This window comes from Euphorbia lathyris, chromosome 10 (assembly GCF_963576675.1).
Source record: "Euphorbia lathyris chromosome 10, ddEupLath1.1, whole genome shotgun sequence".
Classification (NCBI taxonomy): domain Eukaryota; kingdom Viridiplantae; phylum Streptophyta; class Magnoliopsida; order Malpighiales; family Euphorbiaceae; genus Euphorbia; species Euphorbia lathyris.
This window is the reverse complement of record NC_088919.1, coordinates 16,557,479-16,629,567: the sequence shown is the minus strand read 5'-3', so window position 1 is coordinate 16,629,567 and position 72,089 is coordinate 16,557,479. Positions and strand designations below refer to the sequence as shown.

Sequence of the window (72,089 nt, the reverse complement as noted above, 5' to 3'; positions counted from 1 at the left end):
TATCATTCAGTTCAGTTCAGTTCAGTAGCATTCAGTTCAGTTCAGTTCAGTTCAGTTCAGTTCAGTTCAGTTTTTTTCAGTAATAAAGAACAGAGCCTAAGACAGCACTCAGGGAGTTTTTGATTTATAAGTGAAAGGAGAGGGCTATCATTCGCGGTTTTTCAGAAAGAGCAGGTCATGGCTCGACTTGGTATCCTAATCATTGGGGTGCAAAGCACATGTGCCTTTTGTGTAGCGAAGAGGGTAACTAAATGCCTCTTTCCTCCTATGAAAGTCAGAACAAATCACCATTTCAACAGGGCACCAAGACAAATTCTCCCTAAAAATAGTGAGCGCTGGCCCACTCATAAAAATTAATGCATAGCAAAGATGCATTTTAAGGCTCAAGTTCTCACTATTTTTGGGGAAAAATGCAGTAAGGCAATGGTTACTAATTTTGAAAGAGGAATTAAAAATTTCAAAATTCTTGGAACTTCTTGAAATTTAGGGACACGAGGTGCAAACAAGCAAGTAACGCAACCATTACACCAAAGCATGCACAGTCTGTTCTTTGATTCCTACAGAACACCGAACAATTCCCTAGATGGAACATGAAATATGGAAACAAACAATAATTACCAAGGACATGTGCAAAAATTCTCAAGGGATATTTGTTCTACATCAAATTACTAATTTAAACAAACAAATTAAAGGCATTTATCATGTTATTTCTGCAATAAATTGTGACACACACAATCCACCCCCAAAAAATAATAAAACATTATCCTCAATGTTATCAATCACGGCAGCAGATTGTTAATAGAATAGGCAGACCATAACATGATAGAGTGAGGGTGTTAGAGGTTATCAGATGCTAGGACAGCGACTATCGGTACAGATCAGGCGTGATGGGAAAGAGAGGAGTTAACCTCTCTATCCACAGGGGCAGGAATACCCTTCTCTTTCGAGGAGGCAGCAGCATTAGCCTTAACATTAGCACTGGCAGGTGTTTCAGGCATTTGTCTTACCGGACTTTTTACAGAGAAACCAGATGGACTTTCCTTGGCATGCTCCTCAATGCAAAGGCTCTTGAGCATATCGATCTCGCCTTGTTGCAACGCGTATTTTTGCTCCATGGTGAATATCATCTCGCGGTTTGCCAAATTCTGGGCAAACAGGGCGTTGAATCGATCCATTGCATCCTCGCAGGTGTTGAGCGATTTCCGCAAGTGCACGGTTTCGCTTGTAGTAATAAAAATATCGATCCCACAGGGATACGTTTTTTAACGAAAAACTTATTTTTGAATTTATTAATTTCGAACTTGTTAGATTTATTATTAATTGTAAATGAAAAGTGAAATTTGTCTAATTGAATTTAGGAAAAATAATTGTTTAATTGAGTTTATGAACTTTGAATACTTGAAAAATGCTGGAATAAGATTTTATATTTAGAATAAATCGATTGTTAGAAAGATCTTCTGATTGAAGGATGAATTTTACAAAACATGAACATTTAGAACTTTTTAGAAAAACAATGAATGTATTCATTTGCATTAAGCAAAGAAAACAACTTAAACTTTGTATCAATTATGATGATGAAATAAATGACGGAACCTCTAATTAATTGGCTTTGAACGCGACAAAACCCTTTCGGGATAGTTGCCCTTACTCAAATTAAAACTCTTTCGAGATGATAATTTGCCTAAGTGTTCAACAAAGTTTCCTTGTAATGATTTTGAATTCAACTGCGTATTAATGAAAACATCAGCCTCACTTATATTGGATTGGTTACCATAAGTGCTGCATAACGATTTGTCGAATAGAACGAACTTTATTAGATGAAATATAAATTGATACAAGTTTACAGAGAACATGGAGCATCGAGTTCTTCGAGGGCGTGCAAGTGAACGGCTTGATCGGTTCCTTTCCTTGGGTTTTCTTAGAGGTTGTCAGGCTCAGGGGTGAACACTCTACTCAATCTTCTCGCTGTAACTTCGTAATAGGGATTCGGTCGGCCACTACCATGATGCAAACTAAAACTGGAACAATGTCTAAACGCTACTGAGTTGTAATTAAACTATAAACAATATGTGTACCTCATCTTGTTTTGTACAGAATCTAATTTCTAACTCTCGAAATGTTTTTACTTAGAACTTAGACATAAGTTCTACGCTCTGATTCTATATCTATATTATAACATTTCATTGCATTTTTCTCAACATCAACTCTTTATTTATAGATGTTGAAGGGTTGTGTTTGAAGTGATGTATCCGTTGGTTAAGAGTCATGTCCGTTGTGAAAGGACGTCTTTATCCACTTGAACGAACGCGTTTCTTGGATTTCAGCATGTGTTAAATGCTTTTGGCAAATTTTCTGCACTTACCGAGGATAGGAATCATCGGCCGTGAATGACGTAGCATTAAGTTGAACGTTGGACGAAGGGGAGAAATGGCTAAACCACGCGTGTCGCGGCCGCGGGTTGGGGATTCACTGTCGCGGGACGGTGAGTTTTCTCACTTCTTTGCTTTCGTTCGTGTCCTCGACTTGGTGCTTTCGATTTACGTCGTCTTTGACTCCTTTTGTAGGGTTTTTCTTCTGTTTTTGATCCTTTTTCGTTCCTATTTGGATTTTACCAAATATTTAGGTACCTTGCAAGAAAGAAAGATATTCGAGAGTAAAAGTAATCTAAACAGATATAAATAACATAAATTTGTAATAAAAATGATGTAAATGTTAATGATATTTTAGGTATATTTTGGGCTTAACAAATCTCCACACTTAATCTTTTGCTAGTCCCGAGCAAAATTTCACTGAATTTATTCCTTAACTAATCTCTTTATGAAAATAAAACATATATCTTTGTTTTTACCTTTTAAATTAGTTAAGCCGAAAAGACTAACTTCGCATGGCAAATTTATACGCAAAATATCAAACTAACTTAGTATAAATACGATATATCATTCGTCTTGTATTTCAATGTTTAAATTGAAGTATTCGGGACGATGTAAGCACGCATGTTATTGAGTCTTTCATCTCAAGGCATTTCAAAGCACCAAATTTCCTTTCCCAAACTTGAATTATTATATATGAGTATTAAGTTTAATTTATTTGCTTAGTTACGCCCGTGATAAGGGTGGTCTCGATCGTAACTTTATATGCATTTGTTTGTGTTCGCTTAAGAGGTACCGACCATGCCATGGGTGGACGCAATCGTTACTTTAAACTTTAAACACGCTTAATTTTTTCTAATTTTAAACGTTCCTTCCATACCTCGATTGTGATAAGGGTGGTCGCAACCGTGGCCAAAAGTACGCTTTACTTTTTTATTTCTTCCCTTTCATACCTCGACTGTGATAAGGTTGGTCTCAATCGTGGCCAAAAGTTAAGAATACGATTTATTGATTAATTAATATGAATTGGGAAAAAGAAAATTAGCACATTCATCCTATATTGACTTAAAATTCAACATGTATTATGGCTATAGTTTCCTTAAAAACTTCAATTGGTGTTAATGTAAGACAAAATCAAAAACCGAGCTAAAAAATTGTTAGTTCAATTTAATGCCTATAAACCTAATTGAAAATTTAAAATAAGATTTATTATATCATGAATTTCATGATATGAAATAGAGATTGAAAATAAAGAATTTTTTACTTAAATACATTCACTCGAGACAATTTTTTACTTAAAATCGTGTCGAAGATTTGTGAAAAATATTTTGAAAAATATTACCCGTATAGAAATATTTATTTCTATCGATAATGATAACCTAAAAATAATCATAAAAGAAATTTAACTTATGATTATTTGATAAATGTAAAAATGATATTTCATAAAAAATGTTAAGTTTTTTTTTTCATTCATTTGTTGCAATATATTTAAAAGTGTTGCAATATACGTTGCATTTTGTATTTTTGAAAACAAACAAGTGTTGCATACATTCATTCATTCATTTGCATACATTCGTTCATTCATTTGCATACATTCGTTCATTCATTCGTTTGTATAAAAATGATATATGTATATATCTCCTCCCACACTTAAATTGGACCATGTCCTCATTGGTGCAAAAATGGAGATAAAACGTTAAAGAGAAAACAAACGGAAAGAAATGAAAGATATAGCAAAGAAAACATGCATCATAAAATTAAATTAAAACTGAAATTGTACGAAAACATAAGAAATAAAAATGTACGAAACTGAAATTAAAACAAGATAAGATAAAAATAAAAGATAAAACCTAAGCATGCGGCGGGGAATCCGGAGGTGTTGGTGAAGTTTCCACATTTTGGCGACGGAAAAACGAAAGCATCCGATGCCGAGTCGATCTTTGCGCACGCCTCAAAGTACTGAGGTTGTCATTCTCACCATGTTGTTCTCCACCAAATCATCAATCCTCAAATTCATTGGTCGATTATTGGCATTGATTTGGTTCAAAATTCTTCTTAAATCCACCGGATCATTATCTTGAGATGCTTGGGCTTGTGGTGCATCTTCCGCTCCTTCCTCCGCACCTCCTTCCTCGGTACCTATATTTTGAGAACTAGAAGCACCTCCACTTATAGTGCCACGAAGATGTGCAATACGGGTAGCATAAGAAATAAAAACGGGAGGAGCCGCAGAAACCAACAAATGAGCCCGCTCAAGAGCCGCAATGTCCAAAACCGGAACATATCCATGGTAGGTGGACATATCATAAGTTGCTAATTCATCTCGTGCTCCCAAAACAATAGCGGTGATTAAATTACCGAGAGGGACTTGAGTGGTGTGAGCCCTCGAAGCACGATACAAATTGTCAAATATCATTCCAATGCTATCAACCCTTAAACCTTTGAATAAACAATCCCAAACAAACAAATCCCGGACTTGAATTTTTGAACTCTCAACACGACCAAAAAGTGAAAAACTCAAATACTTGTGAAAGAAGAACACACAATTGTCCTTAATCAACTTGCTCGAAGTGTTTTTAGAGTCAAAAGAGGTTTGGTCGGAAAGATTTTGCCAAAAAGAGTTATTGTCAAAATCCCGAGGCTTATCATAAAAATCACTAGTAGGGAAACCAAACATATTTCCCATAGCCTCATAATCTATGGTATAGGTAGTACCATTATTCCGAAAAGAAATTTCTGTCCTCTTTTTGTTCATCTTTAAAGTAACCAAAAACTCAACCACATACTCTTGAATTTGGGGAAAACGCATAGAAGCAAAAGTTTCCCACCCCAAAGTCTCAATAAAAGCATCAATTTGAGTAGTGAAGTTCAACTTTCTTACCGAATCAAAATCAAGAAACTGCATGTCCACGAACTTACGATTGGCGTGTGAAAAATGCTTGAAACGTCCAACTTCTTCCTCGGAATGAATGTCGAAATAAGCCCCGCAACTAATACGAAGGCGATTAGCCTCAGTGACAGCCGGCTTGTGTCCAACACGTTTTGCTCTAGGCATGATTATGGTGTTTAGGGTGTAGAGAAAAAGATGAAAAGAGAGAAAAGCTTGAGGTTGAAGATGAAGTAGAAGTTTTGTATGGAGACTTGAATTGAAAGGTTTAGGTGATTGAAAAGGGTAATGATAAAATTGGGAAGAGTAAAAGTAAGATATTGGGAAGAGGTTAGAGTAGGGGATTGGTTAAAATTGGAGGTGATGTAAGGTTTGTGTAAGTAATAGGTATATATAGGGTTGAATAGGAAGATTAATAGGTAGAGTAGGAATAGGAATAGGAATAGGTAGAATTGGAATAGGAACAAGGTTGTAAAATAGGCAAAAAAAATCCGGACTTAGGAGTGCATGAACGTCGCGTGTCGCGACCGAGGACGGTCATCCGCGGCCGTGAATCGCGTTGTGCAGCGAATTTTTTCCTGAATTTTAGAGGGATGTTGCTGAAGTTACCGAGGACGCGCATCCGCGGCCGCGAATCGCCTCGTGGCTACCCAAATTCTGCATATTAACTCCATTTCGTGCAATTTCTTGATAAATTCTATCCTGAACTCCTTGAAAATGTTATCTGTACATAAAAACACAAATGTAAAACATTAAATGATAAGGAAAACCAAAGGTTTATCCTTATTAATTGGAAAAATAAATGAAAATGCTTTAATTAATGAATGTTAAATTAAGAATAGGAAAGGTTTGGAACTCAAATTAATTGAAGCATTTATGTTCATTTATTAATGTAAGTTAAATGAATCTTTATTTAAGGAATTTGAACTTAGTTAGTAACATTTAATTAGTAATGAATGCTTTAAAGTTTTATTTAATAGATTCATAAGTGTAGAATAATGAGTTTCCATATAATCAAAAGAGATATAATGCAAAAGAGAAAGTTTTATTGATTTAGCAATATATACAAGATATTTACAAACAAAATAATCAAGGCTATGCTAGAAATTCGTCCCTTTCAATCGGGATTTTCTTAGCCCTATAGCGGTCTATTTTCATCTGCACGAAGGCTTGACGTTCTGGTGCAGAAAGAAAATTTGGGCCTGATCGAAAAACTTGTTTCACTAGACCTTCATATTCTAAAAATTTATAGTCTAGTGTCGGGAAAGATTCAGCATCACTCCAAGGAACAGAAATACTTCCCTTGGTCCCTAGTATTATTCCACATATGATATTACCGAACCCAACCTTCTTAGCCTTAGATCTAGACGCGGCAACAAGACCCTCCATCAAAATCTTTGAAGAATCAACCACGTTGCCTTGAAATATATCGCCAAGGACATAAAGGTCAGTTTCTTGGACGACACTACTGAACGTGCGACCGAACAGACTGTGACTCAGAAATTTATACAAATATAGCATAGAGTTGGAATAAAAAGACTTATTATAGGCAAGTTTAGGGTTGAAAGGCCAGATGCCGGTGAGCATTCGCCAAATATCAGTGGATGTCATGTCTCTTCCATGATGACGTTTGGTAGTATCCTTCAAGGGAAAACCAAACCAAGCATGCAATTCAGGATATCCAAAAGTGAAAGTTTTGCCATCCCGACGAAAACTAAGACGCACCCGACGCTTGTTAACAAAACGAACCGTACAGAAGAACTCTAATATCCAGTCTCCAATTATAGGAAACTTCATATCAACAAATCTGGTCCATCCTAAACGTTCCATGTAGCGACTCATATCATCTTTAATTCCCAACTGATCGTTAAGAAAGTCATCCATGTATAGCATTCCTACAAAGAATGTGTATCGAAGCTTCAAGAAGCACCTTCCCTCATCATGATTGAAGATAGGAAAGTTACATCTATAACGCTCGGATATATCAATACATTTATTGCGTGAAGCAACCACTTTCTTAGGATGAGTGTTTGTGGAAGTCATGGTGTTTGGAATGAGTAAGGAAGAAAGGTTCTGAACTTAATTTCTGGGTAGAGGAAATTGGAAGAAAATCAGAGAATTGTTCTGACAGAGATGAAAAAAAAAAGTGACAGAAAACTGAACCTCTAGAACCTATTTATAAAATCCTAGGATGAAAAAGAGGTGTTGTTTTGAAGTGAAAAGGCATGAAATCAGACCTCTTAAAAATGAATAAACTCAATTTTTCGTTTCTGAAGAGTTGTGTCTGCTGGAGATGAAGAACACAGGTCTGATTTCTGCAGAAATTCAGCGTGTCGCGACCGAGGATTCTGACCCGCGGTCGCGACACGCTGATTTCCTTGCGGAAATCAGGCGTCAAAAACCCCTAATCTCTGATCCTCGACCGAGAATCCCTATCCTCGGTAAGTTCAGAAATTTTTCCTGTCTAATTGAAATCTATTGAAGTCAGAATTCTCAACTGAGAATCCCAAATCCTCTGTAAGTCCAGAAATTTTCCTAGCTAACCAGATTTACCCAAATTCTCAACTGAGAATTTTAAATTCTCTATAAGTTCAGAAAATTTCTCACCTTCTTAAGAATTCTAAATATATGAATTCTCAACTGAGAATTCCAAATTCTCAACTGAGAATCACAAAATTTCTTCTAATTCACATTAAATTCCTAAAAATTAATTAAAATCATGACTTGAATATATATTTTTTATATATCTAAATTTCTAACATAAAATGATATAATCAAAAACAAAAATAAAAATAAAAATAAATAAATAACTATGTGTAGAAAAACGAAATGATTTATATGTCAGGAAATCTTGTTACGAAATTAGTTCCTATTTCGGAAATATTTTCGTAATAAATTTTACATCGATTACCATTAACTTTGAAACGATTACCGTTGGTTTCCTCAAGTTCTAAAGAACCATAGTCGAATGTTTTGACGACTAAATACGGTCCGGTCCATCTGGACTTAAGTTTTCCTGGAAATATACGAAGCCGTGAATTAAATAACAGCACCTTATCTCCAACATTAAAGTGTTTGACTTTGATCTTGGCATCGTGCCATTTTTTCACTTTTTCTTTATAAATCCTCACATTCTCATACGATAGATGTCGTAACTCATCTAACTCATTCAAATTGAGCAAACGTTTCTTTCCTGCTTGTTGTAAATCGAAATTAAGTTTTCTAATAGCCCAATAGGCTTTATGTTCTAATTCTACTGGTAAATGACATGCTTTTCCATACACTAAACGATATGGAGTCATTCCTATTGGTGACTTAAATGCAGTACGGTATGCCCATAGCGCATTATTGAGTTTTTGTGACCAATCTTTTCTTGATGACGAAACAGTTTTCTCTAGGATCCATTTGAGTTCTCTATTTGAGATCTCCGCCTGACCATTAGACTGAGGATGGTATGGCGTTGACACGCGGTGGCGTACTCCATACCTTTTCATAAGCATATCAAAATTTCGATTTATGAAATGGGTACCGCCATCACTAACAACGAATCTAGGACAACCAAATCTACAAAATATATCGTCAAGAAAATTAACAACTACTTTAGAATCATTCGTAGGGGTTGCAATTGCTTCAACCCACTTCGAAACATAATCAATGGCTACTAATATGTAAGTTTTACTATTGGAAGGCGGAAAAGGTCCCATGAAATCAATTCCCCACATGTCGAAGATTTCAACTTCCAATATGTTTTTGAGGGGCATCTCATCTTTCCTTCCTAAATTTCTCGTTCTTTGGCATTTATCACAACGAGTAATAAATGAACCAACGTCTTTAAACATTGTAGGCCAAAAGAAACCACATTCCAATATTTTAGCTACCGTTTTATTAACTCCATTATGTCCTCCATATGAGCTGGAATGACATTCCGTTATTATAGATTCATATTCATTTTCTCCAACACATCTCCTAATTATCCCGTCACCACATGATTTGAATAGAAAGGGATCTTCCCAAAAATACTGTTTAATATCGAAGAAAAATTTCCTCCTTTGTTGGGAAGATAATCCTTCCGGAACAATATCGGTTGCAAGATAATTAGCAAAATCTGCATACCATGGTGACATGATATTTTTTACTTGATAGAGATGTTCATCGGGGAAATCATCTCGTATACCGATAGTTTCACCTATAGGACCGTTTTCATCTTCTAATCTCGATAGATGATCGGCGACAAGGTTTTCTACTCCCTTTTTGTCTTTAATTTCTATATCAAATTCTTGTAACAACAAAACCCATCTAATCAGATGCGGTTTTGCATCTTTCTTAGCAAACAGATAACGTAAAGCTGCGTGATCTGTATAAATAATAACTTTAGATCCTAGCAAGTATGACCTAAACTTATCACATGCAAATACTACGGCTAACATCTCTTTTTCTGTTGTTGTGTAATTTAACTGTGCACCTGACAATGTGTGACTTGCATAATAAATAACATGTAATCTTTTATCCTTCCTTTGACCTAAAACACATCCTACAGCTAGGTCACTTGCATCACACATGATTTCAAAAGGCAAATCCCAATCGGGTTTAGCAATTATGGGTGCACTAACTAAAGCTGTTTTCAATGTCTCGAAAGCTTTAATACAATCTTCATTAAAATCGAAGGTTGAATCCTTCATAAGAAAATTAGTAAGTGGTTTGGAAATCACAGAAAAGTTTTTTATAAATCGTCTGTAAAAACCTGCATGTCCTAGAAATGATCTTACTCCCTTGACAGTTGTTGGTGGGGGTAATTTTTCTATTACTGAAGTTTTTGCTCTATCCACTTCTAATCCTTTTTCAGATATTTTATGACCTAAAACAATTCCTTCGTCAACCATGAAATGACATTTTTCCCAATTTAATACTAAATTTGTTTCTTCGCATCTAGAAAGAACTTTATCTAAGTTTTTTAAACATGCATCAAAAGAATCTCCATAAACTGAAAAATCATCCATAAATACTTCCATGATATCTTCGATGAAATCATTAAAAATTGCAGTCATACAACGTTGAAAAGTTGCTGGTGCATTACATAGACCAAAAGGCATTCTTCTATATGCAAATGTTCCATAAGGACATGTGAAGGTTGTTTTATCTTGGTCATCCGGGTAAATATATATTTGAAAGAATCCGGAATAACCATCAAGAAAACAATAAAATGCATGACCGGCTATCCTTTCGATCATTTGATCAATGAAAGGTAAAGGAAAATGATCTTTCCTAGTTGCCTTATTTAGGCTCCTATAATCTATACAAACCCTCCAACCAGTGGTGGTTCTCGTAGGTATTAATTCACCTTCATCATTCCTTACTACAGTTATGCCTCCCTTTTTGGGTACACAATGGATTGGACTAACCCATTCACTATCCGAAATAGGATAAATGATTCCATTGTCTAAAAGTTTAGTAATCTCATTTTTGACTACTTCTTTCATGTTCGGATTTAAACGTCTTTGTCTATCCACTTTAGGTGGCTTATCTTCTTCTAGGTGAATCCTATGCATTACAATACTAGGATTAATTCCTTTTAAATCTGAAATTTGCCATCCCACACTTCCTATTCTATTTCTAACAACTTCTTTCAATTTTTCTTCTTGATTTTCTGTTAATTTGTTAGAGATGATTATAGGTAGAGTATCACTTCCACCTAGGAAAGCGTATCTCAGATGGTTTGGTAATTCTTTAAGTTCTAATTTAGGTGGAACTACTACTGAAGGCGGAACTGGTCCATCTTCTCGAATCAAAGGCTCTGGGTCCTTATCTTCTAATTCTTCACCCATTATAGGTTCTATTATTTCTTCTCTTTGAACAATGTCATTAACACATTCTTCAATTAAATCAAGCTTCATACAAGCGAAATCCTCCATAGGATATTTCATCGCTTGATTCATATCGAACTCGATCTTATCGTCACCTATTCGTAAAACTACTTTTCCTTCCGACACATCAACTAGAGCACGTCCCGTGTTCATGAATGGTCTACCAAAGATTAGCGGACAATTAGCATCATAAGCAAAATCTAAGATAACAAAATCAGTAGGAAAAATAAATTTGTCAACTTTCACCAAAACGTCTTCAATTATACCATATGGTCCTTTAGTGGATTGATCCGCTAATTGCAAAACCATATTGGTACGTTTGATGTCTTCTTCTAAACCTAATTTTTCAAAAATAGACAATGGCATCAAGTTTATACTAGCTCCTAAATCACAAAGACAACTTGGGAATTCCATATTTCCCAATGTACACGGAATGGTAAAGCATCCGGGATCTTTAAGTTTAGTAGGTAATTTGCTTGATACTATCGAACTACAATCTTCAGTAAGCGAGATGGATGAAATTCCTTCCCAACTAATCTTTTTTGAAATTAAATCTTTCAAAATTTTTCCATAGTTATGAATTTGCGTAATTGCATCCATGAATGTTAAATTTATATGCAAATTTTTAAGCTTATCTAAAAATGATAAAAGTTGTTTATCATGGTCCTTATTTCGGACCTTGTGTGGAAAAGGTGGTTTTGGTACAAAAGGTTTCGTACTAGAGTCAATTGTTGTATCTTTTTGTTTTAACGTATCTTCTTTGGATTTTGGTAAATCATTTCCAGGTAAAGTTGAATTTTCGGGCATTTCCGGACCTAAATAGTTTTTCCCTGAACGAAGAGTGATAGCCTTAACATGCTCTTTCGGATTTTCTTCTGTTTGGCTGGGAAGACTTCCCTCTTTGCAGGATGGAATTGATTTAGCAAGTTGTCCAATTTGAACCTCCAAATTATGGATGCTAGATGATTGGTTTTTGATAAGCTGATCGAATTTACTTTCGATCCGTTTAAAACCATCGTCTTGATTACTTACCTTTCCATTCATAGCATCTATAAATTTGTCGATTTTTGAAGATAAAGTGCTAATCGCATCTCTTGTTTGATTTTGATAATTATTTACACGATATTGATTAGCATTTGCATTATTATTATTATTACTATCTTTCCAATTAAAGTTAGGATGATTTCTCCATCCAGGATTATAAGTATTAGAATAAGGATTAGTAGTTTGGTTTTGTCCTTGGACAAAATTTACCTGTTCAATCTCATTCATACCTTCGTAATCAATGTCTCTCTAGATTGGATCATTAGGATCGCATGGTGCCATAAACTTATCAATTTTGTGCGATAAGGCAGAAAATTGGGCTTGTAACATTGCTACTGGATCAAGATTCATTATACCTTTAACCGATGATGTACCTGAGGATGATGGTTTCGCCGTTGGTATATGTCCACGCTCTGCGGGCCACATACTGCTGTTGATTGCCATTTCCTCTAAAAGTTCTCTTGCTTGGGCGGACGTCTTCTTCATAAATAAACCTCCAGACATAGCATCTAATGAACCTCTAGTTGTAGGATTTAATCCATTATAGAATGTCTGCATTAAAAGTGCATCTGGCAGTTGGTGGTGTGGGCATAAACGTTGAAGTTCTTTAAAACGTTCCCAAGCTTCATAAAGAGTTTCATTATCATTTTGTGTAAAAGATGTCAATTCTTTGTTGACTCTTGCGGTTTTTGCTAAGGGAAAATATTTTGATAAAAACGCTTGGGCTAATTGGTCCCAAGTTTCAAATGTTGCAGCAGGCATAGAAGTTAACCAAATTTTTGCCTTATCCTTCAAAGTGAAAGGAAAGAGGCGAAGTTTGATTGCTTCGGCTGTTACATCAGTAATTTTAAAAGTATCACAAATTTCTAAGAAATTTGTCAAATGTGCATTAGGGTTTTCGTTAGGTAGTCCATAAAACGTTACGTTGTTTTGCAACATATTAAGCAAAGCATGCTTAATTTCAAATTGATTTGCGTTTATACGGGGTCTAACTACACTATTAGTTACACCGGCCATTCCTGGCCTAGCATAATCCATAAGTGTCGGTGGATCGGCCATATTTTCTGGCTGAATTTTTTTGGTTTTTAAGGGTGTTTTGTCTTTGTTTTTGTTGTTTTTGTTGTTTTTCTTAAGTGTTCTTTCAATTTCTGGATCAAGAGGGTCTGGTGGCGTGCCCGAATTTCGCGAACTGCGCATGAACTTGAAATTGTTACACGAGCCAAACTACCTTCAAAACAAAATTGAAAACAAATATGTTATATAAAGTGAAAAATAAATAAAATATAAAAATTGTATAAAAATAATGTGTAAACCTAGATTCGAAAATAAAATACGAAAAATAAAAATTTTGTCAAAAATTTTGGCGTATCCCCGGCAACGGCGCCAAAAACTTGTTGAGCGATTTCCGCAAGTGCACGGTTTCGCTTGTAGTAATAAAAATATCGATCTCATAGGGATACGTTTTTTAACGAAAAACTTATTTTTGAATTTATTAATTTCGAACTTGTTAGATTTATTATTAATTGTAAATGAAAAGTGAAATTTGTCTAATTGAATTTAGGAAAAATAATTGTTTAATTGAGTTTATGAACTTTGAATACTTGAAAAATGCTGGAATAAGATTTTATATTTAGAATAAATCGATTGTTAGAAAGATCTTCTGATTGAAGGATGAATTTTACAAAACAGGAACATTTAGAACTTTTTAGAAAAACAATGAATGTATTCATTTGCATTAAGCAAAGAAAACAACTTAAACTTTGTATCAATTATGATGATGAAATAAATGACGGAACCTCTAATTAATTGGCTTTGAACGCGACAAAACCCTTTCGGGATAGTTGCCCTTACTCAAATTAAAACTCTTTCGAGATGATAATTTGCCTAAGTGTTCAACAAAGTTTCCTTGTAATGATTTTGAATTCAACTGCGTATTAATGAAAACACCAGCCTCACTTATATTGGATTGGTTACCATAAGTGCTGCATAACGATTTGTCGAATAGAACGAACTTTATTAGATGAAATATAAATTGATACAAGTTTACAGAGATCATGGAGCATCGAGTTCTTCGAGGGCGTGCAAGTGAACGGCTTGATCGGTTCATTTCCTTGGGTTTCCTTAGAGGTTGTCAGGCTCAGGGGCGAACACTCTACTCAATTTTCTCGCTGTAACTTCGTAATAGGGATTCAGTCGGCCACTACTATGATGCAAACTAAAACTGGAACAATGTCTAAACGCTACTGAGTTGTAATTAAACTATAAACAATATGTGTACCTCATCTTGTTTTGTACAGAATCTAATTTCTAACTCTCGAAATGTTTTTACTTAGAACTTAGACATAAGTTCTACGCTCTGATTCTATATCTATATTATAACATTTCATTGCATTTTTCTCAACATCAACTCTTTATTTATAGATGTTGAAGGGTTGTGTTTGAAGTGATGTATCCGTTGGTTAAGAGTCGTGTCCGTTGTGAAAGGACGTCTTTATCCACTTGAACGAACGCGTTTCTTGGATTTCAGCATGTGTTAAATGCTTTTGGCAAATTTTCTGCACTTACCGAGGATAGGAATCCTCGGCCGTGAATGACGTAGCATTAAGTTGAACGTTGGACGAAGGGGAGAAATGGCTAAACCACGCGTGTCGCGGCCGCGGGTTGGGGATTCACTGTCGCGGCACGGTGAGTTTTCTCGCTTCTTTGCTTTCGTTCGTGTCCTCGACTTGGTGCTTTCAATTTACGTCGTCTTTGACTCCTTTTGTAGGGTTTTTCTTCTGTTTTTGATCCTTTTTCGTTCCTATTTGGATTTTACCAAATATTTAGGTACCTTGCAAGAAAGAAAGATATTCGAGAGTAAAAGTAATCTAAACAGATATAAATAACATAAATTTGTAATAAAAATGATGTAAATGTTAATGATATTTTAGGTATATTTTGGGCTTAACAGCAGGTCAGCTTTGCACACTTCTTATAAAAGTCTAAGTCCTTTGGCTTCTCGACTTGCTCGGAATCCGACGACACTGATACAGTAGGCTCGCTTTTCCTTTTTCGGCTCTCAGTCTGCCGAGATGTAACAAAGTCAGACATCCAGACCCACTTCCCATTCACAAGTTTTCCGAATAGCGTCTTTTGGAGGCTCTTGAGATCAATCGGGTCAGGATGATTCACAATCGTGAGGCGAGAATGGTCTTCTGGTTTGAAAACCCTGATTGACTCCGCAATCCTGGCGACAATGCTTCCACAACAGATGATCGACGAGTTCTTCTTAGAAAAAGCGCTGATGTATTCTCCGAACCAGAATCCCAAATTCATTCTTGGTCCAACTGCCATACTCCACAACGCGGTGAGATCTGCATGTGGCATGGTGGCTTGGTTTTCCCGGGCGAAGATTGTACCGGAGATCAACTTGTGCAAATACCGAACAACGTAATCATCGATGTTGGACGCCTTGGACGAACTGCCGTCATAATGTTTCTATCCTGAAAGTGATTCCTAGAAGGCCACAGGGTCGAAAACATCAGGCGTTGTGGTGAAGGCCTCTTTATAGCTCTCGGATTATAGATCGTCATCGTCGGCAGCACCAAGCATCTGGTTAAACAGGTTAAGCGAAGGCCTCTAGGAGTGACCCATGAGCCTGAAGCTAAATTTTCCCTCTTCGTCAGGTTCGATTATCTCAGCGTTGTGCTTAAAGGTGGCCAAGAACTTGAGTGTCAGTTCCCGATAGGCAGGTTCCGTCATTTCGAAGAAACATTCAAAATGACCGGCCTTCATGAGGGTGCGCACACGATCCTCAAGCTTCAGCCTCTTTAGGGATTCCCAGCAAACTGTTCGGATGGGTCCGAACTGAAATTTTGCTAACTCATCATAGTACGCCTGTACAGAGGCGTCTTTGAACTGGGAGAGTTTCTTGACCAGCTTTTCATCCGGGACAAAAGCCACAGTGGTTGGCTCTGCCATTTTTGCTTTTGCTTTTTCTTTGTTGGAAGATCCCTCTATTTTCACGTTTTTGCCTGAACCTCGGGTTCTCATTTCGCTTTCTAGTTTAAGTAGGGTTTTCCAGTGGTACAGGGCACAGATCATGAACTGCCTTTGTGAAAAGAAATCTCAAAGAAAAGAAAGAAATATGGTGAAAGACGGACTGAACTGAGATAAATCTTCTTTAAGTAGGGGAAACGAGGCATCTTTTCGCCAATCTGTTATTATGAGGTCGAATCAGAGTCGGCCACCTGGACAGATTGGCAGAAAGGCGCGTATTTTTGAATTAGAACGAGGGGTGATGAACGGTCAAGATTTGATTTTAGCATTTATTTCCCCCTAACCGTTCAATCTTATCGAGGAGAAAAAAATAGGCGGTATGATTGCCTATTTGGCATAGGAGTGGACGTTCCACTTTTCCTAGCTTTTAATAAAACAAATTTTTACCGCCCTAATTTCTACGATATTCCCTTCCCTACAAAACAGGTACAATTGTACTACCTCACCCTTGGAAGGATTTTTAGGTTTTACAATTGTGCCTGGGCAGAAGATACTCATGATGAAGTAAAACTCAAACACATTTGACACAAGAATAAAAATAAAAATAAAAGTAAAAATGAAAATCAATAAAATGCAAAGTTACTTGTGCTACAATTGGTGTTTGTAGCGGACACTCTGTTCTCGTGCTTTTACTGACTTGGGGGATCCTGGAAATGAACAGTATCGATCTTCCTTGTGTGATCGTTCTCTAAATATGGTTTTAATCTTTGCCCGTTCACCTTAAAAGGATCACCTCCGTATTTGAAAATTTCAACAGCTCCATGTGCGAATACACGGTTCACTATGAATGGTCCTGACCATCTGAACTTGAGCTTTCCTGGAAAGAGCCTCAATCATGAATTGTAGAGAAGGAAGTTTTGTCCCTCATGAAACACCTTGTTCAGGAGCTTTTTGGCGTGCCACTGCTTGGTCCTGGCTTTGTAATTCACCGCATTTTCGTACGAGAACAGTCTGAATTCCTCCATTTCGCTCAGTTGTAAACTTCTCTGTTCACCAACAGCCTGTGTCTCAAAATTTAAAAATGTTAATGCCCAAAATGCACGGTGTTCCATTTCCACCGGCAGGTGATAAGATTTCTTGTATAACAAATAAAACGGAGACATTCCAATCGGTGTTTTATAAGCGGTACGATATGCCCATAGAGCATCATCGAGCTTGTTTGCCCAATCCCTCCGAGAGTTGCCAACAGTTTTCTCTAAAATTCTTTTTATTTCTCTATTGGAGATCTCCACCTGTCCACTGGTTTGTGGATGGTATGGTGTGGCAACCCTGTGTGAGACTCCAAGTTTCCCCATTAATTTTTCAAATTTCGCATTACAGAAGTGGGTCCCTTGATCACTGATGATCGCTCGCGGGACCCCGAATCTGGCAAACAGCCTTTTCAGAAATTTTACTACCACATGGGCGTCATTGGTGGGACTAGCCATTGCTTCGACCCACTTGCTCACATAATCCACAGCCACTAAGATGTATTTATTTCCTAAGGAAGTCGGGAATGGTCCCATAAAATCTATGCCCCAAATGTCAAAAATTTCGCACACAACTATGTTGTTGAGGGGCATAGCATTTCGAGCTGAAATGTTGCCAGTTCGTTGGCACTCATTGCAAGTGCTAACGAAGGCATGAGCATCCTTGAAAAGAGTGGGCCAGAAAAAACCTGATTGGAGAACCTTGGCTGCGGTTCGGCTTGCGCTATGGTGTCCTCCGGCTTCATGGTTATGACAGTGGCTTAGAACATCCTGTCCTTCTTCTTGCGATATACATCTTCGAATGATTTGGTCCGCGCACAACCTGAAAAGGTAAGGGTCATCCCAAAAGTAATATTTGACTTCGGAGAAAAACTTCATTTTTTGATTCATGGATAGGTTGTGTGGTTTGAGCGAAGTTGCAAGGTAATTAGCTATATCGACGAACCATGGCGCAGACTGCGCCGCATATAGATGCTCGTCAGGAAACCTTTCAATGATTTCTGCTTGTTCAAGGCTGCCCTTGTGATCTATCCTTGACAAATGATCTGCTGCAACATTCTCCGTTCCTTTTTATCCTTAATTTCCAAATCAAACTCCTGGAGTAATAACAACCATCGGATCAACCTTGGCTTAGCATCTTTCTTCGCGAACAGGTATCGCAATGCTGCGTGGTCTGTGTGAACAATCACCCTGGATAACACCAGGTAGGGCCTGAATTTGTCGAAAGCATACACAACCGCAAGAAGTTCCTTCTCGGTAGTTGTGTAGTTCTGCTGGGCCTCGTTTAATGTCTTGCTTGCATAGTAGATGGGCCGAAACTTCTTTTCAATCCTCTGTCCAAGAACAGCTCCCACACAATTATCGCTTACGTCGCACATTATTTCAAACGGTTTCTCCCAGTCAGGTCCAGCTAGTATTGGTGAATTGATCAGTTTGCTTTTCAAGAGTTCAAATGCCTGTACACAGCTTGCGGTGAATACAAATTCAGCTTCCTTATGAAGTAGGGCAGACAAGGGTAGTGCAATCTTTGAAATTTTTTTGATAAACCGGCGATAGAACCCTGCATGCCCCAGAAAACTTCGCACATCCTTTACATTGGTGGGCACAGCCAGCTTTTCTATCACCTCTACTTTAGCTTTGTCCACTTCCATCCCTTTTTCTGAAATTTTATGCCCAAGGACAATTCCTCCTGTGACCATGAAGTGGCATTTCTCCCAATTTAAGACCAAGTTAGTTTCTTTGCATCTCATGAGCACCGCTTCGAGGTTGTTCAAACAGCTGTCAAAGCAGTTCCCATAAACCGAGAAGTCGTCCATGAATATTTCTACTGTTCGCTCCACCATGTCATGAAAAATGGACATCATGCATCGCTGAAAAGTGGCAGGAGCATTGCACAGGCCGAATGGCATTCTTCTGTAAGCATAAGTTCCATATGGACACGTGAACGTTGTTTTCTTCTGGTCCTCACAATGAATTGCTATTTGGTTGTATCCTGAATATCCGTCAAGAAAACAGTAGAATGCATAACCCGCTAAACGCTCTAGCATTTGATCAATGAAGGGCAGCGGAAAATGATCCTTCCTTGTCGCCTCATTGAGCTTCCTGTAATCTACACAAACTCTCCATCCTGTGATTATTCTTGTGGGCACTAACTCATCTTTCTCATTGAGGACTACTTTCGTTCCTCCCTTCTTTGGCACAACATGAACAGGGCTTGTCCAAACACTATCGGATATTGGGTAGATAATTCCAGCATCGAGAAGCTTGATTACTTCTTTACGTACAACCTCCTTCATGTGGGGATTTAATCTGCGTTGCGGCTGGACTGTTGGTTTGTGCTCCTTCTCCATCAAGATTCTGTGAACACAGACTGCCGAGCTAATTCCTTTTATGTCATCAATTTTCCACGCGATTGCAGCCTTGTTTCTTCACAAAACCGCCAAGAGTTGCGCCTTTTGATCTGGAGTCAACTTTGAAGATATGATGACCGGATGTCCACTGGGTGGTTCAAGGAATGCGTACTCGAGATGATCAGGCAGTGGCTTCAATTCTGGTTTAGACACAGGCACAGTTGGTACCTCTGGTGGTTCTTGATGGGTTGGAACAGTAGGGTCGAACGGAGGTGCCGGAAGGTTGGACTCAATGGAACGGCCTGTCCCTGCGCATATGTTCACCTCTTCTCCCAATAAAGTTTCTAATGTGTCCTGTTCCTGTAAAGTAGAAAGACTTTGAAAATCATCTAAGAAACAGCATGTGTCATCATTATTATTCGCACGCCTCATAGCCTCGTTCATCTTAAAGATAACTTCTTCCCCATTAATTCTTAAAAATAAGCGCCCCTCACCCACGTCTATCAATGCCTTCCCTGTTGCTAAGAATGGTCTTCCTAGGATGATAGGAACATGCAAGTCTTCATCTATGTCCATTATAATAAAATCAACGGGCAAAATGAATTTTCCTACTTTTACTAGCACGTCTTCCATTATCCCCCATAGGATAGCATACAGAATGATCAGCTAATTGAATAGACATGCGAGTAGGCTGGGGTTCTCCTAGTCCAAGTTTTGCATACACAGAATATGGCATGAGGTTTATGCTAGCCCCTAAATCACACAGTGCATTTTCAATATTCAGTTTTCCAATAGAACAAGGTATCGAAAAACTCCCTGGATCTTTTAGTTTCTTGGGCAGCTGCTGCTTGTTTTGGAGTATTGACGAACAATCTCTGTTGAGTTGTATCATGGAAATATTTTCCAGCTTCTTCTTGTTCGATAAGATGTCCTTGAGGAACTTGGCATATGTCGGCATCTGTGCTAGTGCTTCCACGAAAGGAATGTTTATATGTAACTTCCTTAAGGTATCCAGCACCTTCGAATTCTGCTCTTCCAACTTCTTGTTGATTAGACGCGTTGGATATGGCACAGATGGAACATACGGTGGTGGTGGTTTATACGTTCTTTCCTCCTCCTCTTGATCTGCCTTCCTTGTTTTTTCATTTCTAGGAACAGCCTGTTCCTGTTCTCCTTCAGCTTCTTTGGACGTTCCTGCACACTCAGCGTTCTTATCAGATAAAACCACAGGTTGAGTTTCCTTACCAGACCTTAGTGTGATTGCCATAACGTCTCCTTTAGGATTTGGCTCTGTATTACTCGGCATTATCCCCTTTCCTTTTGATGTGGACGCAGCTATCTGGTGAACTTGTGTTTCCAGACTCTTGATTGATGCATGCGTCTGTTTCATGAACTGCATCATCATTGTTTTCATATCTGGTTCGACATCTTCCTTTTGTGGCACAGGTTGTTTATAGTGCTGCTGAGGTTGTCTTTGGTAATGTCCACCTTGCTGTTGTTGATACCTAGGTTGATCCTGATACTGTGGTGGTCCCAGCTGGTCCGGTTGACCTGTCCATCCAAAATTTGGATGGTTCCTGGTTTCAGAGTTGTACGTGTTAGAATAATGGTTAGGCTGGTTCCTCTGATTGTACCCTGCGTAGTCGCATTCAGCCCGTGTGCCTTTTCCTTGCTTAACTCCGGGACAGTTGATATTGAAATGAGCTCCTCCGCAAAAACCACAACTGTCATTAAATGGCGGTTCATTGAATGGCGGTTCATTGTGAATGGACGAGACATTTATCTTTCCTAGCTGTCGAGTGAGCTGTTCTACTTGGCTTGTCAATTTTGACACGACATCCTCGTTTCTTGTCCGTTTCCCTTCACTTCTGGACGAGTGCCAGTTGTAACTCGTGCTGACCACTTTCTCTATTAGGTCATATAAAGCTTGTGGCTCTAGATCTTCGGGGTTACCATTCGCGATAGATTCAATCTGGATTTTGTAAACGTTGGTCGCGCCATTGTAAAAGTTCTACATTTGCATCCACATAGGGATACCATGATTTGGCACCCTTCTGAGCAGCTCATTGTACCTTTCCCATGCTTCAGCCAGCGACTCATCTTCATCTTGTATGAAGCGTGACACTTCATTTCGTAGCTTGATGGCTTATCGAGGTGGAAAATACTTCATCAGAAAAGCTCTTGCCATCTCTTCCCAACTCGTGATCGTTCCCGGCTGCAAATTTCGTAGCCAGGTTTTCGCTTTATCCCTTAGGGAAAAAGGAAACAGCTTCAATCTGATCACGTCGTCAAAGACACCCCTGTTCGACCTGAATGTGTTGCACAATGTGATGAATTCTTGAAGATGCCCATTTGGATCTTCAGATTGAAACCCATTAAATTGCACTGAGGCCTGGATCATCTGTATCATGGACCCTTTTACTTCGAACATGTTGTTCCCCTCGTTGGGCAACACGATACATGATGAGTGATCCTCGGTAGTTGGCCTAGAGTAGTCTCTGATTCTCATAATAGGAGGGTTATTGTTTTCTCCTTCTTCTTCTTGGTTTGGTGGAACTGGCTGTTCTGGGCCTGCTCTTCCAGCCATTCTTCTTTCTCGTTGCCTTTCTCTCTGTCTAGCACGTCGAGCTCCCGCTCTGTTTCATCTACACGTTCTCTCTAATTCGAGATCGATAGGAAAAACAGGAGGTGCAGCTCTACGCATAAACGGGTACTTAACTTCTTTGTTCCTGCACGCCTTAACACACAGATTAAAAACACCCTGTTTTACAGAAATTTCAGCTATAAATTTGTTGCTCTCAATTCCCGTCAACGGCGCCAAAAACTTGTTGTCCTTAGATTAGACTCTAGCAAGTGCACTAGATACAAGTAATAAAGTGATAAGTGAGTATCGTCTCCATAGGGATTGTGATTCAAATCAATATTAGAAATCGTTGCTAAACAGTGTGTGTCACAACAGTGTCTTCTTTTATCGTTGATTGTTTGATGTTGATTACTTAACAATTCAGGCAGACTGATGAAACAAGAAAATGAAATAACTTTGCAAAGATTTTAGAGAATAGAACAGGCTCGATATAGCCGAACACGGTGTGCTACGTCTTACAACATTCCATGAATATAAGATAATGCCAATGAAGCCAAAGTTTCAGTTTTGAAGTGAGTTTGAGTCAACTTTCGTGTGTTCTCAAACTCCTAAGATTTACTAACACCTTTAGCGTCCTAAAGATACGTTCTTTCTAGCATTAAGAACAAAACTGCATTTCTTGATGAGGAAACCCTTGACACAACCTTCTAACTTGTCAGCTTCGAAGTTGGGAGATCAATAGAGATATCGGTGAAGATGAAAGCAGTGTCCTATCATTCATCTAACACATACATACATGCTTAAGCAAGAAAGTTAAATCCTCATTGACCACAACATTGGCAAAATACTAAATATTCATAAAAACATTGTAACACTTACATCACCGGGCCGGCCAGGCCGTGCCCGTTCAAAAGGACTACTCACTCATCTCGAGCAGTGAGCAGAAGAGGGTTCTTGATACAGCTTGAGACTCCATGGGAGCTCTCTTCTTTCTTTTATTCTATGTTACTAACAAAAATATTAAAAATCCGAAGTTTTTTTTAACTTATCTCTGCTTCACCTATTTAAAGGGAAAGACAGAGGCCAAAATAGGTACAACAGTTCGTACCCTTTCTACAAAATAAGTCAACTACCAACTACAATTAAAATAAACTAAAATGATTAACTTTCGATTAACCCTTGAACACTCAAGGGGGTGATACTTCAAGTCATCTTGCTTCTTTAGGCAATCCCATCGCCACACACTTTCACCTGCCGCTCTGCCATTTTCTCTGCCACTGCCACCATGATCTGTCGCTGTCTGTCATTGGATAATCCGGCGTTTGACCGCTGGATACAAGTAAAGCTCCACTCCTTCTTGGCTTTAGCAAAACAAGCCGTTTCCAGCGAGTTTAGCATTTCTCTTTGCTTATCTGCACAAGGACAGTAATTAGCCCTTATTTCTTACCAAATGACATAATAAAACACCCAAATTCCCTTATAAATACTATGTTATATTTAGTCAATTTCATGCCTAACACTAACCCACTTGACTTTGTGATTACAAAGGAATCACACTTCGTGCGAAGTCAAGAAATTGATTTGGAGAAGACTCCTTGTGATCAGGAGGAAGAACAGGGCGATGCTGAGGGTCAGCCTCAAACTGACAAGATGGGTTATGCTGAGCCAAGTAACACAGGTGCTGCTGAGCAACCTGTTGAGAACCAAGCTGAGTCACCAGTGAAGGACAAGGTTGTGGAAGGCCTTGATGCTAACCTTGGACTCAACTCTTCCTCTAATTCCATTGACTCTATTACTGCTGATCCTCCTCCTCAAACCACAACTCAAAAGGACAGCACAGAAAAGCGGCTCAAACGCAAGGCTCTGAAACCTAAAGTCATATACTTATTGGATGAATCTCCGCTAAGGGACCCAATCACTGATCTCACTGGGCTTCAATTCCAGTTCTTCACAGATATCATTGAACCCACTCCCGACCAAGTGAAGGAAAAACAAGCCTCTGTTTCTCGAGTTGAGGAACAAGCCGACCCAAAAGCTACTAAGGGTCCAATCTCTGCCGACACTTCTGCTCATCTTTCCACCGAGCAAGTGCTCGAAGTCCATGCTGCTCAACCCAATGAGTTAGCAAAGGAAACTCCTCCTGCTCAAGCCAGCTCTGAGTTGCCTCAACCTCAAAACTCTACTCAACCTCAGACTAACACTGAGCAGGTTAATAACTCTGCTGATCAAACTCTTCCTACTCCTATCAAGTAGACAGAAAACCAGTCAGCTTCTACTGCTGGCTTTGATAAAAGTGCAGTTGTTGACCACGCTAGCACCTCCACTTCTGGGCAGCACCAAACACCTCCTCCATCCGGTGCTGACAACATTACGGCCCCTGAGCATAACACTGGTGAATCCTACACATATCTGAATGCTTCTGAGTCTAGAAGGAAAATCATTGACTCAGCTCAAGCTCTACTTCAAGATATTCATCAGTCTCACGCCGATGCTGCTGGGTCTATTCCTGCTGAGCCAACCCAATTCTCCTATGTCACTCAACTTCTGACCGAACTTAAGGGTCTCAAGGAACTGATGAGTGTCATGACTTCCTTAATCTCTCAGCAGCCCAAGCAAGAATCTATAATGAAGCTGGCTGAACTCCAGCTGATGATGGTGAATCACATGAACTCCATCCAGGAACAACTTAATGCTTTATCAGCTGCGAACTCAACATCTGCAACCTCTGCTGAGGCCAATCAACTTTTCTCCCAACAAACAGGAAATGGACACTGACCAAGTCAAGACCAATGAGATTCTGCAATGCACTCAATCAACACTTGCGCATGTCCGGCATATAAACGTTCAACGTCAGTCATATGATACTGCATTCCTCAAGATGTATTATCAATCCTATGCATGGATGACGAACTCAATCAGTTGGATTGGGAAGTCACTTGAGTATCTACTTAGCATTCTCAGCGCCAATATCAAGATCCCTGCTTCAAGTATGGCTGATGGCATGCAAGTGTTTAAAGGTCTTAGGGAGAGTACGGGTCACATGCAGCACTACTCCTCCATCCTGACTCGTGTTGTTCAATAAGGGCAGTTTCTTGCTCCTCCACTTCAATCGAATGATGCTGGCAAAACGGGGGAGAAAGAACAAGTTAAGCAAGCTGTTAGAACTCAGCAGAAACCGAGCGAAAAAGCTAAGGATAAACAGCCAGCTGCCGGAACTCAACAGAAGCCTAGTTCAACTTCTGCTGTCCCGAGCACCCATACTCAGCAACAACGAACAACCAAGCCAGGCCAAACCAAACCCAAGTCAAATCAAGTTCAAGCCAATATTAAGCGATAGAACTAGCAATAGTCATAGTTTGTAACTTATGTTTTTTTTGGCATGTTCTTGCTGCTGAGTACTTATATATATAAGCATTTTTTTTATCCAAAATGATTATATTTTTTATGCGATGCTTACTTGCTGTGTTCATATGCTGAACTGTCTGATATAATTATCCATTGAACAACAATCAAGCAAAGCTTGTGAACTCAAAAATTAAACAAGTTAATATACTCAGCACACTTCCAACTCTGATACCTATATTTGAAACTGAGTAATGACTGAATATTTCAACCATTGACCTACTTCTGAAAACTGACCCTAGGCTCATCTGAATTAGATATTGGAAGGTCTAGAATTGAACTAAGTCAGTAAAGGCATGCCTTAGTTTCACTCGATTAGATCTTAGAAGGTTTAGAGTTGAATTAAGTAAATAGATGCAACCCTTACGGGGGAGTAATTTCAGAAGTATGAGAAAGGTCAACTATCATGGGGAACCTCAACGCTGAGTTCCATAATTAAATACTTTTGCCAACATCAAAATGGGGGAGTTTATTGAAACACCTTTCCACATGATTTTGATTTGACAAAATTATTTATGTTAATCCCATGATTAAGACAATTAAATTTGAGTGCTGTGATTTAATTGTACTAATGAGTTTGTTCAATGTTGAGTAAGTTTACTAACGAGAACAGGAACTAAGTGTTCAATAAAAAGAAAGACAGAACGAAGTCAGCATGATCAAAGACACACAGTAGAAGCTGAGTAAAATGTAACTCAGCCTTGTTAAAAGAAAAGTCTTCTTCAGAATAACGCTTGAAGGCAAAGCCGACCAAAGAAGCTGAGTAGAACGTAACTCAGCCCCGTCAAAAGAAATCTTAAAGGCAAAGCCGAACAATCGAGCTGAGTATTCGTCAGGACAGCGCCAGTGATCCGTTGACTAAAAGACAACGCCCGACATAGGTCTGCACCAATTCAGAAGTCTCGAAAATCCGCCTAGAGACCTTTTCAAGACGCATGGATCAACTGGCATCTAGCAAGAAGACAAAACTGGCGCTAGAAGACGAACCTAGCGCAAGAAGATGAAATTGACAAGCCTGACGCCTGCTAAAATCAGACGATAGGATTGGCATGCGATTCTGGAAGCTGACCAATGAATGACGATGGAAGACCGTTACTCCCAACGGATATGTCAGAATTCAAATGATTTGAAGCTTCAGAATTCACTATAAAAGGACAAATTCATCACTTAGATCCTCACGACACATACAAGCAAATACAGACAGAAAAGCAAATCCTTACAAGAGTGAAAATCCAAAATAGAAGCTGTCTAAAAAGAAAGCAAGTTCTTACACCCAATTTCCAATCATTGTGTAAAAGTCTAAAGTGAATTTGTATTCATCTAAAGTGTTCTTCGTTTTGAGAGAACAATTTTGTATCAATTGTAAAGGTTAGAAGGGTGAAGCTGAGTACTCGGTTTTAGTACTCAGCAGTAGAGAAAATCTGAGTGTTCGGTTATAGCGCTCAGTAGGATTGAGTAGACGAATAGAGGACGGTACTCTTGCATACTCAATTGCTTTGTAAACGGTTTGTGCTCTACCTTTAAAGAGCTCAGTAGTGGATTGAAAAAGCCCGGAGTGATTCTAGGGACTGGACGTAGGCGGTGAGGCCGAATCAGGATAAAACTGCTGAGTAATATCTAACCCTTTCTTTTGATATATATGTATGTGTTGCTTGTTTAAATTACTCAGTATATAATTTATATAAGCCGACGCTGAGTAATTTGAGTGCTGAGTTAGAAGCTGACCTAAAGCGTTATTTCCCAACTCACAATTGAAACAGCTCTAGTCAGTGTCCGATTAAAGATGTCTCACACTTCACTCAGCCTTGCTGACCTAAAGCTGAGTTAAATTATCAAACCTTTAATTAAGTCAGTATTATTAAGCGAAAAAGTTATATTAGTTCCTAACCCCCCCTCTTGGAACTAATCATATTAAGTTACACGGGACCAACAGTTCGCTCTCTGAAGGAGCTTGTTTCTTCCCAAAGTCCCAGTATCGTATTTTTAATGGAAACATTGGTGGAGGATCAGGTGTTAAGTTTAATAAAACAATAATTGAAGTTTGAGGGAGCATTCCCTGTGTGTAGAAGAGGTCGTAGTGGTGGGTTAGCTTTGTTGTGGAAAGTAGGGATACAAGTGGTGGTCAAAAGTTTTTCTGATCATCATATTGAGGCAATTATCTCTGATCCGGTCTAGGGAGATTGGAGATTAGTAGGCTTTTACGGGTTTGCTGACCGTAGTAGGCATGGAGAGTCGTGGGAGTTATTAAGGAGTTTGGCTAGAGATGCTTCTCTGCCGTGGGTTGTGATAGGAGATTTCAATTGCATTCTTAACACTACTAAAAAGGATGGGGGAGCCAGTTACCCCTACCTTTTATTGTAGGACTTTGCCAAAGCAATTGAGGAGTGTGGTTTGTGTGAGCTGGAGTTGAATGGTAACCCGTTTACATGGGAAAGAGGTAGGGGCTCTCCGATGTGGGTAAGAGAAAAGCTAGACAGGGGCTTCACTTCAGCAGAGTGGCTGAACCGATTTGAATATTATCACCTCAAATCTTGTATGACAGGGTATTCAGATCATCTTCCACTTTCACTCCGTCTGGAGAGGGAGAGAAGTAGAGGTAGAGGAAACAGATTATTCTTTGAGGAATCTTGGCTTAAAGAGCAAGAGTTTAAGAATCTGGTAATAAGGTATTAGAGAGGGTAGGGGGGTAAACCAGTGAAAGAGAAATTGGAGGGCTGTGTGCAGAAAATGACAGAATGGGGGAAGGGTTTCAATACGAGATTTAAAAGCCAGATCAGAAAATGGAGAACCGAAATGGAAAGATTACATGGTAGCAGTGATAGGGATTCCATTGCCTCCTATTTTCTTGCCAAAAGGAAACTTAATGACATTCTGGAAGCTGAAGAGACTCATTGGAGACAGAGGGCTAAGGTGTTCTGGTTGACTACATGGGATAGAAATACACACTTCTTCCATGCTCATGTCAAAGCAAGAAGACAACAGAATGGTATTGCCTCACTAATTGATGAGAATGGGGGTGTGATAGAAAACCAGGCTGATTTAATGGACCATGCGTAGAGGTATTTCCAAGAGGTCTTCTTTGCTTCGAATTTGACAAGAGTGGATACAGTCCAGGTAATTGATACACTTATTGATTCCCCTACAAATGATTTACTTGTTGCTCCTTTTGAACTGGAGGAATTTAAACAAGCACTAATCTCAATGAGTCCTAACAAATCACCTGGCCCTGATGGGCTAAATCCTGGTTTTTTCCAAGCTTTTTGGGACACATTGGGGGTAGAAGTGGGGGCAGTCTGTGCAAAGTGGCTCCAAGAGGGAGAATTTCCTAAAGGGGTAAACGACACCACAATCGCCCTTATACCTAAGATTGACAATCCTCGAATGCTTAAGGATTTTTGTCCTATCTCTTTGTGCAATGTCATCTATAAAATTATTGCCAAGGCCTTAGCCAATCGATTGAAAAAGATTCTCCCTCAAATTATTGGCGAAACCCAATCCGCTTTTGTTCCAGGCAGGTCTATAATTGATAATGTTCAGGTGGCTTTTGAGAGCATACACTTCATGAAGAGATTGAATAGAGGGAGGAATGGCCAGGCTGCTTTAAAAATTGACATAAGTAAGGCCTACGATAGAGTTGACTGGGATTTTCTGAAAGCAGTTATGGTTCGGATGGGATTTCACAAGACCTGGATTGGATGGATGATGCTGTGTATCACAATAGTGAAATACAAGGTGGCAGTGAATGGGGATTGCTCTGATCAGGTTGTCCCAGGAAGAGGTCTGCGACAGGGAGGCCCACTATCACCCTATCTCTTTATCCTGTGTACCGAAGTCTTATCTAAACTAATAAGGAAAGCTGAAGATGAAGGGCTTATCTCAGGATGCAGGATTTGCAGTAGGGCGCCAGCTGTAACAGATCTCTTTTTTTTGCTAACGACAGCTTCTTATTTTTTGGGGCAACTGCAGATGAGGCTATAAAGGTAATGGAAATCTTGACTGATTATGAAGTGGCATCAGGACAGGCAGTAAATTTGAATAAATCAGGGATCTTCTTCAGTTTAAATACGTCAGAGGAAGTGAGAAATGAGATTAAAACGATTTTAGGGGTGTCAACTCCGCTAGATACTGGGCGGTACCTGGGGTTACCTTCGCTCATCGGTCGTTCGAAGCGTCGGATTTTCACCTTCCTGGTCGACAGACTGCGCAAGAAGTTTGGTGCGTGGGGTCTAAAATTCCTTTCACAGGCGGGGAAAGAGGTGCTACTCAAATTCGTTGCCCAGGCCTTGCCAACCTTCTGTATGAGTACGTTCCTTTTACCCTTATCTATCTGTGATGAGCTGCAAAAATTAATGAATTCCTTTTGGTGGGGCATGAAACCTGAAGGAAGAAAAAACATACATTGGTTTGATTGGGGTAAATTGTGTAGGCCAAAAGACTCAAGAGGGATGGGTTTTAAAGATTTACATATGTTTAACCTGGCAATGTTAGGTAAACAAGGTTGGAAATTGCTAAAATTCCCAAATACTTTAGTAAGTAGAATGTTCAAAGCTAAATATTTTCCTAGGGATGACTTACTTTTCTCTAAATTAGGCAATAATCCTAGTATGGTTTGGAGAAGTATATGGGAGGGTCTTAGCATATTGAGAAAAGGAACTAGATGGAGAGTGGAAAATGGCAGGTCTATTAGAGTTTGGGAGGATGCATGGGTACCCAATTTAGAGGGTTTTTGTATAAATTCCTTCATGGTCCCTGGAATGGAGAATTTGACTATGGCTGATCTATTACTTAAGAATGGGAGAGGGTGGGACATGCAGAGACTAAATGGGTGCTTTAGTGAAACTGAGGTGCAGGCTATTAGCAATATTATTTTGCCATATCATGTAGGAGAAGATATGAGAATCTGGCACTGGTAAAGGGATGGTCATTATAATGTGCATTCTGGCTACTTGACTGGCATGGGTGAGGTTGAAGGTAGTAGAGCTCAGGAAGGCTGGAGAAGGTTGTGGAAGTTGATGATTCCCCCTAAACTCAAACAATTTATTTGGCGCCTTTGCTCGAGATGTTTACCCACTAGAGCTCGGCTGGCTCAAAGAAGAGTTCCTATTTCCACCGAATGTCTAGTGTGTGTGGAGCAGGAGGAGACAGATAACCATTTATTTGTTGATTGCTGTTTTGCAGGTGACATTTGGCGAATAGCAGGGATTCCTACCCCGCTGGTTGACAATGTGAATTTTGCTGATTGGCTCTTACAAGCCTTATGTGGCTCAAATCAAGATACGATTGTCAGATTATGCTGTGCACTAAAAGCAATTTGGGACCACAGAAACCGAGTCCTTTGGCACATGAGATGGTGGCCGGCAGATACTAGTTGGCGGAGCAGTCTGGAAGCAACTCAGGACTGGAGAGCCTATCAAAAGAAGGCGTCACCATTAGGCAACAGAAGGACGGAGTCGAGCGACCTTCAACCAGACACGACAGTGGCTGCTGTCACCAGGGCGCCATTAGCAGACAGCGCGAAGGGACAGCAGTATCGCAGCACTGCGCGCAACAATCCCGAGACTGCGCATAATTTTGGCTTGCGACAGCACGCAACGATTCAGAAATGGAGCACACCTAGCCCAGGCTTTGTCAAATGCAACATCGACGGGGCAATCTTTAAAGAATTAAGAAGCAGTGGCATGGGAGCGGTTATCAGAGACGAAAGAGGAGCCTTTTTACTGTGCAGCAGCAATTTTATTTCAGGTATCAAAGAGCCAAGTGTTATTGAAGCTCTTGCTATTCGTACGAGTTTGATATGGCTATCTAATATGGGATTTATCTCTGTTGAATTTGAATCTGATGCTAAACTAGTGGTAGATGCTATTCACTTTGGAACAGGATATTTCCAAATTCAGAATGATGCTAGAGGACTGTCGAGTAGTTCTAAGATCTAATCCAACTTTTAAATTAGTTTTTATTCCTCGCTTAGCGAACAGTGCAGCTCATTTGGTAGCTAGGCTTGTCTGTTCCAATGCTAGCGATTTCTTTTCAACTATGGTGCCGGAATGGCTTGTGAACACTATTGTTATGGATGTAAATCCATCAGATCTTCTCTTTCTTGTTAAAAAAAAATAATAAACTGTTTAGTATTTCTATTAATTAACCATATGCATTCCCTCGTTAGCATCCATGATCCACCCACCTTCACCATCACATATCTTAATAAAATAAAATAAAAAAACAAAAAAGACAAAGAAGATAAGAAGAAAAAGAAAAATATTGAATAAAAAAAGTGCAAAATGGCTGCCATATTTATTATTTATTTGAAAGAAGCTTCCATATTTTAATATAACTAATAACTAATTTTGAGGAGATTAATTATAGACTTGAGATGATAAATTCAGCTTTTCAATTTCTCAAGTGTTTGTTGGGTTGGGTCTTCAAGCCATCAACTAAATTCTTCACAAAAATATTATATTAAAGTTTCCAACTACTTTTCAATTTTTAAAATTAGCTAAATATAATATTTAAATTTTATATTAACTTAAAATTATCTTGGATTTTTTAAAGTTAAATGCATAGTAAAAGAAGTGTAGACTCTTGCTTAATAAAATTGGCAAAAGAAAAACATAATTAAGCCCCCGAACTTTACATATTTTAAGGATCAAACTCATGATCAGTAATTTTTCCATATTGAGCTTCTGATCATTGATTTTGTTATAGATTTGACCTTTATTTAATTTTTCCGTCGAGTTTGGAAGAGGAGAAGATCGATTTGGCGATTTTAATGCTGAAAATCACAAAATGGAAAAGGAGAATACCGAATTTGGAAATTAATTTCTGTAATTGCTTGTTAATTTTTACTATCTATCTATCATAGTAAATAAACTCTTATTTTTATGTCCACGTCAATAAACCGAATCGTTCTAATGATGCGTGTCGGTCCAAACTCGACGGAAAAGTTAAATAAGGACAAATCCATAATAAAATCAATGAACAGAGGCTCAATATGAAAAAATAATTGATCAATGACTTAATCCTTAAAACACATAAAGTTCGAGGATTTAATTATACTTTTTTTTCTAATAAAATTTATCTATAAAATAGACTGTCAAAATTGAGATTGTCAATTTCTAATATAATAATACGATTTATAAAAATAAAAATAACTCATATTTGACACAATTTTTATTGAATATATAAATTACATGACTAGATAATGAATAACAGTTCATTTTGAGTGACATTCTTAATAAAAATTAATAAATTGTAATTATCATTATTATTGAAAAATTATTAATTTGATTCTTTAGCATTATTTTCACCGACCAAAAAAGAAACATGGAATTTTATATGATATATTTTTGTTATATATGTAAAAGATAATTATTTTTATTGAATTATTGTTTCGTCACAAAACTTCAAAATCTCATAGCAAAATTCAAACATATCGTGATAAAATAAAGTGAAATTGGGAAATTTGTACGCCATGTTTTTCTTAATTTTGTTCTGAAAAATTTTTAAGTGAAAAAGAGAAAAAGAGAAAAAAGTAAAGGAAAAAAAGCAGTTGGAGCTGGTCAGTTTCATAGACCAAATGTCATCATCTTAACAAACTGCTGATTCCCTTCGCCACCTCCGCCTTTCCTTTCCTTTCCTTTCATTTCTCTCTCTATATTCCGTCGTCTCCCCTTCACTTCGTAAACAAGCACTCTACTCAATTTCTCTATGATTTCTCCTTAGGGTTTCTTTTACTTCGCATAGGAAAGTGCCACGGGGATCGGTAAACACTAACTTCGAAAATGGCTTCTTCTTCGGGTTCTTCCCGGTGGAGACAGTTGAAAGCTATGCTCCGGAAGAACTGGCTTCTCAAAATTCGTCACCCGTTTACAACCGTTGCTGAGGTCTTTTACTTTTATTTCCTTTTGGTTTCTGTTTGCCTTTCATATATCATTGTTGCAATCGGAGTGCAGTTATTGAAGTTTGGTGTCACCGCTACTGCACCAGCTGAATTGCTCAGTTAGGCATATTGATCTAGACAGAAGAGAAGAGAAAGTAATATTGTTCTCTTTTTTGTCCCCGCAGATTTTGCTTCCTGCTGTAGTAATGTTACTATTAATAGCGGTACGGACAAGAGTTGATACGGAAATTCACCCTGCCCAGCCGTAAGTCACCATTGGCCTTTACTTCAGAGCCATAATATGATCTGAAATTTATTGTGATTCTGAGACATAAGAAAGTTAAATTATGAAAGTCCACCTTAAAGTTTTGTTGGTTTAATTCATCTTTCAAGAGGGCTCTTGCATAATTTGAAACAATACTAGCGCAGTAATCAAACTGAGTTGGTATAGAAGGGCAACTTACCTATTCATATGTTTGAAGTTAATACTAATTGGTATTTTGGGATTCAAAATTTTTATGGTTTTGTTGAATGTTTCCCAGGTATATAAAGGAACATATGTTTGTAGAAGTAGGCAAAGGAATGTCCCCAAATTTCCAGCAAGTATTAGAAGTGTTGTTAGCAGAAGGAGAGTTCTTGGCTTTTGCACCAGATACGCAAGAAACAAGGATGATGATCCAATTCATGTCAATGAAGTTTCCTTTATTGAGGGTACCTACTCATTGTTTCTAGAGATTTTGAGTGTTAATTCATCTGTACCATGAGTGCGTCCATTTCTTAAATTGTTGTTGATATGAATATATGTGTTAGTGTTCAGCTATTAGTCTAACATTCTATTATTTGTTCTTTGTTGCAGTTAATTAAATTCTTCTTTTGGCTATCTGTTTATGGGATTTGCAAGATCTAAAGTATAATGAATTAGGATTACTATTTTCAAGCATTTTAACTATGTTTCTGATTTCTCCCACTAAATAAGTTCTCTAGGTGGTTGCATAGAAGTTGTAGAGAGATTCAAAGACATACTTTTAAGAGAAAAATATATTATGTATTCTATTTAACTCTAGGTGCGACCGGGCCGCCCTTTTTTTTTTTATTCTATTTAACTCTAGATATATTAGAAGGATGAGTTATAATTTGCAAACTTTCTTTATTTTGAAGAACAATAGATTTAAATAGGAATTTATGTTAAATCGTAATAGTTCATACATATATATGTAGGTGTTTTTCAGTAACAGGTTTTGCATGCGGGATCTAGAGCAGGGGTATGCGACTTGTAGTTTTATTAAGCTCTTATGGCATTTAAGCATGTGCAATTTCTCCATTGTTGAGGAATATGCAATCAAAATGGAGATCAACTTAATTTGCTCAAGAGGTTCAACACATGGTTAGTACCGGTGTTAGATTTTGCTACTTGAGAGGGAGGACTACCAGTGGGATTGTCTAACCTTTTAACTTTGGATCAATGGCTTCAAGGATTATATATTTTATCAATCAAAATGCACAAGTATGTGGAATCTAGCAGTCAATGTGGAGGAATAAAGGATGGACCTATTGTACATTTTTGTCCTTAGGTCATAGTTGTCAATCTGTAAATACATCTCTCCTTAGCTGCTAGTTTCGCATGTGGTACCGTAGGTGTGAATATTTTTTGCTTCAAGCATACATATCTCTTCAACAAGTCTAAGCATACTTTCTCTGGGATAGATAGACTCCCTTAGTGTTTTGGAAGTATTCAATAAAAAGGGCGGCCCGGTCGCACTACGCGTCCCCGCTGAGCGAGGGTCCGGGGAGGGGTCCCACCACAAGGGTGTACTGGGGGCAAGCCTTCCCCTGCCAATTTATTTGGCAAGAGGCCGCTCCTAAGACTCGAACCCGTGACCTCTTGGTCACACGACAACAACGTTTACCGTTGCGCCAAGGCTCGCCCTCCTTTGGAAGTATTCAATCTCCAAGAAAAATTTCAACGAACCTAAATCTTAGTCTGAGCACGAAAAAGTTTCAAACATACTGATGCTAACACTATCACTACTAGTTATTACTGTGTCATCAACGTATACTAATACTACTAACAAAATTTGCAGCTAGAAATTAGAATCAACTACCTGAAAAAAATACTGAATGATAATGTGTGTTCCTTTGCAAGCAAAATTTTAATCACGACTTCGCTGGACCTGCAGACGAGGCAAAGGGAGATTGTTTCAAGCCATATAGTGGCTCCTGCAATGGACATGCCTTTCATGGCTAGACTCTTATCATATGCAATTGATAATTAATCAAACCCTATCAATTCTATTATATTGATCTTACACTTCCTTGATAAAAAAATGTATAAGAAATAGTTGATATTAGATTTATGAAATCTGATTTTCTTGGGGTTCTGTTTTGTGCTCTCAGCAAACATCTAGAGTGTATGAAGATGAGCTTGAATTGGAAACCTATATCCGCTCAGATCTTTATGGCACTTGTGCTGGAGTCAAGTAAGTTGTCAAAGCATTAATTGATTTTGTCTTGATTCAGTACTTGTGGAATTTCTTAGAAATCTTTGTTAGAAGAGTTAAGCTACATGCCAACTTATGAACCACTTGATCTGATTCATTGAAATGATTGTTCTCTAAGATACTTGGAATACAGTGCAAAATGAGAAATGAACTTTTTTATTTTAACTAGTAAATATCTGGCAACAGTTCTTTCTTGAAATGATTTTTTTGGGTTGAGAAGTAACTTAATCTTATATATCACATGATTGGTTTTGTCTTGTTGGTAAAGAATGCAAGATAATAATGTACACAATAAGAGAAATTCAAAGATGTTTGTTGGGAAAATTGGAGGGACACAATTTAATGTTAAATCAAATTGATAAGCCACGAATGACTTTGGAAATAGATGCTTGGAATGTGAAAATAATGGACAAAGGAACCAAGTTTGGCGTTGATGTAAATTTATCTACTTCAGTTTGCAAGATCAACTACTTTAGTTGCAAAATAATGGAGCTCTTTTAGTTGCCATAAAAGAGAGCACTCTTCGTTGCAATAAATGAGAGCTTGTATCCTAAATCAAGCTAGAAATCCTGTTTCTCATTTGAACTTCAATCTCTTGGAAAATTTTCTTTCCATTAAATATTAATTTCCAGTTGTATTATATATTAAATAATTATGAAATATATGAAAATTCCTAGAAAAAATCGATGACAAGTGAACATAATAATATAATATTGATATATATATATATATATATGTAAAAAAGGCCTATTCCTTTGTGGCTGGCCCCAGTGCTTAACGTCAGGTTGCCTCCACATATGAAAAGTAAGCCAGCTGTATTAGCTCATCAACTCGCCTTAACGCACCATATATATATAGCTGAACAAATGTTTGTGCTAGTAGTTTACAATAGCAATAATAATAAGAACGGGATATGCATGATTTTTGCTTAATTGCTGAAGAACATGTTCTAGAACCTGTTGTAATATAACTGAGGGATTTCGACTGAACTGAAAAATGTGCAAATATGATGGTTGGAGAAGGGGGAAATAACCTGAAACTGGCATAAAAAAGTATAGCCTATGACTTTGCATATTGTACTGGAACTGTTGTCAATATAAGATATTGTGTTATTGGTACCAAGCCATAAAAGACCTGTTGAATAGCATGTCTTTTTAACCTGTGAGCAAGCTTCACTGTCATGTCTTTCGGTTCACACTCTTTTGTTTTAATTATCATCAGATATCTTTTTGTTTCACTTTTTCGGCTTGTGTTTTGATGGTTCCGAGTGGAGAGGAAAAACAAACCTTTCAATGGTTTCACACTCATTGATATATCAAGTCAAACATGTCAATGCATGTAGAATGCTGTAATTTTTGAGGAAACCCTAGCGATATTAATGGAACCTGTATTTAAGCATTCAAAAGTTTCTTTTTGTTATTTACTAACTGTTGATCAAATCAACCTTTAATTTGAATAGATAAAAGAACGTTAATGCAAATGATAACATCTTTCTTGTGATATTGTTGCTTTAGAAATGCCATCCTGGGTATATTCCTGGGAAGTCATTTTGAATGCTGCCTTGACTCTTAATAAATTCTTCACTAACTAGGTTATGCTTGCCAAGGCCGTGCAGTAGAAGTTTTTACTTGTGGATAGTACTTCCTATTTAAGACATTTTTTTAAGAGAAAACACATTTCATATTTATATTCTTCACTGATAATATGATTTAGATACATGGTAATATTTGGATGTTTTTGATGAAAATTTTCTATTTAATTTAATCTGAGAAGTTTGTGGGTTCTGAAAATGGAACTGATTTTGATGTATAGCTTGAAGGCTGGATTTTAGTTTGGCTGAAACTTGTTACCCTACTTGAATATACGTCGCTTGATTTTCTCTTACAAATCTTAACTTCATGTTGATGCTGATTTGTATGTTTTCCCCCCTAATTTATCCTACATCTGTTAGTGTTGCTTGGAATAGATTTGTGTCTGTAATCAGAATATAGGGAAGTTGAGAGAAATCTCAGTGTCTTGATTATGGAAAAGATACAAGTATTTATACTGAGAAATAGAACCTGGGACAAAAACAAATACCCTATACTGACTCCTACAGCTATTCACATTGTATATTCACATACATATATTGACGATTCACATTGTATGTTCACAGTGTCAAAATAATGTATTTACCCAGCCTCACTCTACTCCCTGCGCTCAATCCATGGTTAAATGTGTTATATCATATTTGAGATAATAAAACTGCAGACCCTTATATACTGTTTTAACTTGCTGCTAAATGTTGGTATGTTAGATGAGATTATCTAGAGCCAGTTCACATGAGTTTTGAGAAGTTTCATATACTTTTATCCGAAGTTAGCTTTTCATTTATGTTTTTTTATCTTATGCAGCAGCTTACTAATTTTTTTTTCCCCTTGTAATCAATTTTAGATGATATTAAAAAGCATTGATTTTCAGTCGCAACATTCATGAGCTTAATGGGTTTCCGTTCTCTTGTTTAGGAATTGTTCAAATCCAAAAATCAGAGGAGCTGTTGTATTTCACGAGCAAGGTCCTCAATTATTTGACTACAGCATACGTCTTAACCACACATGGGCTTTCTCAGGATTTCCTGATGTTAAAACCATCATGGATGTTAATGGTCCTTTTGTAAATGACTTGGAATTGGGTGTCAGTCCTATACCAACAATGCAATACAGCTTCAGTGGATTCTTCACTGTATGGTTGCAAATTTCTGTTAACACTTTTTTTTTTTTGAAAATCTTCTTACTGTATTTCTGCCTTCATTTGTCTTTGTGTGTGCGGTGGTTGCATTTCTACTTGACTTCAGTTCCTCAAATTTCCACTGTTTTAGGTTTTCATTCTATGAGAAAATTATCACAATATGGTCTCTCTTTTCTCTCTGTGCTTCTGTAGTTGTGTGTATGATGCCAACTTTTTTTCTTTATTAGGACTTGATGGCCAGAAAGAAGGAATACATAGTTTGGTCAAATATACTATTTTCATTTCTTGAAAATGCATTAGTGAAGCCATATCTAGTTTATTTAGGCAAGTTCTAGAATCATTGGTCTTATTCGATTGTAGTATCATTTCATTAGGCTCTAATGAGAGTAGAGAGCTCAATATTTACTTCCATGAAGTTGGGAGTTCAGTTTTCGCTCATAAGTACTATTTTAGTTAATGGCAAAATTATTGGCTGGAAGGAGATAATTGAACTTGGCTATAGCACACATACATGAACGGATTTCAAATTATGTTGCCACAATAGTAAATTTGGTAAGCGTTAATTTCTCTGGTCATGACTCAAAAGCGAATTTCATTAATTTACTTCATGAGGATTTTGTATTGTGGCATCTAAAATTATATAATTTGGTTCTTGAATGATGATATGAATCTTGAATGATGATATGAATCTTGAGTAGTTTAGTCCTATAGCTTGAGTGTCTTTATCTTTTTAAAGTTTATCTTTTGACCTACACTTTAGTGGCTGATGCTCTTGAAATGCTTTCTACAGCTTCAGCAGGCAATGGATTCATTCATAATATTTTCTGCCCAACAAACCGGGTCTAAGACTTCAAGTGAATACATAGAGCTTCCATCGTCCAATTTTTCTAGCACATCTTCCTCATTTGGACTACCATGGATGCGATACAGCCCCTCAAAGATTAGAATTGCTCCCTTTCCAACCCGCGAATACACTGACGATGAGTTCCAGTTAATTGTTAAGAAAGTCATGGGAGTTCTGTACGTATTTTTTCCTGTTGAATGTATGGTTTCTCCTACTACACACTCCAGTTATTTGTTTATGTATTTAATTATACAATGCCTATGACCTCTGAGCAGGTATCTGTTGGGATTTCTCTACCCAATTTCTCGCCTTATCAGCTATTCCGTGTTCGAGAAGGTTTGGTAATGACTGATAATTGGAATAAAGCTCAATATTGTATTCATGAACTTCTCTTATTTCTGCTTCTAAAAGTTTCCTTGTTTTCTTAGTTTAAATAAGATAATTATTTGTTCTGCTCATTCTTTATTTTTCTTTTAAATTTTTTTTTGATCCATTAGTGATTGTTGATATTCCAGGAACAAAAGATAAGAGAAGGCCTCTACATGATGGGATTGAAGGATGGAATATTTCATCTCTCTTGGTTCATTACGTATGCTTTGCAGGTCAGTTTTCTGTTTTTCCTTGGATGGAGTTACCAATACTGAATAATCTTATTTGAAACTCTTAGAGAGGTTTTTATGATAAGATCATGTCTTCGTTGATAATGCAAGGTAAGTAGACACCTTTATTTATTTACTATGAATGCATTTTCCAATGAAATTTGTTTATGTGTCCATGGTTTCGTAGGTGCAATTATTGCTTGGCCCTCTAAGTAACTCTTTTTGGGGTGCTAACCAGAGCTATTTGATTTATACCCTCTGCAAACTTGATCTTTATGGAAGATATAAGACACGCGTTTTGACAGGTCTTGTACATAAAATATTTGCCCATTGTACCAAAGTCTGTTCAAGGTTAGATTCAGCTAAACTGATGGTGGTCGCAACATGCCTTTTTTCATTGGTTGAGATAGGGTTGGAGATGCCATTTATAAGATTAGAAATTGTTAGTTGTGGGTCTGTTGCTAATTTGCTATTGTAGTGGTGCATCAAGGTTCTGCACTAAGCCCATTTCTTTTTGCCATCGTTATGGATGAACTAACGAGTTCACTTCAAGATGGTATACCATGGTGCATGTTGTTTGCAGATGATATTGTGTTGGTTGATGAGACAAAAGAAGGCGTGGAGAGGAAGTTGGAACTATGGAGACAAACTTTAGAATCTAGAGGCTTTAAGTTGAGCCGAAGTAAGACAGAATATTTGGAGTGTAAGTTTAGCGGCGATAGGAGTAGGGAGGCAGGGACAATCACCCTAGATGGGAGAGTTGTTCAGGCATCGGATTGCTTTCGGTATTTAGGATTTATTATCCAAACGGATAGAGAAGTAGATGGAGATGTTGCTCATAGGATTAAATCTAGTTGGGCGAAGTGGAAGAGTGCTACGGGTTTCCTTTGTGACCCCGACATGCCTAATAGATTGAAGGGAAAATTCTACCGCACGACAATCACTGTTATATGGCACGGAGTGTTGGGCAGTGAAACACTGTCACACTCATAAGATGTCGGTGGCGGAGATGCGTATGTTGAGATGGATGTGTGGTCATACGAGAAAGGATCGGGTGAGTAATGAAATAATTAGGACAAAAGTAGGGGTTACATCTATTGAGAATAAAATGAGGGAAAACCGACTAAGGTGGTTTGGCCATGTAAGACGAAGAGCGCTTGATGTGCCGGTTAGGAGGACTGAAGAGTGGCAAAGGAATGTAGTGGTGAGGGGTAGGGGGAGACTTAAGCAAACTTGGAGGAGGGTGATCGAGAGTGATATGAGTTTATTGGGGATTGAGGAAAATATGGTAGTGGATAGGACATAGTGGAGGGAGAGAATTTGTGTTGCTGACACGACTTGATTTCACGGTTTTATATGATGGTTCATGTTAGCCGACCCCGAATCATTTCGGGACTGTCATGGAACCGTTTTAGCTAAAAGCTCAAGCTGATAGTTAAAGGCGACACACCCCCACACGCGAAAGCACACTTGGGCTTGAAGCGTGACAACACAGGCCCATATTACCATGTCCTGCAAATAACTCAACAAATGGGGCTGCCAGGAATCGAACCCTGGACCACTTGGTCACACTGGCTCTGATACCATGTCATGGAACCGATTAAGCTAAAAGCTCGAGCTGATAGTTAAAGGTCCACTTCATATTAATAGGTGACAGGGACTAAGGCTTTGTTGTTGTTGTTGTTGTTGTTGTTGTTGTAGTGGTGGTGTTGGTGGTCTGATGGAGGGGTATTATTGGCATTGTTATTTTACTTGTGGTCCTTTCATATAATGAAATTTAAACTATTTTCCTATGAATTGCTGACCGATTTCTACCGCACGGCAATCAGACCAGCATTGTTATATGGTACGGAGTGTTTTACTTGTGGTTCATGTTAGCCGACCCCGAATCATTTCGGGACTAAGGGTTTGTTGTTGTTGTTTGGTCTCAATCACATCCGAACAAGAGATTTTGGATATTTGAGGAATAAATTATTTAGTACAGTAAAACCGCTGAATGACAATGATCAATTTTTATAGTCTTATCATCACAAAACACATGGTGGCATGTGTAGTTTTTTGTAAAGAAATTGGTCATGTAACTGAGTTACTATGTGAACTTGCACTTGCATGTGTGCTCTTGTTTCTTTGGACTGGTAAGCTTGATAAATCTCTCTTTCCCTTGTTTTTGGTTGTCATTTCTCTTGCAGTTTGGAGTATCATCCGGGATTATTACAGCTTGCACAATGGATAGTCTTTTCAAGTATAGTGATAAGTCGGTGGTGTTTGCGTATTTTTTCTCGTTTGGGATCAGTGCAATTATGCTTTCCTTTTTAATCTCTACATTCTTCACAAGGGCAAAAACAGCTGTTGCAGTTGGAACCCTTTCTTTTCTTGGGGCCTTCTTTCCATATTATACTGTCAATGACCCAGCTGTCCCCATGTAAGTATTCATGCTTCTAACACTTCAAATTCTGTTGGAGGGAGTGTTTTAGAGTGGTGATGATTTTGTTAAAACTTGTTTTTACAGGATATTAAAGGTCATTGCTTCATTACTTTCCCCTACGGCCTTTGCACTAGGATCTGTCAACTTTGCTGATTATGAACGTGCCCATGTTGGGCTTCGTTGGAGCAACATATGGCGAGTATGTTTGATACCTGTTTTTATGTTTGATAAAACTGCTGAAAAAATAAGTACTAAATTTTAAGTGTTTAACATTATACATGTTGGAAGTATTAAATGATGTAACTCTTAGATAAATACTAAGTAAGAATAAGTACTGGATTTAAAAATATTAGTTGATAAAGTTCAACTTAAATTTTTAAGTTATATACTTTTACTTACTAGAACAGGTGATTTTTTGACTTAATTGAAATTTGTAAGTGTTGTTATCTTCTTCTTTAATATATCTTTTCTCTTTGTGTTTGTGTAGGACTCTTCTGGAGTGAATTTTTTGGTATGTCTCTTGATGATGTGGCTTGACATGCTACTATATTGTGCTATTGGTTTGTACCTTGATAAGGTACGTCTTTTTCATTCTTTATTTTCTAGATGTTGAAATTGAATATAGTTAACTACTTTTTTCTGTCATCTAAACAATAATTGTAGGTAATGCTATTTGAATAGGTTAATGTATAAATTTGCACTGGACTTGTATTAAAAAGTTGTGTCTGTCTCTGGGATCCTTTCAGATGACTCATTTCTGATCTGAACTTTTGAAAAATGATATTGTTACAACCTTGTATGATGCTGTTTAATATGAATACAAGGATGTGCACATCACATGCATCCACTTATGCAACACCCATTGCAAATTAGATACATTTGGGAAAATAGGAAAATAATCTTTGTCCATTTAAAACACTAAACCACAATTATTTCCTTTCTTTTGACCCTATAATCTCAATTTTGTTCTATGCTCCTTAATTTATTACAATCTATAGAATATGCCATCTTCTGTTCTTTGTTAGCTTTATCGCACGCTTTTCACAATGTTGTTTGTGTTAGAAAGAGCTCAATGGGTTTCAATGCAAAAATTCAGGGTGATTCAATAGAATAAGGTTGAAGTCAAGGGGATCATTAGTGCAAGTGCCTACATCTCATGGCCTAAAATTGCATTTTTCCATGTGTTAAAAAATATCTTAGATTAATAGGGGAATGGTTTCAGGCTGGTGAATTTCATGGCTTAAAATTGCATGTGACCTTAATTTAATCCTAAAGTACCATGCTGTTATCATCTTTGAATATTCTTATCTTACTGTACAGAAAGAGAAGAGAATGAATGTATGATATCGTTTCCATAAAACAAACGTTCTGGATTATTTTGTCCACCATTTTAGACCTTTCATGATATGAGTCTCTTTGGTGTACATCTATGTGGTTAGGTCCTTCCCAGGCAAAATGGAGTGCGTTACCCTTGGAACTTCTTGTTCAAGAGTTCCTTCTGGAAAAGGAAAAGCACTGTTTCTAGTTTGGGAGTTAGGATTACTGAAAAGATCGCCAACAAATATGTCAATTCTTTGGAAGATGATACTTTTAAACCTGTTGTTGAGGCAATAAGCTTGGATATGAAACAACAAGAACTTGAGAACAGGTATTTGTACTGCAATCTCTCTTGCCCATGTTAATTGGTTTGTTTGTCTTACATGTTTTGTTTGATTTTTAGGTGCATCCAGATTAGGAACCTACATAAGGTGTATAATGCTAAAAGGGGGAATTCTGCTGCTGTTGATTCCCTAAACCTGGCCTTGTATGAAAATCAGATTCTTGCTCTTCTAGGTGGGTTCTGCAGTCTTTTTCTTCATTGGCGTTTTTTATTCATGCTAGAGCACGATATGTTTAAATTGAGTACATATTTATAGCAATCTTCTGCCTTTTTCAGTTAAAGATGTGTATTACATTCACTTCCAATTAGCCCTTAAGGTTGTAAAAAACATTAGCTGCTAGTCGGACAGATAGAGCCCTCGAGGACTAATCGGGGATTAATCGGATTTGTATTTTTGTATTTTTTTTTATTTGTTGATTGTTAGAGATTATAATAAAAACTATTCTTGGACCTTAACTATCCCCTTGAGCTTCAAGCCCAAGGGGCATTCACGTGAGGGGGTGTGTCAGAAATTATAATAAAACTATTCTTGGACCTTAACAATGAGCTTGAGCTTTTACATCAATTGGTTCCTTGACATTAAGAAACAAATTATTGTATAAATACAATTAAAATATGTATTATACTATGTAAAATTATAATATAAAATTATTTTAATATAGAAAAACATGTGTATTTGTGACATATATCCTGAAAATTATGTCAACAACAACATTTAAATAGTGTGCATAAGTAACATAAATCATCGAAAACTATGGAACAATGTCCTTAAAGTGTTAAACCATATAATGGAAACAAATACAAAACATGATTAAACAATAACATCTGAAAATAATATACACAATTAACCCAAAACTATGCAACACTGTTCGAAAGTGAATTATAATTGTCATGGAACCATTTTAGCTAAAAGCTCAAGCTGATAGTTAAAGGTCCATTTCATATTAATAGCTGACACACACCCACACGCGAAAGCACACTTGGGCTTGAAGCGTGACAACACAGGCCCATATTACCATGTCCTGCAAATAACTCAACAAATGGGGCTGCCAGGAATCGAACCCTGGACCACTTGATCACACTGGCTCTGATACCATGCCATGGAACCGTTTTAGCTAAAAGCTCGAGCTGATAGTTAAAGGTCCACTTCATATTAATAGCTGACAATAATAATGAATTTTTTTTTTTTTTTTGTGTTTTGACTGCCGTCCTGGTGGCGTCTAGGCAGACCCTAGGCGTCCCTAGGCAGCCTTTAGGTGGCTTAGGCGATACTTAAGCGGCCAAAGAAGGGCCAGTGGACCAAAAAATGCCCAGGGGGCCTATGTCCTTAAAGTGTTAAACCATATCATGTAAAGAAATACAGAACATACAGTTAAACAATAACATCTGCAAATAATAAACACAATTAACCCAAAACTACACAATTAACCCAAAACTATGCAACACTGTTCAAAAGTGAATTATAATAAATGTTTTTTTTTTGGTTTTGACTGCCGTCCAGGCGGCATCTAGGCAGACCCTAGGCGTCCCTAGGCAGCCTTCAGGTGGCTTAGGCGCTACTTAAGCAGCCAAAAAAGGGCCAGTGGACCAAAAAATGCCCAAGGGGCCTAGGCGGGAAAAACTGGAACGGGTTCTCGATTTTGAGGGCCTAGGCTGTCCAGGCGGGGCCTAGGCTGTCCAGGCGGCCTGGTTTTTAACATAGGATACGTTAGAGACCTTTGTAATGCGGGCTGGTTTTGTTCTAAGTTCTTTCATTTTAAATTGTTTCCGTTCCGATTTTGAGCGCCTAGGCGGGGCCTAGACAGTCCAGGCGGCTTTGTTTTGAACACTGTGGATACGTTAGAGACCTTTGTAATGCAGGCTGGTTTTGTGCTAAATTCTTTCATTTTAACTTGTTTCCCACATGAAACTAAATTTTCAATGGAAAATTTCAAGGACTTCTGAATCAGTTGTTATTTTCCCTGCAAGACTGCTGATAAATGGTAACCTAGTGATCTCATACTGTTGATAAATGGTAACCTAGTTGCTTGACTCTTGACATTTGAATTGAATCTTATATTAGTGACTGAATGCTGTTAAGGTTTAGATAAGTTGCGCTTATATCAAGAAACTAGGCTAGTGTTTTGCTTTATGTTACATGTTAACGCATACTTTTGGCAGTATAGGTTCATATTAGAGAAACATAAAAGTCTCTTATCATATATTTGGTATTCTATATGTCGGACTGATGTGATGTTATTAACTTATTATACTAAAGGACACAATGGAGCTGGGAAGAGCACAACTATTTCAATGCTTGTTGGTCTTATTCCTCCTACATCCGGAGATGCTTTGATGTTTGGAAAGAATATACTAACAGACATGGTAATATATATTTTTTTTGGAACTGTTTTATCTCCTTTTTCTAGGACTTCGCAATTTCTGATAGAATATTCAGTTATGTTTTCTTTCATAAGTTATGTTTTTTTTTTTTTTTTCTTTGAGGTTTCTTTGGTACTTCAAATTGATGCCTAATAATTGTAATACACACTGTAACAAAAAAAAAAAAAGAATAATTGTAATACACAGTGTTGAGAGATACCTTAAATTCAAATTGGTTCACAGAAATTGTTTATTTTGAATGTTTATACTGTCTACATCTAATGGTTTGCCATGCATGTTCCCTCTTGGAGTTGGGTTATAAATTGGGCCCTACTTCTTCTAAGAAGAGAAACTTTTTTTCTTTTTCAAGACACTGAGATCCATATGAAGTGAATGTCTTTTGTTTGAATGCTTCTTAAATTCTGTCATTTTCATCCCTTCCAGTGCGAGAGGTTTTATGTTTTTGGAGCATAAACAAATCATCTGTAACTTTTTAAATTTTGTGTAGAAGATCCTTCTTTATTTGTTTGCTTATATTTATTTTGTTCTTGTTTGTGATATTTGGTATGTCCCTATTCTTCTGATCCATTTTATATCTTCTGTAGGATGAGATACGGAATGTACTGGGTGTGTGCCCCCAACATGACATTCTTTTTCCTGAACTTACTGTAAGTATTATCCCGGGGGGATTGGTTTTATCTTTACACCTGTCTAATCATGGAGATTTGTCATCTCTACGTATTGCATAACAAAACTGGGACTATCTTAGCATCATCTACTGTTTTAAATTCGTCACTGTTGCATGTTTATGCACTGTATAGCATAGCAACAAAGTATTTTCATGTATATTGCCATTATTGGTGGTATTCCTTAGGTACACTGATGAAGTATCTAGTTTCAGATGCCTCTTAAACAAAAATTTGTTACAACATTGAAAGAGTGTAAGTTAATATCAGAATACTTCAACATGCCGAAATAAAAAGTGAGAAAAGGAAATGGTAATATGTGGTGGTTTTCATGGATATGCTCACTCGAAATATTTCTATCCTTCTTGATAGGCTAAATATTGAAATTTTCTGATTCATAGTAGCATTAGTTGACATGGTAAATTTCTTTACCTAGGTGAGAGAGCATTTGGAAATGTTTGCTTTGCTGAAAGGAGTGGAAGAAGAGACCATGGAGACTATTGTAACTGATATGGTTGACGAAGTGAGTATCTTTTTTTATACATGCATACGATACTCAAACTCCAAACTAGAAGTGTTTCGCCTTTTAAACTATGGATTTATAAATTATTTTGTTTTGCATTTTGGACCTATGCATATCATGTTCAGCCTGGATGGGTTGAAAAAGTTTGCAAGCATTTATCAGTTGATAGTTATATCTATTTCCCTGAAAGTATATGATATCTTCATCTCATAATAATTCCAGTAAATTTCATTTGTCTTTTGTAGACGAGATATATTTGAGGCATAATCATCAAGCTTTGAACATTTAGTGTTTGAATGGCCTACAAAGTTGTATTGTAAACTGGTGTCTTAAATATGCTAATAATATTGAATACTCTTGTTACAAAGACACTGGGAACCTGACATGGATTTGATATTTCTTTTGCCAGCCTGTGTGCGGTTCATGTATCTGGGTCTTGTCACTTGCTTACCTGCCCCCTTTTTTTTTACTTGTTTGTTATTTATGGAACAACCTTTTTAGAGTTCTACTACTACATTATAAAACTTGAACTCCTCACCTTCGTTCACCTACCATTCCAGTAGTTCAGCAGAGTGTTACATATCAGAGAAAGAAGAAACCTGGCGTTAGTATTATGTAACTGCGTTTAATTACCATTATGTTATGAGTGTATTTCTGTTATGATGCTATTTTGTTTTCTAGCTAGTTTGTTATGCCAGCTGGCATTTTTGATAGTTATCTTGTAACTGTTTGGCCCTTTATAGCTGGTCATGCTCATTTGAGCAAATCTATCAATAGAATCATCTACTCATTCCTCCCTAAATTCTCTTCTTCTTCTATCTTCTTCCTCTCTAAATTCTAGATCGGAATCTGCAGAACTCAGGTTCTGACACAGAGCTGCTATTGAATCCGGGATTTGAAGGTTATAAATCAGCCTTCTTGGTTAAATATTTCATTGCTTATATTTGAGTTAAAATATTGAAAAATTTCTAGCTTGACTCATTTTCAAGAGACTATAAGCGTGTCCTTGTTATGTAGCACATTATTTGTTCTTACTTGGTTCATTATCTTCTGTTGGGATGGTGTGCCTTCTTGTTTGTTGAACACATTTGATGCAACTTCGCACGTACTTTACTTCATCACTGGATCTTGTGTGTTAAGTGGTTTGAGAGTAACTTATATATCTTCAGGTGGGTTTGGCTGATAAAGTGAACACCCCTGTGAGTTCTCTTTCTGGTGGCATGAAGAGAAAATTGTCTCTTGGAATTGCCCTGATAGGGAACAGTAAGGTGATGCACAAATTTGATGGCATGTTGTTCTTACTTCCATAAAGTTTTGAGAATAATTTGATAGCATCTGTCACAGGTTATTATTCTTGATGAGCCTACTAGTGGCATGGATCCATACTCGATGCGTTTGACATGGCAATTAATAAAAAAGATAAAGAAAGGCAGGATAATATTACTCACAACCCACTCAATGGATGAAGCTGATGAACTAGGAGATCGAATAGCTATCATGGCTAATGGTTCTTTAAAATGTTGTGGAAGGTTAGTTCTTTTGAACCATTATATATTCTGTTGTTACCAAGCGCTCCTATAATTCCTACTCTAAATTTTGTTGGAAACACTTCTTACTGGTTTGATTTATTATTTTTTTCCGGAACTAATTATGAAAATGATAAGTATTATAGTTTTAATCTTTGGATTCATATCTTTGCAGCAAGAATTATGAAAATTCCTATACTATGGTTAGGCACATGATTATAGATCATTGTACTTACATTAACTACGCGAAATTTTCATTTTAAAGTTGGTTATGGTAATATGGATGCTGTATTGCTTACTGCTGACAGCTTTCTGTTTGTCTCCGACTGCATGTTTCTGTTGTAAGCAGAGTTTTTCAAGTATGGATCTTTAGCTGATTCCGTTTTTCTTTTTAATATTTAAGACTTCAGCAATTTTCTATCTAGTTGTGCTAAAGACAGTAAAATGGATCAGAATCTAAATAATTATTTAGGATTTGGAGGAAAAACAGAAATGTCAATTATGACTAGGTAGCTTCCTACAAAGTTAGTCTTATGAATCTAGTAAGGTTACCATGTGCATTTGGTCCAGCCCTTGAATAACAGAGAATCCCATAATTTAAGCTCTATTTAATTTAAACTTACCTTCCGTGCACATGACTATTTATTCAGCTGAATATTTTTTGAAGAAATGCTGAACTGAAAATTATTATTCTCATGCGGAAAAGGGAAGCTCATCCTTCATTAATTTTTGAAATTCATGATGAATAGTAGATCTAGTTGCTAGGCTTCTTGCATATATTCTTTACAACATGGAAGGAAACTAATTTAAAAAAAGGGGTAACTTTTATCTGTAAGGATATTTTATGAGGTAAGCTTATACCTCATGTTGATTTTTAGTAATGGAGCACTAGAAAGGAAAATAAGATTTTTCCGCTGCAGATTCCATAGATAATACTAGCTGCACCAAAATGCTATTAGCTGAACTATTTTTACAATATTTGCTATGCAATTTTTTATGAATTGCATGTCCTTGGCCTAGAAGAAAAAGTGGTGCTTGCATGACATGACTAGTCTTTTGCAGAACTAACATTTTGTCTCATTACATTTAAATGGTTGGTTTCGTCAGCTCTCTCTTCTTGAAGCATCAATATGGGGTTGGATATACGCTCACTTTGGTAAAGGTAGTGCCATTTATGGTGATTTTGTTATAGAATTTGTTTGCAAATGTTGTTTTAGTATCACTATTGATGATCTTATTGTGAGCATTATGTTCTTTCAGTCTGCACCTACTGCCTCTATGGCTGCTGATATTGTTTACCGTCATATTCCATCAGCATTATGTGTGAGTGAGGTATTCATCTAGCTTTTGGCTAAACTTGGCGTTATGTTAAAACTGTTGTGCATGCTGGTATATGATATATATTTGTCGTCCAACCTGATCATAAAACCCTATATTGATGAATGCGGCTTTGATAAGGAACCTCTCATACGTTGCATTTAAATTTTAATTTAGAGTTATTTAATTTAATATTCTTGAAGATTGGGTCTTTTGAGGTCTGTTATTTTTTCATGGAGATTTGATGTATGGATGTTTACATTTTGGTTTCATACAATTTTTTTTTACATAATTTATGATTCTACTTTTAACCTTTGTGTTGGGTTCATTCTGCCCCCTAGGTTGGAACTGAGATTTCCTTTAAGCTTCCTCTAGCTTCGTCATTGTCGTTTGAAAGAATGTTCAGGGAAATTGAAAGTTGCATGACAAGATCAGTCTCTACCTCAGATGCAAGTAGCAATGAAGAAGAAACCCATCTTGGAATTGAAAGTTATGGCATCTCAGTCACAACTCTTGAAGAGGTATTTTTGAGAGTTGCAGGATGCGACTATGATGACATTGATGATCTCAATCAAAGGGTCAATGTCCTTCCTTCTGATCCTCTCGTTCCTACAGATTCTCACAATCACGTCTCCAGAGGAATTTTTGGTTTCAAACTTATAGGAAATTATAGAAAATTTATTGGTGGACTTGCTTCTATAGTAGGGAGAGCATGTGGTTTGATTGTTGCCGCTGTGTTGAACTTAGTAAGTTTTATAGGCATTCAGTGCTGTGGCTGTTGTATCATTTGGAGGTCAACATTCTGGCAACATACTAAGGCATTATTTATAAAGAGGGCTATATGTGCCAGGAGAGACAGGAAAACCATCGTTTTCCAACTTCTAATTCCTGTTGTTTTCTTGCTTTGTGGTCTTCTTCTTCTTAAGCTCAAGCCCCATCCTGATCAGCAGTCTATAACCTTGACAACTTCACATTTTAATCCTCTGTTAAGCGGTGGCGGTGGTGGTGGCCCAATTCCTTTTGATTTGTCTTGGCCTATTGCAAGAGAGGTTCGTTGAATATTTGTACTTATGATTCTGTTGTTGCTTACTATTTATTCATTGAGATGTATACTAGCCTTTTCTGTCAAACTTCATTCTTGAGAACTTTCAAACTCATGAAAGTGACTAATCTTCAGGTTGCAAATTGCACTAATGGGGGTTGGATTCAAAGTTTTAAAGAGAGTGCATATAGATTTCCTGATTCTGAAAAGGCATTAGCTGATGCCATCAAAGCAGCAGGGCCAACTTTGGGGCCAGTTTTACTTTCTATGAGTGAATTCTTAATGTCTACCTTCAACGAATCCTACCAGTCAAGGTAAGTGATCTTGAATATGGAACTACTGCATCTTGAAACTTCGCCACTCATTAAACAGCATCTGGAATAGTTCAACGCGTGCAGTTCAGTTCTTCCTATCAACATTATTATTTTGGTGCTATCCCAGTCACTACATTAATCATCCCATTGCCTTTTCCCCTTTTAGGAAGTGTCAATTTGGGGGTTCTCTCTCTCTCTCTCTCTCTCTCTCTCTTTTATCTATTATCCTTTCCTCTTTTTAGTTGAATTCTTCTTTTGTTACTTAGAAATAAAAAGGGTGAGAGAAGAGATATAGTCAAGCTCATAACTGGTATATTATTAGGGATGGCAACGGGTAGGGTACCCGCGGGTAATGTCATTCCCAAACCCTTACCCTTTTATTTTTTAATTACCCGTACCCGTCTCATTACCCTAACGGGTATACTTTTTGCATCCCATACCCTTCCCATTTAATTCGCGGGTACCCGCGGGTACCCTTACCCGTTAAGAATCAATCAATAAAAAAAATATTACAAATTTAACAAACTATAAATTTAATGAATCATCAATCTAAAAATTGAATAAATTGAACCTTAATTAATAAGAACAAAGTAGCTTAGTGGTATCACTCAATTGTTGAAAAATAAATGTTTGGGGTTTAAATTTCACGTCTTACATCTAAAAAACAATGATATTTATTAATATAAATTTTTTTTTATGACGGGTAACGGGTACCGGGTACCCTAGGGGGTATTCCCATACCCGTCCCATTACCCTAACGGGTAATGGTTTTGATCCCAAACTCGTCACATACCCTTTTATACAGGGTACGGGTAGTCCCATTAGTGCCGGGTACCCGCGGGTACACTACCCGTTGCCATCCCTATATTATCCCTTTCTTGACGTGGTCTCGAATCATGGAATACTAATGGCATTGCTAAAGGAGGTTTTTGCAGACATTATATATGTGATGAGTGGATTATATGAAATTCCGGTTACTCTTCTAGATATAGTGTAGTGCTAGGGTTGTCTTTTATTTTAATGCGACCACAATGGATTTTACCTCTTAAGTTGAGACAAAATTGGAATTAGACTTCTGTGCTGTATTATTGTCTCACATATGTAAGAGCATCATTAACAATGAGTGGAAGTAACACTTTTCCAGTAGTTCTCTGATCAAATTCTTGCTTTGCCTCCGCCGAAAGAAAAGGAAAATAAAAAATTGAGAATAAAGATGGGGGGTGGAGTCTTGGCATTTCTGCTGTTTTTCTCCCCCACTAGCACATATATTACTTTCTCCGTATATCCACGAAACGTGCCCACCTAATAGTGCATGGTTAAAATTTCTCCAATGATGCTGTCTTTAGTCTTCCTGACTTGTCTAGTTAGCTGTACCATTGCTAAACTTGTGTAAGAATGGTGTGGGAGTATTTTCATAATGGATCTACAGTCAAAGTATTTCTATATAACTGTGGAAGGCTATTGTTTTCTTGTCCTGGTTACGAGTTGCTTTTTCTTTGTTGCACAAATATGTGACTAATTTATTAAAAGAAAAGAAATTGAGCAGTGCAAATCGCTTTTGTTCCTTGACTCTGATGTGCTGTTAAAGGAGGCCACTTTATGTGTTCCATATTTCAATTCTGTATTTATATTTGAAACCTTCATAGTGAAAGGCTTACTGGAAGCTTTTGGTGTTCGTTTCAAGTTTCCTGGATGGAACTGAAATTTCCATTGTATTGGGTTGACCAGTTTCTGGGAATTGTACTTTTTGTCAAGAGCAGCATCCATGCACTGATAATGGTAGTGTATGATATGCGGATCTGCTCCATTATAATATATGATCGTGTGCAGGTATGGAGCAGTTGTAATGGATGATCAGTACAATGATGGAAGTCTGGGATATACTGTTCTGCATAATTGTACTTCTCAGCATGCTGCTCCAACGTATATCAATGTAATGAATGCTGCAATTCTTAGGCTCGCTACTGGTGACAAAAATATGACTATTCAAACACGCAATCACCCTCTGCCAATGACAAACAGTCAGCTCATGCAGAGACATGTATGCTTCTCCATTCATAGTGTTTTCAGGAATTTTTGTCAAACTGCACCCTATAGCTGCTCCTATTATGGTTGATTTTGATTATATGTATCATTGAAAAAAATATCGGTGGAGATACGCTAGAGAATAGCTTGGTGGGTAACTTATTATAAATTTCTCATGGGAACAGCTGAGACTGAAAGTAATGCTCTACTTTTATGTTCGTATGTTTATTTGGATATAATTTTTTCTTTTGTTTTATTTCATTCTTACGAAGAAATAAAAAGGAATAGATGGATGGAGGAAAGGGTTTTTTTTTTTTTTTGGTTTTTGGTGGGGGGGGGGGGGGGTGTATTTTAGTTGTGGTCATGGTTAGATGGAAGGAAAGAAGGATAAAACTAGATTTAGGCTAGAACCTTTGTGGTATAGACCATGAAAATATGGAGAAATCCATGCGATACCATGTAGATTAAGAGCCTACATGAATATATTTAACTTAAGAGCACTACACACATATATACAAGGCATTCCTAAAATCACTTCTTAACTCAAGAAAACATAGTAGCCGTACTAGGCACCTATAGTTGTCTTGTAGTAGCCTATAGTCAACAAGCATGCTTTACATTTATTACATTGACTTGTTATGTAACTCATTTCTCTTTGACTACATGATGAGGACTCCTGATCTTATAGAAGATCTTCTACATGATGATATTGTCATGTCTATTAATTAGAAAAGATGATATTTTCCTTTATATGATGTCTTTGGCATTTTTAGCCAGTTCATTTACAAAATTCTTGAATTTACATCTTGAATTATCGTGTCATTTTGTAGGATTTGGATGCTTTCTCTGCTGCCATCATTATTAACATCGCTTTCTCATTTATTCCTGCGTCCTTTGCTGTTGCCATTGTGAAGGTATTGGTTCTGAATGTTTGAATATCTACTATTTTACTGTAAGTGCTTTTGCTCCTATTGTGAACCTCTGTTGATGTGGATATGCCAATTGCGAAACTTGTCTGCATCATCGCTGCAATGAATATTGGGGATGGGTTTCAGCTGATGAGGAATTGCATCCAAGTTTTGTTGATTTACACTTTTCATTATTTTAGTTAAAGATGTTTTGAAAGTGCATTCTGCCTAATATTCTTATCCACAACATCATAATATTCTTATATTGATAACCTCTTTTCGAATCCCATTTGATAATATTGACAAGCAAAGTTATGCTAGTGAAATTGATTATGTGCTGTCTTATCTTTTATTTTATTTATTATTTTCTTATTGTCATGGAACCGTTTTAGCTAAAAGCTCGAGCTGATAGTTAAAGGTCCACTCCATATTAATAGCTGACACACCCCCACACGCGAAAGCACACTTGGGCTTGAAGCGTGACAACACAGACCCATATTACCATGTCCTGCAAATAACTCAACAAATGGGGCTGCCAGGAATCGAACCCTGGACCACTTGATCACACTGGCTCTGATACCATGTCATGGAACCATTTTAGCTAAAAGCTCAAGCTGATAGTTAAAGGTCCACTTCATATTAATAGCTGACACTTATAAATAAAAAAAACCAGTTGACATAGTTTTCTCTCTAGTAACCTAGCTAGTTTTCATATTCAAAACAAGTTTCCTTAAGTAAGTTGATATGCCCAAAATTAGAAAGTTGATGTGTTTTGTTATATATTGGGGCTCACTGTTTCTTGGTCACTTCGTGACATTAACTGTTCTTGAGTGCATCATTTTATATGGAATGACTATTGTGTGATGGAACCAATTTGTCAAGGAACCAGTTGAACTAAAAGCTCAACCTGATAGTTAAGGCCCATTCAAGATCTTATATTAATCTCTGACACACCCCACACGCAAACACCCCTAGCTTGCAGCGTGTACAATTCAGGCTCATCTCACCATGTGTTTCTAATTCCAGAAATTAATGAGGTTGCCAGGACTCAAATGACTGTCAAGATTCTACCATATATTGAAATTTCAACAATAAATGGCGCTGTCAAGATTTGAAGCCTCATCCACTTTGTCTAAGAGGCTATGATACCATATCATGAAACCAATTGGCCTAAAAATTTAAGCTGATAGACAAGGCCTAAGAATTAAGAGGGCGAGCCTTGGCGCAACGGTAAACGTTGTTGTCGTGTGACCAAGAGGTCACGGGTTCGAGTCTTAGGAGCGGCCTCTTGCCAAATAAATTGGCAGGGGAAGGCTTGCCCCCAGTACACCCTTATGGTGGGACCCCTCTCCGGACCCTCGCTCAGCGGGGACGCGTAGTGCGACCGGGCCGCCTTTTTTTTTTTTTTTATAGACAAGGCCTAAGAATTGCTTTTATCACTATTTCTGACAATTGTGATGGTTAATCAAACTTGGAACATTTCGTTGTTTTTTAGATATGGAAACTGAAAATGGCTCACGACTCTTTTTTCCTTTTCTGCAGTATATTTTGATCACACTTTAGCCCCTCCTCTTCTGAATATTTGTTATTTATTTTTCTCAACTAATTTACTCCTGTCACTGTCTAGTTTTACTTGATTTTGGTCAAATGTTACCTCGCATAAATTATGAAGCTGATGCAATCTAAGTTTTTCCTTTTCCTAGATTGTATGCGTTATACGCATTCACCTATTTCTTAATACCCTCTTAAGCATGTCATCTTTGTGATATTTTCTACATCCCTTGAAGGAACTCAGCATGTAGAGCTTTATGTGTATTGGTTATGAATCTAATCTTGATCTAATCACTCAAGTCCATTTGCAATATTTTCTACTTCCTCGCTTCTCTTGTAGATTTATCTATTAGGAGCTTTTCTTCGTTATTTATTTTTTTCAAGTCTTTCTTCTTGAATGTTGATTGCTTGACTAAGTGATGGCAAAACCTGTCATGTCATATAAATCTTTTTGTACCATCTCCTCAATATAAACATCCTTAGCAATGTGAACCTCCTATTGGCATACAGTGAATAAAAGAAGTTTCAATGTTTTTCAGAGTTTGTTTGTGTTTGTCAAGCATTACAAGGAAAACTATTCACGTTGTTTATCTTGTTTTAGGAACGTGAAGTGAAGGCTAAGCACCAACAATTGATTAGTGGGGTATGGTTACTTCTCAGTCCTGATTTTCTTTGTCTTACTTTTTTTTTGTAACTTTCTCAATTAATTTTAACAATATGTTCTTGTTCTCAGGTTTCTGTCCTTTCATATTGGGTTTCAACATACATTTGGGACTTCATCAGCTTCTTATTTCCATTAGCTTCTGCGATGTTTCTGTTTTATGTCTTCGGTATGTTCATTCTTTTCCATCTCCAGCTGATTTTCCAGAAAAGTATCTGCCAATTAATTTATTTCCAACTGGTTTAGCCCTGTTAATAAATTAGTTTGAGATACAGGTCTTGATCAGTTCATTGGAAGGGATTGTTTCTTGCCCACACTTTTGATGTTTTTGGAGTATGGATTAGCAATTGCATCCTCAACTTATTGCCTTACGTTCTTATTTTCTGATCACACTATGGCTCAGGTAGTGTAACATTCGTCTATCACTGATATCCATGTTATTAAGCTCACAAGATAATGATGCAATGTTTTTACATATTTGCAGAATGTGGTTCTGTTGATCCATTTTTTCAGTGGACTGATTCTTATGGTTATCTCATTCATCATGGGGGTTATTAAGACGACGGCTACTACAAATAATTATCTCAAGGTTGATTTCCTTTTATGCTGTCAATTTTTGTTTTTCATTGAGCTCTTGACTTTATTTTTTATGGTCTTAGTTTGGACCCTTTTGGAAGAAAGTTGTTTGAGTAGGTATTTTTTTTTTTTAAGACAAATGAATGCAGTTTTTGGTTCTCTAAAGTTGTAATCATCAGTTGTTAAATTGATTTTTTTTCTTCTTCAACTACTTTATTGTTCTACCATATAGGCCTCCCTCTAGGGTTACTATGCATTGATGTATTTATATAAATTAGAGTTTTCTTTGCTGACTATTTCTGGTCTGTGTTATTTTCAGAACTTCTTCAGAGTATCACCGGGGTTTTGCTTTGCTGATGGACTTGCTTCATTGGCTCTTCTGCGACAAGGGATGAAAGATAAAACTAGTGATGCTGTTTTTGATTGGAATGTTACTGGTGCTTCCATTTCTTACCTAGGAATTGAGGTTAATGTCTTTCTTCCTTTTCTTTTATATTATGACATTTCTTTCAAATTCACATCTTGGCAAGGATTTGGTGGTAGTTATGTGCCATGACAGGGTTAAATCATAATGCTTTCTAATGCAATCCACGCCTAGGAAATCATAATCACCCAGTTCCAAGACCCTTACAATGAACTTGAATTTTGTGTTATGCATAGATCATGTACAGTCATTGCATTGCATTTGGCAGTACTAACTGATAACTGCCTCCCATCAGCTACTGAGACTGCCACATGTTGAACTTGCACTAGAGGGGTAGCCTGGCCTCCTTGGCTAATTTGAGATCCATATCTGTTACCACTGTCAATCAGTATCATCACAGGTTTCTTGTTAATCACTCCTCTCAATTTGAGAGTACTGTTAGTGACCCCTCCTCCATCCAATTCGTTGATAGATAAGGAATTTTGCTCAACATCGTTTCCCATTGGATACTCCCCTTCCTCGTGCATTTCCAGTTCCTCCTCTCCCACTTCTTCCATGTCGATGGCATTTAGTTTCAAGGGGCACATTGATGGCCTGGAAAATATCTATCACCACATTTCGAACAAGTTCCAGGGGTCTTTTTGATGAAGGTGAAGGGGGTTTGGACTTCGGTTTCAAGTGGAAACTGATTGACCGGAGTAGTTTGGGAGATGGTAGGTGTGGGTTCGGAATTAGATGTATTAGTTGAAGTCCATGGTTTAGCATACAAAGGAGAATGGAAAGTGGGTTTTGGTTTGATAGCCTCGAGCATATCCTTGAGGTGTGTTTCTTGGAATTTAGCTTGCTTAATGGCAGAGTGTACTTCATTAGGTTCAAAGGACCTCAGAAATGACCTGATCTTAGGTTTCAGCCTTGAAGTGAAACTAGAAAAGTAATAGGATTCAGTAAGAGTAGAGTGAACCTTCTCTATACGAAACTTGATGGATTCAAATTGATCCTGGTAAGCTACCACTGTGGTCCTCTGCCTCAATTGGACAGTTGTTCCACAGCATCTTCTGAATCAGTTCATTGTAATCTCTTTCCCATTTCCTCTACAAATTCATCCCAGCCCACCAGGGGTCTCCCTTGGATTCAGTTTCTATACCATTTCTCTGCCTTGCCCTGTAAGTACAGCCCTGCTAGCTCCACCTTCCTCTCATTGTCCACATCAAAGAGCTGAAGTACTTAGAGCATTTGCTGATCCAAATCTCCACCTTAGTCAAAAGAGGGGATTTAACAATGGCAGAAGTTTGTTGAAATAGGGACTCCTTCCATTGAGAGAATCCCCTAGGTTTTTATCCATTGGTTACCTAAAATGCCTCGTTCTGGATTGACCCCTGAGAGATGAATTACATGTTTCTCTCTATTGCTAGTGGTGATGGAAGTGTTAGGAGAGGATGAAGAAGCTCGCTGAGCTCCTTGGATAAGTTGAGCCAAAGAGGACATGGATTTGTGAACGGGTTGATGTTTGCTATACACATTCCTCTTTTTCAATCAGTGGTATTAATTATTAAACATCCAATCTTTAGAGAGATGTAGCACTTGGAAATCATTTTTAATAACCTTCAGTCTTCCCCTTCTTTTTTTTTTGACATAGTTATATTTTTTTACATTTATGGACAGATCCATAGATTGGAATTGAAAATGTGCAAATCACATTAAAAGCCCATTCAAGAAACAAACATTACCAGTTAGCTTATGTTGTGACTTGAGATTTAGTCATATAGGCACAGCTATTGCTTAGCTAGTTGTAAAAATTCAACCATATGACCAATGGGGTTGCTATTAGGAACTGCTATCTTGGATACAAGTGTTGTAAAAATCCACATAACTTAAATCTCACCAGCTCTTAGCTAAGGATCACAGATGGTTTTTCATCTTATGATGCTTTTATTCTATATTTGTATAGCATTCAATCATGCTCCTTGTCTAATAGTTCCTTTTGGTACAAGATCAATGGAAATATACAACCTGATACGAGTTACTTTTTTCATCATTGTAGAGCATTGTTTACTTTCTGTTGACAATCGTACTGGAATTGCTGCCTTTCTACAAATTAAGTCTGGGTACAATCAAGCAGCATTGTAGGAATTTCATGAATCTCAGATGTGACACTAATTCTGGCTACTTAGAACCCCTTCTCAAATTTCCTTCAGAGGCTGATGCTCCTAATTCTGGTGAAGATATAGATGTACAAACAGAAAGAAACAGGGTAATATCAGGATCTGTTGGTAATGCCATCCTCTACTTGCGCAACCTTCGGAAGGTATTTTTGCTTAGTGTTCTTTGGATGTTTTTGGTAGAATTTGCTATTTGTTATAACATCTCCCGTCTCAGGTGTATCCTGGAGGTAAACATGGTACAAAAGTTGCAGTTAATTCGCTGACTTTCTCAGTTCAAGCAGGCGAGTGTTTTGGCTTCTTAGGAACAAATGGAGCTGGAAAGACTACAACATTGTCAATGTTATCTGGTATGTGTGAATTTCTTGGCAAGATAATGATTAATGTTTGAAGCACTCACTTTGCGTAACTATATGATGCCTTAGAGGAGGAATTCCCTTTTGGAATCAAAGTACAATCTGCTGTTGAATAGGCATAGAGGCGCTCTTCCCTAATTCATTTGCATTGATATAAATAGTCTTTTTCAGTTTATCAGAGGGACCCATTTCTGGCTGAATTGCTAAACAAGTGATAATTGATTTTATTACTTGAAACATATGACATCTACATTCCAAATTGTTTCCTGAGATTGAATATATATTTCCTTTTTCAATGGTTGCAGGAGAAGAATCTCCAACTGATGGAACTGCATTTGTTTTCGGCAAAGATATTAGAGAAAATCCAAAGGCTGTTCGTCGGCATGTATGCTTTATTATCTTTTCTCTCTCTTTTTATTTTATTTTTAATAAAAAAACGTTCCTGATCAAATTTATCAATTATATGCGATTCAGGTGCCACCAATTTATTCTTTGTACAAATATATATCTGCATCGTCTTAGTTTGACATATTGTGGTTTATCAATCACATGCAGATTGGATATTGCCCCCAGTTTGATGCTCTCTTGGAATTCTTAACAGCAAGAGAACATCTTGAGCTTTATGCAAGAATAAAAGGAGTTGCAGATTACAGTATGGATGATGTATGTATTCAAATTTTTGGTTGCTGTAGTTTACCATTGGTTTGTCTGTAGCATTTTCTGTTCTTATGCCTTGAAATTTTTGTTGGTTCTTAATTCTTTCCTATTTTTGTTATATGGCACCGGCAGTACTTGTTCTATGTCAGTTTTTTTTTTTGTTTGTTTTTTTAATAAGTAAATGTACAATATAATAATTTTTATATATTAGGTTGAATTTATTGTGAATTAAAGCACTTCTGTTTATTTATTTGTACAATGTTGTATGTAAGAGTACGAGCTATAAGAGCTACATGAATGATTTTAGTGCCTTGACTCTCTGAGCAGGTTGTCATGGAGAAGTTGGTAGAGTTTGACTTGTTGAAGCATGCTGATAAACCTGCATACACGCTTAGTGGGGGAAATAAGCGCAAATTATCTGTTGCAATTGCAATGATTGGCGATCCACCAATAGTAATTCTTGATGAACCATCAACAGGTAAGCATGAGAACATATTTTATCTGAAATATAGGTAAGAAAGAAAAGGCAAGAGGTGTAGCTTCTAATCTTTCAGCTGAAGTAAACATAGAATTAAATACTTAGTTTCAATATATTTTCAGTTAAAGATATAGCAGACAGGGGGTGCCTTTTATGCTTTTATTATTTGGTTCCACTGAGAAATTGTTTTGGCCTTAGGAAAATCCTCAACTACTAGTGAAGTTCAAACTTCATTAACATTGGCTATTTGTTTAGTGTATCTTAATGTTTTCTGACTTGATATGTGTTAGAGATAATAAAAGCTATTCTTAGAGCCTGCTTATCAGGTTAAACTTTTGGGTTAATAGTTCATTGATATGGTATCATAGCGTTCAAGACCAAGAGGTCTAGAGTTTGTGGTTGTGGTTGTGGTGTGTTTCAAAAACTGCCTTGCAGCAGTTACTTGTTTGTAGGCAGTTAGGCTGCAATGCATATTTAAGTAATGGTACTGCAGGATCAGGAGTTAAGTTCCTTTCCATCTAACAGTTTTACAGAACTGAGGTTCTCTCTAATGAGCCTCAAATAATTAGCAAATATAGTTTCTAAAGGAAGAAATGTAAACATAGACCACAAATAGATTGGAATTTGATTACCCATAACTCAATCCCATTCTTCGGGCCATAACACAGTTTTGGATTCCTTTAGTGTTGTATTCTATTTAAAATGGAGTGTGTAACACTTAATATTCTTATTCTTGTGGAAACATGCTTAATTACAAGTAGAATTGATTGATTCCTCTCCTCTATCCTTGTCCCTTTTCAGATTTTGATTTTTTTTTTCATTTGATTTCTAAAGTATTCCATCAGTACATTGGTGCAATAAAATTGTTCTAGAGTTGGTTTCATCCTGCTTTTGTATTTGGGATTTTGGTTAATGATGTTTGTTGCTCATTGTAAATTTACAATATCGATAACTAGACATTTGCTACAATCTTCAAGAATCTGTATAGAATTTGATATTTTTTGGCATGGTTCTTAAATTTGTGTAATGTTGACTCTTTTTCTTTACCAACAAGCAATAACTGCAGTATGTTAATAGGATTCTAATTAAAGAGAGTGGATTCTAGATGGACAGTTTATAGCCTCATTATGGGATCCAAGGATCAAATATAAGAAGTAATTTATTATTAGATAATCCTACATACTTGGGTTATTAAATCATGTTTGGTTAATGTTTTCAGGTATGGATCCTATTGCCAAACGATTCATGTGGGAGGTGATATCCCGTTTGTCAACTCGGCAAGGAAAGACGGCAGTAATTCTAACCACCCACAGCATGAATGAAGCTCAGGCACTGTGTACCCATATCGGAATAATGGTACAAACATACTTTGCCTTACATGCTTCAATGTTTTGAGACTTGAATTGACTGATCATACAGCCTTCCCACTGGTTTGAAGGTTAGCGGTAGATTGCAATGCATTGGAAGTCCCCAGCATCTGAAAACACGATTTGGAAATCACCTTGAGCTGGAGGTATGAAAGGATTTCTAATTCCTTATTTGTTTAAGAAATAAATATGGTCAAGGATTAATTGCCAACAGTAACTCTTTTAGCAAGATTTGCATGAAAATTTTGAGCATGATCTAATGTCTACTTTTCTCTGCCCTCAGGTAAAACCGACTGAGGTTAGCTCTAAAGACTTGCGAAGTCTTTGCCAAATTATTCAGGAAAGGCTGCTCGATGTTCCTGCACATCCGAGAAGCTTGCTCAATGATCTTGAACTTTGCATTGGGGCGACTGACTCTATCACATCTGAAAAAGCTTCAGTTGCAGAGATTAGCTTGTCTCAAGAAACCATAATATTTATTGGAAGGTGGCTTGGCAACGAAGAAAGAGTCAAGGAACTTTTATCATTGACACCTATTTCTGATGGGCTTTTTGGTGAACAGTTAGCAGAGCAGTTGGTTAGAGATGGTAAATATATAGTGTTAGCTTATTTGCTTTTCTGGATTGAATACCTTCTTTGCACTTATTTTTGGTGTTCATTTGCATGTTCAAGCATTTGTGGCGTCTTCAGAACCAGGGATGTCTGTTGCATTACATTATATCTTTTGTTATAAATAACATGACTGCTAAACTGATTCTTAATGGAGTTAGTGTTGGTGTGTGAAAACAAGTTTCTGAAACTGGCTTGATAGATCTAGGGTTTGCGAGTGAACCAATATAGAAGCGGATTGATTTGCAACTGGTTAAGTAAAATATTAGATATAGATTAAAATAAACACAAAAAGGTTTTAGTTAGATGTTATAAATATGAGTATTCAAGTCGATTATTAATTGAATCCAGCAAAGTATTAAAAATAAATGTTTGGGTGGTTGGTGCTTCATATGTGCTAATAATGTTAGACTATATGCACACATAAATTTTCCACAAATTGCTGTTTATGAACTTGTACAGGAGGGATAGCACTGCCAACATTTTCGGAGTGGTGGTTAGCCAAAGAGAAATTCTCCGTTATTGATTCATTTGTGCTGTCTTCTTTTCCTGGTTCTACGGTTCAATACTGCAATGGTTTGAGTGTTAAGTATGAGGTAACTCAACAATCCATCCAGTTACTATCACTACTCTTTTTTGCCTTTTTTTTCCTTTTTTAAGGTATGAATTGTACGATATTTGAGTGGGGACCCTTAAATTGTTGAAGAACCATTCAATTTAAAAGTTTAATCTAATAGGCAAGCTTTTAAGAGTAGTATTTATTATCCTTAACACACTCATGTTCATGAATTCCCCTTAAGTTTGAAGCTTGTACAAATCACATCTCTGCTCTACCTTGTGCTGAAATTTAATTAATTAATAAACGGGAGTTCCAGGATTTGAATTCTAGATTTCTTGGTCTAGGAGGCCTTTATACCATATTAAAGGATTATTCAGCCCAAAAGTGTAAGCTAATAAATAAGATTGTAACCACATCAGTCGTGCTTTAATATTGTAATGTAACCATGTAAGCTTTGGCTGCGTGAAGCTGTATATGTACGGGTTGTATGATGCCATGCTTATCCATTTGGTATCTGATCTATGATTTTATTGTATCCCTTATCCATTTGGTATCTGATCTATGATTTTACTGCAGCTGCCATACCAAGGCGGTCTCTCCCTCGCAGATGTTTTTGGACACCTTGAGCAAAATAGGTAAAAAGAAGTCATTAATATAGTTGTTTCTTTTTGTTATTTCTTCTCACATCTTGCTAAAATTTGTATTGATATCATGCATCAGAAATCAACTGGGTATAGCAGAATACAGTATCAGCCAAGCAACTTTAGAAACCATTTTCAATCATTTTGCAGCAAGCTGTACGAGGTAACAGCACAGCACACACTTCAACAACACTACTTTTGGTTCTGCCTCTGTACTCTCTTCGCTGTTGTAAAAACAGAATAAATTATACAAATCATTACACCATATGTATATTGCAGCATCGAATTGTACATAACCATATTGACGCAATTAGTTGTGCGATTCAAAAGTTCTCTAGATTAAAAAAAATTGAGTCCTTGGATGAAATACCAGATTAACTTTTATGGCTAAATAACCATGCCATCTTTTTTTTTTCCAGCAAATTTAGTTCAACTCATTTGTGAGTCTTCGATTCTTATTATTCGTTAACTGAACTAAATTGGCCAACACATAAAGGACAGACGAGTTATTTAACGACTTTGGGACTTGAGTGTGAAATTTGTAATTTTATGGGTTCAGTGGTGAACTTGTAGTAGAAGTTTCAACCACTAAATTTAGTGTTTGATATGCAAGAACCTTTACCTGGTCCAGCAAACTTAAGAACACTCCATTATAATAGACAAGGTAGTTCCACTAATAGTGAAATAACCTATATGATGTATGACTAAACGTGCTAATAAGTTTTAAAAATAATGTTATTTTGGTTCTCATTTTATTATAACACTTGACTTTGTATGTATTTTCTCAATTAAGAAAAAATAGTTCATTTGTTGTAATAGATTCGATATACAATGGAATAAGTATTGTACCCTCACAATGTTAAATAGAAAAGAATCGGTTTTGATCATGTTCAGCTCAGTATTTTTTTCTTTTAATTTTTAATGGGTAAATTACACCCATGACCACTGAACTTTACTCATTTTCACATTATGGCCACTGAACTTCATTTCTTTCCGGTATGCCACTGAACTTTACACTTTTTAACACCGGTGGCCACTTAACGTCTCAAAACGACCGTTGACGGTTAAAAATAAAAAATCCAAAGAGTTAATGATATTCTAAGGAATTTTAATTCTTGAAATTTTTCGTTTTAATGTGATTTGGGTGTTGTTTGGTTAGGAGAGAGAAAGTGAATTTTTAGAGAGAGAAAGCTCCAAAAAATGTGATTTTCAAAAATAAAAAATGTGGTTTCATGGTAAATGTCGTTCTGAACAACTTTAATTCTTGAATATTTTCATTTTGAGGTCGTTAATGATCGTTAACGGTCATTTTGAAAAGTTAGTTAAAATTGAGTGGCCATCAGTGTTAAAAAGTGTAAAGTTCAGTGACCATATTGGGAAGAAATGAAGTTCAGTGGTTATAATGTGAAAATGGGTAAAGTTCAGTGGCCATGGGTGTAATTTACCCAATTTTTAATAGAAAGATAAATAATTGGGCCCATGCTCTGGCCTGTTTCCGGGCTAGGTACCGTGTGTTTTCTACCTAAATATTAGAAAACAACAATAAAAATGCCAATCATGCTAAAAACTTGAAATTAACATTTTTAAAAATATCAAATATTATATTTGAAAAATGCTAAAAATTTGAAATTAACATTTTTTAAAATAAATTTCTACTACTCACTCCACAATAAAGGCTAAATTTTTGGCCCCGGCAGGAAAATAAGATGAATGGCTGAAGAATATGCTTCGACATTAAGTTGTGGCAACAATTGATGTGTAATTGCGATAGTGAAGCTATTTTGTCTAAAGCTTATAACAAGATTTATAATGGAAATATAGACATATTATCTTAAAACATTCATATGTAAAATACTTACTATCAGAAGAGATTATAATTGTTGTGTATGTTAGGTCTTGTAATAATTTGGACAGATCCTTTCACAAAAGGATTGCTAAGGGACATATAGTATCTACAATATCCAAATAGATTGATTTAAGACTCTTGTGATTTAGTCAGCAAGAACAGAAACCCAACCTTTCTATAGTATTACCACTATGTAAAGGTTCAATGTGGTAAAAACAAATTGTAGATAACTGATTAATATACTAATTATTATTATAGTTTAGCTAGTATATTTTTATTGGGGTGAGTTATAAACTCTTTAGTGTGGTTTACTTTTGTAGGTGTCTATGAAGATTGAGATGAGCATATTACCATTCTTATGAACATATATTTATATAGAAGTTACATGTGTTTTGTTAGTGTAACAAAAGGAAGTGTAAGTCAAAAGCTCTAATCAGCCATTAATTTCATTTATTACTTGAAGAATTATACTAGGTGGAGGTCTAAATTGCAAGATATCTACATTTATGTATAACTCTATTGAGATTTATTCAAACATCAATACATAAAGTCTAAGTGGTGAATTGTTGGATTTAGTCTTTAGTATTGACATTGTTTTGTCACTAATTTTTGAATAAAATTAAGCAGTTTTTTATAACTGCTTTGATAACCAACTCTCATACCGTTTTTTTTAACTATTTTTGTAACTAATTTGATTGGTTATAAATATCCTTAATCATTTTGATCTATTAATCTCTCTTGTTCTATGTCATTAATATGTTCATACGGAAATTAATAAATCACTGACATTAATTTTGTATTAGGGAAATCCTATGGGAAACTTAACCAGTAATTCAATAGCCGTTAATATTTTCTTAAGAACAATGATTAATTACGCCCCTAATTTCTTTTTACTATCCTCAATTTATAACAGAATCAATCTTATCAGCATTCAGAGTCAGTTTCCACTCCTATATAAAGGGATAAAATTCCTCTCACAATGCAACTTCATTAATCTAGTATCACTCTGTTAAATTCTCTTCTCGAAGTATCCCTCAATGAGATTTGACCAAACTTTGTCTTTAGGTTTAACGAGATAACATCATTCATTCAGACCGATATAAACATTAGTTATCTACGTTCTCAGGATCACATTCTGAATCTTCCTAAATAGACTATCAGATTCTCAGTGGAAGAAAGTTTCCATTACATTATCAATTATTATTAGGGTCAAATACATGAATATTATAATTAAGTATAAAATTACAACTAAGTCATATCACCAAACTTAATTCTTAATATGTCATTATTTTCTATATATTATGATTTTACACCATAATTTAAAAAATCAAGATTCCAATTTATAAATCATAAACACTAGAAATTTTTTTCTAGACTTTTAGTTTATAAATTCTAATCCTTAAAATATGTTAAAAGTACCGATTTTGTTAGTTTGACATAATCCAAAATTATGATTTGATATAGTTGTAAATAGTTTTTAAAACATGAATTTCTGTGTAATTTTCCCTTATTATCATTATTATCATTATTATTATTATTGAGGTTCCATCAAACAAACATTAGTAATTACAAATAAATTTTGATTAATATATATTTACTTGAGTTTCAATCGCATGGGACTAAAAGGTAGAGTTAACAAAGTTATATGATTTTTAATGAGGGTGTGAAACTCGTATCATTATAATTAAGTTTGATTCAGTAACGTTTTCCATCCTACTTGCATAGTAGAATATAATCATTTCAAATTATATATATTTTCCTAAGGTGGAGCCTACGAAAGATTTCGCAGAATATTCCATATCAAATAATTCAGCCTAAAGTCATAAGTGATTAACTTTCATAATTTTAAAAATTGGGCACCTGGTTATTTATCTTTTTAAATTGAGTCGTTAATTTTTCACAGTTTTATCGATTAAGTCATTGATTTAAGCTCCTAACTAACAGTTCTGTTAGTTAAACCATTAATAAATGACTCAATATGTATAGAAATTAAAGATCAAAGGCTCAATCAATAATGTGTTTTAATGTTTATTTACTTAATCATTTTCTTATGTTTAAAAGATAATAAATAATTATTTTTTTAGTATTTCTTTTTCAAATTCATATATATATATAGGCCAATAATTATTAAAATTGAAGTGAAAAATAAAAGATCGATAAAGATGACGTTGTGTTTCTGAATTTAAACAATATCATTGAAATTAATTGAATTTAAAATTTTATTTCCAAACTGATATATAATAAGAAGAATAAAAAAATATATTAATAAAATTAATTATGCTAACTAGCACACGTATACAAACACATTATATTAGCTAATTTATAATAAACAGAATCTTTCCAATTTATTCTCTCTTTTTTATTATTATTAAAGTTAAAGATTCATATTTAAATCCCTGGTCTTTATATCTTTTCTTAATTAAGCGTTTGATTTTTAATGTTTACATGTATTGAGCTTATTAGTAACAACTTAACTAATGAAACTACTAGTAATGATTCAATATGTATAAAAATTAAAGATTACGAGTTTAATTCAATACTCTAAAAGTTTAGAGACTCAGTCTAAAAAAACAAATGATCATGACTTTAAAACTCTAAAAATTTAAAAGCGAATTAATGGATGTAAATTGTTCAAATGGTCATTTTTTTCTAGAATTTTGAAAGCAAACATCTATGGAAAATGACGTTGAGAACTTAATAAAATCAGGGCTACTTTTGTATAATTTAATTGATAAGAAACATATAATTTCAAACATGAAGCTTGAGTGTAGAGGTTTTAGATCTAATATATAATACAAAAAAGTCAATTATTGTACAATAATATGACAAATTTATATATTTATAATGTTCAGCTAATTATAGTAATATATGTGAGGCATGCATGCATTTTGTTGTTGGGTTTTTAAATGATCAGTAAGCTCAATCTATTGTATACAGGGCCCTCCATGGGGCAAACAATACGACTAAAATAATTTTTATCCAAAAAATAATAATCGTAGAAAACCAGAGATCAAAGCTCAAGTTTAAGTAAAATAGCAGCAGAAATATCAAATCAAAATTCAAGTAGAAGCAAAAAAAATACCAAAACAGAGAGGCAAATATCGGAGATGGAGTGTCGGATCAACGATCCAACTACGGAGGGATTGACTGCCGATTTTGATTTAATCTTAGTTAGGATTATGGATTTCAATTTAGGTTTAAGAAGAAAGAGGAATTGAGGAAGAAGAACTAAAGAGATTAAAGAGAGTAAGAAAGACAGATGGTTTGTTTTAGGACCTATTTAATTTTACATTTAAATATTTACTTTTTTGTTGTTGTAAACAAAACGACGTAGTTCTAATTAAATAAAACGACGTCGTTTTGCTTTAAAATAGAATTAAAAAATAAAAAGAAAATATTAAATTTAAAATCATCATTTATCTTCAATTATAGAACCGGTAAACCCTAAACCTCCATTGATGAAAGGGGGCAAAGCTCTAAAACTTCCAAATTAATACCTGGGTTTTTAAAAAAATACAAATGTCAGTGGGGGCAACTGCCCCCAGTGTCCCCATACTGGATTCCCCCCTGATTGTATATATACTGATTAAATTGATGCGAAGATTTTAATCTCCAACCAACAAAAGAATACAAACTTCTCAAGCTAAACTTGAAGGATCAATAATCTAAATGGATAAATCCAAGCTCTCAATGGAGGCTAAAATATTTGATTTTATAAAAGTTGTGTTTTCTTACAAAATAAAGAGTATATATACCCCTCTCTAATTTAAGCAAAAGGAACAAAATACCTCATTAGGGCTACAAGCATATATTAAATCCTAGGGATATAAAATAGGAAGAGATAGATAATAGGGTAGTGTTGTAAATAGGGAGAATGACACAATAGTAATAATAAGAGTGGCAAAACAGTAAATAGTATAGGTGGCAGTTCTTGTCTTCTCTAAAATCAACTTGGCAGAGAAGGCAACTCAAATGGACACTCCGTGCCATGTAACCCACACGACGTGCGAGTCAAGTGTTGGATTCTTCAAGTTCTTCGTTCTTCATCCGCACAACGAGCTACATGGCATGTCGAGTGACACATTGTGCGAAGGATGACTCGACGTGCCATGCTGGTCCTGCCCCTTTCATCCTCTCGGCTCCATTGGTGGCACGCTATGTGGCATATCTGGCTCGACGTGCCATAATGCTTCTGCTCCATCCGTGGTTTCGGCTCCCTTTGTTGCATGGGTGGTAGAGATGTCCGCATCATTCACCCCTTCTTCAAAGGAGTTGGACCCTAACTCACTTCGTGTAGTCTCAAGATGTCCATCTAGTTTCCACAAGCTTAAATCCCGCACATTGAAAAAGTTAGACATCTTCCTGAGCCAATTGGGGAGGACGACTTGGTAGGCGTTGGCACTCATCTTCTTAGTAACTTTATACGGATCGTACCGCCTCGGTTTGAGCTTGCTATTTAGAGCATGTGCAAGTCTTTCTTTACTCAAGTGAACCATCACCTCGTCCCCTACCTCAAATTGAAGATCTCTTCGGTGCTCATCCACTCGAGTTTTGACCTTACTATTTATCTTCTCAATACTTCGCCTCACCTCTTGATGCATTTGGTGGTAATCGGTAACAAGGTTTTGGAAGGCCACACTCTTTTTTCCCTTTCGGAATGTCCCCGAGGTCAAGCGGATGATTGGGCACCTTCGTGTATATAATCCCAAAAGGACATTTTCCCGTAGTGTCACTCACGAAGGAGTTCTATACAAATTCCTCTTCAACAACTACACAATCCCACATCTTGGGTTTGTCCCGACACTTACTCCTTAATAAATTTCCCAATGTTCGGTTGACCCGTTCGGTTTACCCATCCGTTTGTGGGTGAGTGGCAGTGCTAAACTTTAATTTCATACGAAGGAGAGCCCACAAAGTGCACCAAAAGTGGCTAACAAACTTGGTATCTCTATTCGGAACGATGCTATTTGGAACCCCGTGTAGTCTCAACATTTCCCAGAAGAACGATTTAGCGATTGCCGAGGCGTTATTGGTCTTCCGACATTGAATAAAATATGCCATTTTGGAGAACCGGTCCACTATTACAAAAATATAATCCATGCCACGTTGAGTCCTTGGCAGCCCCAACACAAAATCCATGGAGAGATCCTCCCAAATAGTAGTCGCCACCGGCAGCAGCATCAATAAACCCGCATCCCGGGTTTGGGCTCTACGCTTCTCCCAAATGTTTCCGAAATCCGGATCTTCCCGATAGTCTCCCTTGATGTGCTCAAAATATTTCAGCTCAAGTGCTACGATTTTGAGGAGGGCCACTCTCCGAATCAAGGCTTCTGCCACTTTGTTTTGTTGACCCGACTTGTGGAGTAGCTT

At 36.8% G+C, this 72,089-nt stretch overlaps 1 protein-coding gene and 1 non-coding gene across 4 annotated transcripts; both read left to right on the top strand.

Annotated features, from left to right (window-relative positions):
* The first annotated feature begins 12,735 nt into the window (after positions 1–12,735).
* LOC136210093 (small nucleolar RNA R71) lies at positions 12,736–12,842 on the top strand. Its single transcript, XR_010677801.1, has one exon. It is a non-coding gene; the product is annotated as a small nucleolar RNA R71 (small nucleolar RNA).
* A 20,198-nt stretch (positions 12,843–33,040) lies between these two features.
* Positions 33,041–65,306, top strand: LOC136209690 (ABC transporter A family member 1). 3 transcript variants are annotated; one of them, XM_066001249.1, is made up of 40 exons: positions 33,041–33,384; positions 33,566–33,645; positions 33,923–34,091; positions 35,775–35,857; positions 38,383–38,599; positions 39,396–39,625; positions 39,725–39,785; positions 39,965–40,051; positions 42,238–42,470; positions 42,558–42,672; positions 42,961–43,050; positions 43,913–44,121; positions 44,194–44,306; positions 46,391–46,497; positions 47,100–47,162; positions 47,617–47,703; positions 48,873–48,971; positions 49,048–49,232; positions 50,337–50,391; positions 50,490–50,561; positions 50,888–51,595; positions 51,724–51,902; positions 53,733–53,943; positions 54,758–54,841; positions 56,988–57,029; positions 57,120–57,216; positions 57,323–57,450; positions 57,532–57,636; positions 57,943–58,089; positions 60,089–60,352; positions 60,424–60,556; positions 60,868–60,947; positions 61,118–61,225; positions 61,547–61,697; positions 62,917–63,053; positions 63,136–63,210; positions 63,348–63,651; positions 64,136–64,269; positions 64,809–64,867; positions 64,953–65,306. In XM_066001249.1, exons 1-40 carry the CDS (start codon positions 33,283–33,285, stop codon positions 65,038–65,040), a joined length of 5,691 nt encoding a protein of 1,896 aa, XP_065857321.1. In that variant the 5' UTR covers positions 33,041–33,282; the 3' UTR covers positions 65,041–65,306. The 3 variants fall into 3 exon arrangements, with proteins under 3 accessions (XP_065857321.1, XP_065857322.1, XP_065857324.1); XM_066001250.1 differs by lacking the exons at positions 35,775–35,857; positions 38,383–38,599; XM_066001252.1 differs by lacking the exons at positions 33,041–33,384; positions 33,566–33,645; positions 33,923–34,091; positions 35,775–35,857; positions 38,383–38,599 and having other exon boundaries at positions 39,553–39,625; positions 39,725–39,790.
* Positions 65,307–72,089: the final 6,783 nt, after the last annotated feature.

Excerpts from the sequence above, each read along its gene's own strand:
- LOC136209690 (XM_066001249.1), top strand. The coding sequence starts at position 33,283 with ATGGCTTCTTCTTCGGGTTCTTCCCGGTGGAGACAGTTGAAAGCTATG. Across the intron at positions 58,090-60,088 it reads TTTCTTACCTAGGAATTGAG|AGCATTGTTTACTTTCTGTT; the intron begins GTTAATGTCTTT and ends TCATCATTGTAG. Across the intron at positions 60,557-60,867 it reads AACATTGTCAATGTTATCTG|GAGAAGAATCTCCAACTGAT; the intron begins GTATGTGTGAAT and ends CAATGGTTGCAG.